This window comes from Ostrea edulis, chromosome 9, assembly GCF_947568905.1.
Source record: "Ostrea edulis chromosome 9, xbOstEdul1.1, whole genome shotgun sequence".
NCBI classification, from domain to species: Eukaryota; Metazoa; Mollusca; class Bivalvia; order Ostreida; family Ostreidae; genus Ostrea; species Ostrea edulis.
The window spans coordinates 920,155-992,243 of record NC_079172.1 but is presented as its reverse complement, the minus strand read 5'-3'; the positions used below and the strand labels follow the sequence as shown (position 1 = coordinate 992,243).

The following is a 72,089-nucleotide window of genomic DNA, read 5'->3' as shown; positions in this document are numbered from 1 at the left end:
AATTTATTTAAATTTTGTGTTTCAATGTTTCCATATTACAAGAACCAATCAACCAGAAAACACAGATCTGATGTAAATGCGAAGACTAAAGACATATCGTACCCCCACCTGGATTTTCAATGCGTGATACAAATACCTTTAAAAGAAGACAAAGACTCGCATGCAGCGATTTAATCTTTAAAGCTAAACGTTCATACTACAAGAACATGTTTGTCTAACAATGTCTGAAGCTAATTATTTCAATAACAATAATGCATTATATCAATATCACTCGTTTAGAAAAAACGAGATGGTATTGTTTATGTTCAAAACTGCCATGAACTTTAACAGACAATTTGTATCGAGTGATCTTTAAAATATTTGCGTCAATGTTTTGTTCTGGTTGGTTGTAAAAAATTCTTAACATGGAAGTTTAAATTATGAGAATTTGTATGATGCAAAGAAAACCCACGAATGCGAAAAATCTAATTTCCTTTAATGGGTAGTTTTTATCTCCACCCTAAATGCAACATACGATATGATCATCAGCTAAGAGTTCGTTTGATCGACAGCAGACCTATAAATAATGTCCAACGTCAGGTTTATCGCCCTGCCCCTAATAAGTCTGGCCCAGCGGGTGTTTAATGTCGTGAATTGTTCAAATTTACCCCGAAGGGAATGTATTAGTTATTCAGCAATGTATCTTATATCGAGCATTTTATCAATCACATCGTATTGAGGTTGGATGTGTTCATCTACTGTAATTCGTCTTCTTTCGACTCTATTCGCTCGAGTCTCCTTTCAGTTTAAGACACCCCCCTCCCTCGCTAATATCAACGCTTGGGTCCCCTGTGATGAGAGTTTATGAAAGTGGTATACTTTTACACATTTTGATGATCTGAAAACCTGTGTCCCCCGTCATACAGCACTGCTCGTCCGAGCAAGTACAACAGAGTTGTCTCCCGTTCTCCTCACAACTCTAACACAGAGCAAACACTAGTTTACCGTTTCTGTGGTAACACAGGGAGTTGCGGTTCCTGGGGGGGTATTTGACCTTAGGTATTCCAAAGTATTCTCTAATGCTATTGCAATTTCGAGTTATGACTTGTGGGTGTTTAGCAGATATATTTACGATATTTATAGAAGGAAAGTTAGAAAGAACACATATCTAAATATTGTGATTCCCCGCTATATTGCCCCCTGTTATAATGTCACGCCCGCATATCGCCAAAAAAGTCCAAAGTCCCGTTTTCCTTGCTATGTAAAACCCCGTTATAACGCCATCCCCCGCATACCGCCATCCGCCAACCTATTTACAGGTACGATTTGGTCAATTACCGTTATAATATCACCCCCGCTAATTATCGCCAATTAACGGCAGGAAAGTTTCAGTGAGCAGACTTAACCAATTATCCGCCGTTAATCCTCCAGGTATCAAAGTTTGGAGCAGATAATAAGTTACGTAAACGATAATCATATGCATCTGAGTTCAAATATGCAGTAATTTTTTTTTAAATCTGAGAATGGCGGACACACCGAAATCTAATAGCACATTGATGTAGGAGATAAAATTTGTTTAATTTCTTATGACAGCTGTACACACACACACCCTCCCCCGATATAATGCCACCCCCGTTATAATGCCAACATTGCCGAGGTAAAAATGCTGACGTTATAACGGGGGATCACTGTAATAGATTCCCACACTTTCTTCAATGTTGCGGCATTCGTGCCCCCCTAAAATGGCGTCTCCGTGATCAAGTTGGTTTTGGACGTCTAATAAGGCAACCTCGCCGTTTTCGCGCAGCAACTGTTCAAATTCATGTTCCCATATTGTGAGGAGCGTTACCCCAAGATTTTTTTTTTTTTTTTAATGTGAAGGCAAATAATTCATCTAAGGACTGGTTTGTGTCGTGGACTGTGATGCGGAGTTTATCAGACTGAGAGTAACACGTGGGACATCCGTACAACAGGCAGTGTTTGTTTCTCTTCAAATTTTTCCGTCTAATTTGTATTTTGAATCGGGAAAGTTGTTGTTTTCTCTCAAGTAAAGCATGTTTTATATAATTCGGAAGTACCTTATTTCCCTTTTTTTGTGTTTTTCCATTACTCACTCTAACCGTGTAATAAATATCTTGCTGAATTGATGTCAATGATATTCAGCAGACAGGACCTGTGCTATTGCATTAATTAATCTCTATGATATCCGGTAGACATGACCTGTGATATCAGATTAATTGATTTCTATGATATCCGGTAGACATGACCTGTGATATCAGATTAATTGATTTCTATGATATTCGGTAGACAGGACAAGTGATATCGGATTAATTGATATCTATAATATCCGGTAGACATGACCTGTGATATCAGATTAATTGATTTCCATGATATCCGGCAGACAGGACCAGTGATATCGGATTAATTGATTTCTATGATATCCGGTAGACATGACCTGTGATATCGGATTAATTGAACTCTATGATATCCGGCAGACAGGATCTGTGTTATCGGACTACCTTTGTATTGATCTGTATGATATCCGGCAGACAGGATGTATGCTATCGGATTATCTTTGTATTCTTCCTTCTCATCTTACTATGTACCCATCTCTTCCCGGGGATGTTCAATTAGATCACTTCATGAGTCTTCATCCTGAAGCCTAGCTACCATCAGCAGGTTCGTGGTTATGTGTGTGGGATACGTGATGATTGAACTCGGAACATTGATAGAGTTCCGAATTAAAACACAATATCACAAATTTCACAATTTATTATAATCCAAACGTTATATGAAAGGTGGAGATAACGAACAGTGATCAATGTCATAACTCTTATAAGCAATACAAAATAAATAGTTGGGCAAACACGGATCCTGTATAAATATCCCATGTGCATACCAAAAAATAAAATCTTAATTTTTAGAACTATTCTTGGAAACTCACACATCATTCAACTTTGACAGATCCGTTGACTTGCACTTTAAATTAAGCAATAAAATAAGCTAAACAAAATTGGAAAATGAGGAGAAAACTCTATGGCATTAATTTACAATGGGAAAATGAGTGAGAGATAAGCATAACCAAATTAAAGAAACGCAATTCCAAGATCTGACCATAAATTTCATACCTGGTGGAGACCAACTTCCTCTGCCACCGCGAAACAGGAAAGAGGTGTTAAAGCTGAAAATTGCTATCGTGTGTGTAAAGGCTTTCACAAGAAAGGTCAAACTAAAATACTTAGATTTTAACTATAGATTTTAAAATATACACACCAAGTGTGAAAGGAAAAATCAGAAGCGTAAAATAAATATCTTTAGAAACCCTACATTTACATCAACAGAATTGAAATTTCAGCAGCTTCAGTGTCACCAATACGTACCGAGGTAAAGCGTTCTGTGTTGTAGCAGAGAACGCTGTTCATTTTAATGTCATATTTGAAAAAAAAACTGTTCTCATAAATTCCGAGTGCTTAACAAAGGAGCAATAACTACTTATTTCTACGTCATTGTTTGTTTAATTTCAACTCGTCATCGTGAAAGGCGGTTGTCGGTAGCACGCATTTTCAAACAAAAAATACAAGGAAATATCGTGTAATAAAACAAACCATGGATTTGCAATTTGAACATTGAGCAAGCATCTCACTACTTGTGCTCTGTCCTGTTTTTCTATTGTTGTTACAGTGTTTCTAAGTTATTTGCTATCTTCTAGTTTCTGTTGGCGTCACGTAAGATTAATTCAGATTGGTAAGAAGTTCTTGCTTTATTAGATGAACATATATAAGGAAAAAAACCCACATTTTAATGATATGTGTTTTATCGAGGAATGCCTCTATTGCTCAATCACGTGAAAGGTGAAGATAACGACCAGTGATCAATCTCACATCTTCTATAAGTAATGCAGAATAGAGTTTGGCAAACACGGATCCTTGGATGTGCCAGAGGTGGATACCAGGTGCCTAGGATGAGTAAGCATCCCCTGTCGACCGCTCACACCCGCCGAGAGCCCTATATCTTGATCAAGCAAACGGAACTATCCGTAGCCTCGCCGCAACAAACCTAGTGTAGTAGGGCCCCTACTTGGCAGTCTGCACTATAAATCTACACCATCGTCGTTATCTGAAGTCAAAATCAGTGTGCTAAGAACGGCCTAACAATCCGTGTGAAACACATCACACAGCATTTGACACAATGATAGTTTGTATTGACAAACTAGATCGTTATAGCAACCATAACATTTGCGAAATGCTGACTTTAGACCTTCATTGTGATAAGTCACATGATACCCTTTGGGCAAGTTTTTGATTTTGCACTTAATGACCCGGACAACCCTCGGGCTGAGCTCTACTCGTCGAGACCCTCATTTTGATATGCTATACGATATCTTTCGGACAACTGTTTTATTTTTATTTTTGCAGTTAAAAACCCCGGATTACGAGGCCGAAATGTAAACTGTAAATGATAATAATAAAATACATCACAAAATGTTTCTATGTTTTCTTTAATGCTTGGGAGTTGAGTTGATATAGTATTATATATGTACACTGTAAACGTTCACTGAACGGAAAAATAAAACCATATATAAGAGAAATTCTAAACATTCATGCAATATCTGTAATAGTGTGAAATTTTACATGTTTTAATACTTTATTTCAGGGATTTCATTTATTGAAAATAAATTGCTTTAATTCAATTTCTTTACAGCGTTTTGAAATTTGATACGAGAATACAGTTTTATCTAATTGAAATCATTATTATAAGTACGACTTGTGTTTGTCTTGTTATTTCATTACTTATTAAATTTTACTGCTTACCATGCAGAACAGGTTTTTCTTTAGGATAATTGTTACTATTTATAGATCACTCTAGTCTGGTCACAATGGCGATGAAGCAGTATACACATATCAACTACTACAAGATTGGGAGAAGGGGAACTTGAAAATAAATGTTTTAAAAGAATAAAGTTGCTTAAAACTGTATGTTTTGCTCTTAAATTTACTAAGACATGATAACTTCTGTGATCCTGACTCCAATCTTACCCTGTTTTCTGTGTTGGGTATTGATTTACCAATTACTGAATTTTGGTATCGTGGGAGTTTGACCATTGATGTTTATAAAATGCTATAACTTTTTAACCACTCAAGCTATCTTGATGATTTTTGCACTGATGAACTGCATTTAAAAAGACCTTTCTAATGATACCAAACATGTAGATATTTGCTTCATATAAAAAATATACCTGTTTTCATTAGTTGTGTACATCCTTAAACACTAAATCCCATTTAAAATATATTCTTTGCCCCTTGACCCCACCACTGTTTGACTGTTTCATGTGTACTATTTCATTGGCTGGTCTTCTCAACCCAAATCGTCTCGTGGGGATCCGTGTTAGAATATGTCCCGAGTAACCCTTGCTTGTCGTAAGAACGACTAAATGGGGCAGTCCTTCGGATGAGGCCACAAAAACCGAGATCCCGTGACACAGCAGGTGTGGCACGATAAAGATCCCTCCCTGCTCAATGGCCATAAGCACCGAGCATAGGACCAAATGTTGCAGCCCTTCACCGGCAGTGATGACGTCTCCATATGAGTGAAAGATTCTTGAGAGAGACGTTAGACGTTAAACAATAATCAATGAATCAATCAATCTAAAATCAGACTGTTCGTTCTAAATAACGTTAAAATGTAGACAATACATACGTGAGTGTAATTACAGGTGTCGGTTCTACTCGTGCCAGACAGGGGCTTCTGAAGGTTTGACTCCAAAACTGACCACGTTATCAATTCTGTTTATCAATTAAAACAGCAAAAATAGTAATGTCAAGTAGGGATGTCAACGAATATTCGTCGTTAAAATGAAAATAATAGAAAGACAACTCAGGCGAATTGAAGTGGAGAGTTTTGATTCAGAATTATCTCTCTTTAGTTGTGATCCTTAGATCCGCTCGCATATTCGTATAAATGACAACGCCATGGTGGGTTCCCGACAAGGAGTGCAGCTTAACGATTCTTGAATATCGCCTAAATATCACATTATCCGTTCCCTGGTTTACTCAAAGATAGCGAAAAGTTTTAATAGGACGCAGTTTTCAGAACATTTCTCTGTAATGTGTCAAAAATGCAACATGATCACATTGATGTTTGAATTTAATATTAACATATTGTATTGATTCTCTAAATATTCAAAAGGCGGGAAAGTGAAAACAAATGCATGAAAACAAAAACTGAAATTACATCTAAGCAAACGATGAAAAAAATAATGTCATTTTCCTTGTACGTAGTAGCATACTTCACTTCATTATAATTGATTAGATTGATTAATTCACTAAATTACCTCGATGGAAATACAAACACCCCAACTCAATTTTAAGTAAGGAAATATCGATTTAAGAAACTTTCTTTATAATAAGTACACGGAAGAGTCTCCATAGTATATGTCATGATACTTTGTACTACAACTGGAGATACAAAACTTACTGATAGTATATTTCATGATACTACAACTGGGGATACAAAAATTACTGATAGTATATTTCATGATACTTTGTACTACAACTGGGGATACAAAACTTACTGATAGTATATTTCATGATACTTTGTAATACAACTGGAGATACAAAACTTACTGATAGTATATTTCATGATACTTTGTTCTACAACTGGGAATACAAAACCTACTGATAGTATATTTCGGGTTACAGGGGTGGGCGGGTACGGTGGATGAATCTCTGATATAGGCATGTGTCAAGTTTTGTAAAAACAATCCTGATAGATGTTTATGAAATTTGTAATCCGAGGCATTGAGAAAACCCGAGGATCATGAAATTTACAATTTTGGTAGAGGCCTTCCTGCTCTGCATCATTATGCATTTAATTTTTCTTAAACATGTGCAGTTCTGGAGAAGATTTTTGAAAATTGGTTAATTTTGAGCAGTTTTTGCCCATCCCTAAGGCCCCGGGTGTAGGAATCCTGAAATTTACAATTTACGTCCCCCCTTGCTCCAAAGATGCATCATACCAAAGGATGAAGTGAAATGGTTTTATGAAATGGCCCTCAATATATCTATCAAAATTTTTTTTTTCTTTTATGTTAAAACTTAGAGGATTCAACTAATCTCATTGACTTTTGCATTTTCATGATTTAAACGTTACACGGCGCATAAATTCGCCATAAGTTCAAGCTTGGGGTTGCCTCATTAGCTGAAATTCCCATAGGAATTTGCCACCGCCCATACTTTTACAGATCTCGAAATATATGGACGATATTAGGTACAGTTAAATCTTGTAATACGACGTATGGCGATAAACGTAGCCCATTTTGCCGATACTTAAAACAAAAATAGCAACATTTTCACTAGAAGCCTCAATCTGTTTGAAGTCGATGACCTACCCGGAGTAGCTCGCTCTATACAAAACACGATACACGTGATTCGGCTGTATTGTCCGCTGTTTTAGGAACAAAGACACGCCTTCAACGTCATGTACTTTACACAGAGTGTATTCGATACATACGGTATACATGTATATGTAATCTATTAACTAAAGTTGATAAATTGTATTAGGTTATATACACGTGTAGATATCGTTATCAGAAATAAGTTGACGTTTCTGAATCTAATTTTCTAAACAAATAATTAAATACATTCTTTGTTTACATTAGAATGCACTAGTATGATTTTACTTTCTTTATTAACATTTTACACATTACAGGTAAATATTTTGTTTATTATTCTACCTGAAATATAATTAACCGAAACATAAAGACTTACGCGTGTCCTACATATACATGTACTTTCACAGCCCGCGCTTTTTAAATATGAAAATAGATAATCAAGTTATATTCATAAATAATGATACAAGCCCAGATATTTATGATATACTACAGTATTTTCCTTCAAGGCTAATTCGATCAAGAGCCTGAGAAATTGAGAGGAGGTGTTTTTATTTATCTATTTTTTTTTTTATTCTTTATTTTTTGTGAGCACTTGTGACTTATATTTAATACATCACAATATAGCTGAGGTTTGAACGAAACGTAAGTTGACGGTTAACAGTTCTAATGTAATATCCGTATTTAGTTGAAAATAACGATTTGAATGACAATAAGATCTGTACTGATTTCTGATTTCATTTTTTTTTTATCGGCGATATGTATGACCGAATGTGCTTCTGATAACGTGTTTAAGTACATGTCTCAGCAGTATCATCACCACGAATAAATAGCATGCATTAACATTAGGGCTGGGACGATTCAGGGTTAGCTCGATTCGGTTCGGTTTCGATTCAGAACAGCACGGTTCGGTTATTTTCGATTCGGTTCATGTTAGATCCAATTTATCTAATGACACCACAAAAATTAACAATTTTAATGAGTAGCATATTTGATTTGATTTAATTCAAGTTATATAACTATATGTTGTCATTTGTAAACATCATATCTATTCATAATGGCATTTTATAACTTTGATAGAAAAAAGAAAACACTGACAGTCTATCAAAATTTGTTATATTAATGTGCTGCATAAGTTTTGGATTATTAAACAAATCTATAGTGAATCTAAAATGTATATGATATTGTTTTCATTGATATGCAAAAATTCAACAATTCTATCAATTGAGAGTCTTTGAAAATCTCTCCTTTATTGATTTACTTCTCTCATGTTAACTGTCAAATCTGTGTCATTACTTACGATGTTGATTTCACTCCACCACTGACAGAAATGCTATATGTCATGTAAAGATAAACTGCAATGATCTTACGGACCATATTCTGTTGGTATCTGAGTGGTGAAAATGCTAACTCTTAACACAGTAGTGATTTAAATCTCCGTTGCATAAAAAACCACATGTTTTCAACATCACTCGGACGCCATATTTGTTGTTTTGGTGTAAGTAAAATCCGAACCGAATCGAAATCCGGAATTTGTAATCGGTGCATCGAATCGAATGGTATGAATCGCGGTGCACCGAAATTTTCGGTGCACCGCACAGCCCTAATTAACATACCGATCACACATGCAGCATACAATAGCATGCATTAACATACCGATCACACATGTAGCATACAATAGCATGCATTAACATACCGATCACACATGCAGCATACAATAGCATGCATTAACATACCGATCACACATGCAGCATACAATAGCATGCATTAACATACCGATCACACATGCAGCATACAATAGCATGCATTAACATACCGATCACACATGCAGCATACAATAGCATGCATTAACATACCGATCACACATGCAGCATACAATAGCATGCATTAACATACCGATCACACATGGAGCATACAATAGCATGCATTAACATACCGATCACACATGCAGCATACAATAGCATGCATTAACATACCGATCACACATGCAGCATACAATAGCATGCATTAACATACCGATCACACATGCAGCATACAATAGCATGCATTAACATACCGATCACACATGCAGCATACATGTATTCAGTTAAATGTATGTATAGCTTCCACTTAAAAAAAATTAGGATTCTAAAACAATTAAATCCATGTACATGTAATGTCACATGAGTTGTAAACGGGGAAAGCACGAGAGCTAGTGAATGTTGTCCTTGTGTTAAGACACGCCCACTTTGTTTATCATTATTCATGAAGGATTACTATGACGAAAACTGTTATAGGGTTTAAAAATCAATTGATATTTCGATATTCCTCGTGACAAAAAGCAAAGGGAACTATCAAAACTATTTACAAATCATCGTCTGTGGTCAAAGAGACTAATGGGCCACATCGTTCACCCGAGTCACCTTGGCCATAGCTAAAGATTTTCCATATATATTTGCATGTAAAACTTTTGTCCCTATTGTGGCCCCAACCTACCCCGGAGACCATGCTTTATACAAACTTGAACCTGCACTATATAAGGAAGTTTTCATGCAATTGTAAACGTCTTTTGCTCGATGGTTCTTTAGAAGAAGATTTTAAAATATTTTCTCTATACATTAGTATGTAATATTTTGACCCCTTATTATGGCCCCATCCTACCCCTGGGGGCCACGATTTGAACAAACTTCAATCTGCACTATGTCAGGAAGCTTTCATGTAGATGTAAACTTTACTGGTCCAGTGATTCTTCAGAAGAAGATTTTTAATTATTGTCCCTATACAAACCCTGTATATTTGGATGTAAAACTTTAATTCCCTATTGTGGCTTCATCCTACTCTCCGGGGCCATGATTTTAATACCCTTGAATCTGCATTATGTTAGGAAGCTTTCATGTAAATCTCGGCTCTTCTGGCCCAGTGATTCTTGAGAAGAAGATTTATAAATTTTCTCTATTTATTCCCATGTTTGGTTCCCTATTGTTGTCCCATCCTACCCCTGGGGGTCATGATTTGAAAAAAACTAGAATCTGCAAAAAGGTCAAACTTTCAAATATAATTCAACAATAGTATTGATATCATTGTCAAATCAGGTAGCAAGAGACCAATGGGCCACATCGCTCAGCGGAGTCCCATTGGCCCATATTTAAGGACTCTCTCTCTCTCTCTATTTGCTTGTAAAACTTTAATCTCTATTGTGGCAATAACCCAATCCCGGGGACCATGAATTTTCTTGCAAACTTGAATCTGCATTATGTCAGGAAGCATTCTTGTAAATGTAAAATTTACTGGCCCAGTGATTCTTCAGAAGATTTTTTAATGATTTTCCTTATATACTAGAATGCAAAACTTTGATTCCCAATTGTGGTTCCATCCTACCCCCGGGGGCCATGATTTTAACAAACTTGAATCTGCACTATGTCAGGAAGCTTTCATGTAAATTTGTACTTTTCGGTTCTGGAGAATATTTGTTGAAATTTGTAAGATTTTGTTAGCTTCTGGCCCGTTCCTAAAGCCAAAGAGGTACAGGAGGCCTGGAATATACAATTTATGTCCCCCATGTTCCAAAGATGATTCATATCAAATTCGAAAAGGATTAGAATGTTGCTTATTAGGAAGTACTTCCTGCTCTTTCTAAAAATATCCATTTAGTTTCAATTTCGTATCAATAACACTAAAGAAAATTTAGTATCAACTGGAATGAGGAACAACACACCAGGTAAATTTAAGGAGGAATAACACACAGAGAAATTTAAGGAGGAATAACACACAGAGAAATTTAAGGAGGAATAACTCACAGAGAAATTTAAGGAGGAATAACACACAGAGGAATTTAAGGGAGTATAACACGCCAGAGAAATTTAAGGAGGAATGACACACCAGAGAAGTTTAAGGAGGAATGACACACCAGAGAAGTTTAATGAGTAATGACACGCTAGAGAAATTTAAGGAGGAATAACACACCAGGGAAATTTAAGGAAGAATAACACACCAGAGAATATTAAGGAGGGAAAACACGCCAGAGAAATTTAAGGAGGAATAACACACAGAGAAGTTTAAGGAGGAATAACACACCAGAGAAATTTAAGGAGGAATAACACACAAAGAAGTTTAAGGACGAATAACACACAGAGAAATTTAAGGATGAATAACAGACAAGATACATTTAAGAATGAATAACACACAGAGAAGTTTAAGGAGGAATCACACACCAGAAAAATTTAAGGAGGAATAACACATCAGAGAAATTTAAGGAGGAATAACACACCAGAGAAATTTAAGGAGGAATAACACACAGAGAAGTTTAAGGAGGAATTTAACGAGGAATAACACACCAGAGAAATTTAAGGAGGAATAACACACAGGGAAATTTAAGGAGGAATAACACACCAGAGAAGTTTAAGGATGAATAACACAGCGAGAAGTTTAAGGAGAAATAACACACTAGAGATCTTTAAGGGGGAATAACACACCAGAGAAATTTAAGGAGGAATAACACACAGAGAAATTTAAGGAGGAATAACACACAGAGAAATTTAAGGAGGAATAACACACCAGAGAAGTTTAAGGAGGGATAACACACCAGAGGAATTTAAGGAGGAACAACACGCTATGACAATTCTATATGGATGAAAAGTTAAATATATATACAGCTGAAAACTTTCAGATTTACTTTATTTAGTCAAAAAATGCAATTTTAACAGAATGTAAACTGTAGAAAATTAAAACCCTGCTAGGAAACACATAAGCAGTTAACCCGTTAACCGATGAAGCTAGCCAGCTAGGCAATCGAGTTTAAAAGGAATATGCAAGTTTTGCTGGTAAAAGTTTAACGTGTAGCGGTCACCCTGCCAAGTTCTGATCTTGCTCGACATTGCTTAACTGAGATATTCTATCACATCACTAGAAAATTCATTAGCGAGGCAGTATAAGTTTCCTCTACATCTATCTGTCCGTTACACAAGTAGATGTATTCATATTTCCATTCATGTTTTAAAGGAAATCAGCCATTATGTCGATGTTGTAGACCTCCTTAAACACTAAATTCCATTCAAAATACACTCTTTGCCCCTTGACCCCACCACTGGTGAACTATTTCATGTGTGTTACGTCCTAAATCGTCGCCGACGACGATTTGGGAATAACCTCCCACCCCAAATTGTCATCCCCCTTTCTGTAACCACATGTATTTGAAAACATCATTTACATACAAACTGGCCTTGTTTGTTCACTCCTCTCCTCCTCTCTCTTCGTCTTTTGTGGTCAGCTATAACCGCAAAAGCTTCTCTAGACCTAATATGCAAGACAGTCTAATTTTCTATCGACTTTTTCTTGTTCTGTTGTATAGATATTTTTTAAAAAACATTTATTATGATCACAGTATTTATCATTGTTGTTTTGGTTGGTAGTGGTGTAGTTAATATTGAAAGTTATATTTGTTGTTGGTGGGGACGGTGCCATTGTTGTCTATATGATTTTTTTTGTCCAGTCCTAGAGAGAGAGAGAGAGAGAGAGAGAGAGAGAGAGAGAGAGAGAGAGAGATCTGTCCAGCAATAAATCATTTTGCCTTTTGTTGTAGGGTTTTTCTGCTGATCACGGGGTTGTTAGGTCTTGTGCACCGCAGATTTGTTAGTGACATCAGATTGTATTCATGAGATTACGCCTATTAGCTCTCTTTCCAAACTTCTCATTTTGGGGGAGGCATGTCAGAGGGTCACTTGTAATCTACATACAAAATTTTACATACACCAGAGATATGAGTGAGGTCAGACAGACAAACAGACCAAGCGAAACTTATGTACCCCCCCCCCTCCCCCCATATAAGAGAGAGTACAATGAGATAACTTCTGTTTAACGTCAATAGAATATTGGCGACCGACGAATTAGGACATCCGAAAATCGTCGCTCCAAATGATAATGCAATATTGTCCCAAATCGTCGGTGAAATGTCATCCCAAATCGTCGACGGCGACGATTTGGGATGGGGCGACTATTTAGGGTGTAACACATGTGTACTATTTAATTGGCTGATTTTCTCAATCCGAAATCAGACTGTTCGTCCTAATTAAATCACGTTAAAATGTAGACAATACATACATGGGTGTAATTACAGGTGTCGGTTCTACTCGTGTCAGGCGGGGGCTTCTGAAGGCTTGACTCCATAACTGACCATTTTATCAATTCTGTTTATCAATTAAAACACCAGAAATAGTCATGTCAAGTAGGAGTGTCAACGAATATTAGTCCGTTAAAATGAAAATAAAAGAAAGACAACTCTGGCAAAATGAATTGGAAAGTTTTGATTAAGAGTTATCTCCCTTTAGTTATGACCCTTAGATATTAGTGATTGGTCCGCTCGCGTACTTTTATACACATTGAAACGCCATGGTGGGGGCCCGGAGGTTCCCAAAAGAAATGCAGAGACGTCGCGCACGGTACTGGTGTTACTTCCATACATGCATTAGAAAATGCTTCCGCTGTGTTTACACAGATGTATATTTTGTGGATTATTAAAGTCTTATACATCAATGGCAAGGAAAATATATAAATAATGATAATAGCTTATATAAAATATAATTTACAAGCATTTCATTAGCAATAACGGAGTTATATACACGCAGATGTCGTCATTTTTCGATGTCCCGCGTTACATGAAATACGCATACGCTTTATCCACAGATTAATAAAATGATTGATTTTGTCCCAAATAAAGTAAAAATTGGTGTATGATTGTGACGTTTATCGAGAAATCAAGCGGTAAAGTCGACGTCGCGTTTTTACGATATGACGGCATGATTTTCTGCAACGTTGTTTTTTCAATCACATGTTAGGCGCTTCCTTGAGAAATCATGGAACTGTCAGTACGCACTTTAAAACACACAAGTTTCATTTATCTGTTATATATACAATTATTATATATTATATCGGTTTAAGTGTTTAGTATTGATGTTAATTAGTGCTATGTATTAATGGATTTTCGTCGAAAATAAAAAATATATTTACAGGTATTTCCCTTTCTTCGGGAAATACAGGTAAAATGAAAGTCTATAGAAATGAAAATATTTCACCTGACATCCTGAATTTATGTGTGACATATACCAAACAGTCATATTTTTAAACAGACATATTTTCAAAGTAACGTTTATCTGGGTTTACGCCCCCCCCCCCCCCCCTCCCATTTTTAAAGTAACGTTTATCTGGGTTTACGCCCCCCCCCCCCCCCCCCCCCCCCCCCCCCCCCCCCCCCCCCTATTTGAAATATTAGATCGATACAATATGAATTGCATGTATATAAAACAGCCGTCCGATTGTTGTGCTTCCTGTTGGTTTACTTTCTGCGGTGTTTACAAGTTTTACAATATGTACTATTCCTTGATTGTGAACGTACATATGTATCTTACAATGCTGTAAATATGTACAAAATAGCATCGAATCCTAAAAATAGCCGATAAAGTTTACCATTGCGTAGCTATACAGCGATACGTTTAGTAATAATTATGTCGCTCACCTTTTGTTCGCACGTAAAAAAAAATTTAACAATTGTATTTTGGCAACACTAACCTGAAATTATAAAATGTTTTGCAAATACTAATTTATTTCCGAAATTAGAAAAAATCAACTTGTAGATTCTGCGTTCTGACCTGTAGCTTTACTCTTTTACACACACACATCTCTCGAGAAAAAAAATGCTTGACAAATAATTGAAAATATTTCTAAAAACCCGATGATCAATCAAATTATTGTATTTCACTTATGACGGTTAATAAAATATTTTGTAAAATTTTTAGGATCTAGACAATATCAACAATGAATATTTTCCCATGAAAAATCTTACTAATCAGAACGCAGGTGCGTGTTCTATTAACGAAAACAGTGATGACGGTGAATCAGACGATATGTCAACCGATTTAGAGGCCCGGGTACACATGTTTGGGGAAGGGATTGCCAACTTACCCCATGATCCTTGTACAGAAGATGTGAAATAACGATCTTGAATTGAAAAGGGATGCGAGTGTGCGAAAAACTGTATTTCTACATTTAGTTTTTCAGACATCAGAGAACACGCTATTTCCTTAACTGAGATGACGAAAAATGAAAGACTTTCATATTATGGCGAAGTTTATAAAGATAAAATCTAAATGTAGACAGTCAAAAGATGGAGATTCAATTAGAAAACCTCTTCGATACATTAAGTTTGTCGACAAACTTTTTTGATAACACACAGCATTGGCGAGTTTGCATTGAAATCTCTGATACATCATCTGATCACAAATGGGTTGGTTTCAAGAACTCATGGAAATAAACATAGGCGACCTAAGAATGCATACGGTTTTGATGTTTTGAGGGATGTTCCTCAGTTCATATCTAGTTATGCCGAAGAGCATGGTCTGCTTCAGCCGGCAGCAGTCAACAGGAATATCGGTGTACACATAATTGTACCATGCAGTGAAAGCAAACAGTCCCTGTACAGAATATACGAAGATGTTTGTATCGATAATGACAAGACAGCAGTAGAGCTACCGACGCTCAAAGGCATCTGGCAGATTTGCTGTCCAAATATAAAATTCATGTCACCCAAGACTGAAGTATGTCCTATCTGTGAACAACACAAAGATCACATTCAATCGGCCATGACAAAAAAAAACGACAAGTTAGCTGCTCTGGACAAATATAATCTAATTAAAATCAGATCCTAGGATACGCTCACAATCGCTTACACAGTGTATATGGCGCGGATCTAAGAAGTCTGATTTTAATTAGATTGGGTCAAATATAGTGCACATTTGAATGAAGTGAAAGTAGAACGACAGGTACCTTACAATAAATAAAATTCACAAACCACTAAAGTGTGAAAAAATATCTTATAAAATGTATTAAAATACTGTATTACAGCAAGTGTGTTTAAAATCCGTTGTTGTAAATACTGGGATATTTACCGATAATAAGAACTGCATGAGCAACCAGTCCTGGTACAACTAGCTTCGCCGATGTCAACAGAGCTTAACCATGTCCATTTATATACCTTTGATTACTCGCATGCTGTATACATGAAAGGTGAAGATCTATACGGAACAGTGATCAATCTCATAACTCCTATAAGCAATACAAAATAGATAGTTTGGCAAACACGGACCCCTGTACCGCATCATGTTTGTCAAGTTGGACCTCTCTACTTTGCTACACCTAGAAAGATTTAGTTGTTTGGAGTTGCTATAGAACGTAGCTTCTTGATTATTTCTGTGTACTTCCGTTTCTAAATTTAGACAATTTAATATTTTCTGGCGAACAAATAGTATTTAGTAATAGGTTTTGTAAATCACGTAGGTCAACTTCCTAGTAGATGAGGATTCGACACCGGGAAAAACGGAACACACGCCAAGGTCGCTATTAGCGTAATTTCTATGCTTCATTTTTGTTTTGAGAATTTTGGACTCGGTGAAAAAGAATGCCACTTACACTGTGATAACGCTTCAAGTTAAAATCCAAATTAAATAATTAAAGATAGTAATGAAGAAATAAGAACGATTGTGTAGTTGCACATGTAGTATGGGTCTTTCAATTTTTAAAGAAGCATTTTCATTTTACTTTGAATGAGAAAACAAATATAAATTCATGTTGACGTACTTACTTTGTAGAACGCTGAGTGACAAACACCCCCAAATGCATTTGCACATGCAAGTCCCATACCATGGCAAAAGCTTAGTGGACGTCGGGTCAGTTATTTTTCGGGGGCCCATATTGGGTCTGAATTTCGGCCCTTTCCCCTCCTAAAAATTGTCAATTTCCCCCCAGTTTAGCTTGCATTTTCCCCAATAATGAAATTATGAAAGGAAAATGTATTTGAAAAAAATAAACGTTCGATGTGAATTATATACATAAGACTTACATGTAACAAAGTGTTATGGGAATGATGATTTGGATAGAATAGTTGAAATTTTTTAGAAGGTTAAAGAAAATTAGATGTGTAAAATAAAGATAATATAATGTTTGATATGATTTTAAAACTTATTTACGATAAAATTGATTTTTCCCAGTTCGACTAATATGTCAACTATTTTCCCCAATTTGAAAGCCACAGGACCCATGTAAAAATGTAGAAAAATCACTGCGGGTTTGTTTACTTAAAAAATTATACAGAAGGTCAGAGGTTGAATCTTGAATCAGTTAGCATCTGTAGTCAGAAAAAGCGGGACATCTATTAACGAAGTGGTTGTATTCGGTGGTGCTGATGGAGAATGGCTGGACTGGAAAACATTCACATCCAATTATTTCATTCCCTTAAATAGCGTATTCTACCTGGCTTATCTGCTTGGAAAACAAAGTGTCTGAATTTTCTAATACCCTTGAAGTTTAAAAGAACGTTGGGTGTTTTTTTTTTTTTCACATAAGAAACGGATTGTAACAAGTCTGATTTATTATGTTACCACATATCGATTTTTTCGGCTGTTAAATGTAACACCAATCCTGAAAGGGGATACATTGTAGTTGGGTGATATGTGTGGATGTTGGGGGGGGGGGGGGGGGGGGGTGCGGCGACTACGGTATAATTCGCTGACTTGCCATCTCAACAAAAAAATTCAAACCTTAATCATTTTCAAACAAGGTACTGGTACATGTATATATAATTTCCTCTCTGAATTAAACTCTTATCAATGATTTACATTTCTCCTATATATTGTGCACATTCTTCTACCGGTATTGCTGTAGCTAAAGAAGTACCAGACTCACCCGGAACAGAACTAAAACTGCTGAAAGCAGGCGTGGATACAGATGCCATCCTTCCTCCAAGCCATTCCGGCAGCTGGTTTAGCCAGAGAGAGAATGCAATACTTGTTTAAATTTATTAGACCTATTGTCAGGGCCCCGTATAAGGACGTAGTCGCCCCCTCTCCCGAAAAAGACTATAAAAACTAGCCTATTTTGAATCTGTCATAATCTAAATAATTGTTTGAATGTTGATAAATGTATACCTATATATCAGATGATAAAAAGAAATTCAGACTCATGTATTTTGATTACGTTTGAAATAGTAACAAAACGTAACAAAATACAACGTAAATTTCCAAAAATCATGACGTCAAACGACTCGATGCAAGTTTTTACCAAGTTTGATTGGGATTTTAAGGTAATTATCATTGGGCTGTAACGTAATGTTACATATCAACAGAAAGAGGAGAAATTTTTCTATCTAAAACATTTAAAAGGTGAAAAAGTGATATTTTTCACTTGTAGCGCAATGACGCGACATCAATGTACACAACCTACGTCTAGCTAAACGTAAAATGTTGCTATCATTTTTTTTAAATGATCTAAATTAAGATGATTTTTAAAAACAGTATACAAGGTATTTAAGCTATAGCATGTGTATCTCATAGATATGTTTTACTCTGGTACATGTACTTTAATTGGCTTTATCAAATGACAATTATACAGACAACATTTTGTTGCATGTACTACTGTATGTATGCATATAAAAATTCAGCATTGAACAGATACACTTACGGTGTGTAAAACGTTGCAATATTATACAAATCTTGATTTATATACGAAACTCTTTAATCATATTCGATAATCTTATTATTCATATGAGAAAATTTTAATTATATTCGATAATCTTAATATTTATATGCGAAAATTTTGATTTATATTCGATAATATTGTTATTTATTTACATTTGGTAACCTTGTTATTTATATTCGATATATAAATCTCGATTTATATTCCATAATATTTGATTCGTATTTGATAATGTTGATGTACACATGCTAGATGTACGCATGGATTTAGTCATATTGATTGTAGGTGAAATGCATAATTTTAAAAATTGATAAAAGAATTGGCTTCATTGACCATGACCTGACCTCGGATGTCTTAAATTTAACTAGTTCTAATTGTAACGGGGACCGTTACAGATGTTCCCCAAACCTCCCCCAATTAAAAAGCGATGTCCTTGTGAATCTATAGGAAAAAATCATTTTATTTTAGCCTTTAATTACATGTAGTACGTTCAATATGGTCATTTCAGTACCAAGAAATGAAAGAAAGCGTTGCACGTGCATACACGCGCACGCGTGTATGATTCCGAATTTTTGTTGATGTCGTTCAACAGGCATTTGTATCATATACCCACAGTATGAATTTCATAACGTTTCCACCAAATATAAGGAAGTTATAGCGATTTTAAAATCGTCCAATCAGAAATCAGCACACGTGCATGCACGTGCTGAGCAGTAATTCTAACCACAGCAATTTGTAAGGAGTACCAAGATACATCTAAACCCCTAATATGAATAGAATTTGATGAAAAACAAAAACGTTATCGTCCTTTAAAAATTGAACATTTAAAAAACGTTGCACGCGCATGCGCGTGTAGATTGGCATTTTTTGTTACACCAACATATAGATACACATATTGTCTACATATGCTGTGAATATCATCTCATTCGCTTCATAAATAAGATAGTTACAAACGTTTTAGCATTATCCAATCAAAATGAAGCGCACGTGCATGCGCGTGGAAATTGGTAATTTTGACCATGCAAATCAGTTAAGGGTCTCAATATCTACCTATGATATGAATTTCAAGCCATTTCAATGAACAACAAAAAAGTTAGACTCATTCCAAAGTTAGCGTACAAATTTTGTAATGCGCGTGCACGCGCATGCGTGCGCGTGCTGGCAAAATAACTATTATTTTTCATATGTACAAATGATATACTATCATCCTATTTAGGTTTTATATCGCTTCCTTCAATATTCTGATTTTCCATTTTTTGTACCAAAATTGCAATGCACGTGCGCGCGCGTGCATGCACGTGCAAACAAAATGACTATCACTATGCACATCTACAAACGCTATACTATCATCCTGGAAAGTTTCATATGGATCCCTTTTGTAGTTTCTGAGAACACTACCGGACAAAAAAGTACCGGAGAAAAAGAATAATGATAATAATAATAACTAGACACGATCTCGTTGCGAGCAACGAGTGGGTCTTCCGTCCGATTTGTTGATGCACTCGGAGTTAAAGAAAAAAAAAAGACAAATGAGTCCCAATTTAGTTTCCGACTTTAAGACACTTTAGATATAATCAATTTTTCATATCATAAGCTTCTGAAGCAAAGTTGCGGTGAAATTCGTTTGAAATTCGACTCTCCAGGCGAGCCATAAGGCCCTCGGGCCTATTTCTTGATGTCATTTGTTAGCCCTCTATAGACTCAACAACTTTAGTTCTATATGTCTTTACAAAATATTTACCTGTAAAAAGTTATTGAGATCGACCGATATGGACAAAAAATCGACTCTACAGGCGAGCCATTAGGACCATAGGCCTATTTCTTGATATCAATCGATAGATCTCGATAAACTGAACAACTTTTGTTCAATATGTCCTTACAAAATATTTACCAGTTACAAGTTTTTGAAATCGACTGATATCGACAAAAATCGACTCTACAGGCGAGCCATGAGGCCCACAGACCCATTTTTTGATATTGATCGATAGGTTATGACACATTGAACAACTTTTGTTCAATAATGCTTTTCAAAAAATATGTCGTTTTAAAGATATGAGGCGTCAAATATTTACGATTTTGGCCCTTAAAATCTCTAATGACGTAACATATGACCTACTTTTTGATTTGATAAGATCAAGCTCGTTGAGATGAACATTTCCGTTTCTACAACTTATTATAAAATATTAATAGTTTCTGAGATATTCTCAAAAACATTTGGACCCTTCTGAACCCCTAATTTAAAGGGCCAGCCCGTTTTGCTTGATATCGTAAGAAAGGCCTTGTCATTTTAAACATTTTTTGCTCAACAAGTATTTAGAAATTCTTTACCGTTCTCGAGTTATCTCTACAAGAAATATTTAGGGGCCAAACTGTAGCTCCCTAACGGGGCCACATAGGGAAAAAACGAAATGTACATATTGTTTAGATTATCATTCTGAACAACTTTTGTTCAATAATGCTTTTCAAAATATTTGTCGTTTTCAAGATATGAGGCGTCAATTATTTATGATTTTGGCCCTTAAAATCCCTTATTACGTAACATATGACCTACTTTTTGATTTGATAAGAACAAGCTCGTTTAGATGAACATTTCCGCTTCAATGACTTATTACAAAATATTAATAGTTTCTGAGATATTCTCATAAACCTTTGGACCCTTCTGGGCCCCGAATTTAAAGGGTCAGCCCCTTTTGCTTGATATCGTAAGAAAGGTCATGACATTTCAAACATTTTTTGTTCAACAAGTATTTAGAAATTCTTTACCGTTCTCGAGTTATTTCTAGAAGTAATTTTTAGGGGCCAAACTGTAGCTCCCTAACGGGGCCACATAGGGTAAAAACGAAATATGCATATTGTTCAGATCATCATTCTGAACAACTTTTGTTCTTTATTGCTTTTCAAAATATTTGTCGTTTTCGAGATACAAGGGGTAAAAAATTTATGGTTTTGGCCCTTAAAATCCCTTATTACGTAACATATGACCTAAATTTTTATACGAATAGATTTGGATAGTTGAGAGGAACATTTTTTGTTCTTTGACTTATACCAAAATATTAACGATTTTTGAGATATTTGATCTAGAATTTGAGCCCTTCTAGATCCCTAATTGAAGGGGCTAGCCCCTAAATCTTGATATTTTCGAAAAGATCTTGTAAATGTGCACAACTTTTGTTCTACATGTCTTAACAAAATATTTGCAAAAAAAAAAGATATTCGAGATGAAAGGTCGAAAATCGCCGAAATCGGCGAAAAATTTTGGCATCCATATTTTCAGGTCCAGGCGAGCGTTTAGGCAAATCGCCTCCGGTAAAATCGAATCCCCCACAAATCTTCTAAAATGTTTACTCTATCTTGTGTAGAAATTTCAAGACTCTAGCTTCAAAACTAACGGAGGAGATGTGTGGACAACAAGGCCCTTCAAAAAGTCACTAAAAGAGAGATAACTCCTGACCGGAAGTGACGTCAAGCACGAAATTTTGCAAGCAAAGTCTCGTCACGAAAAGACATCTTTCCTGAAAATTTCCTGAAAATCGTTTGAGAAATGGCTGAGAAAAACGCGTGTACTACCAAGGAAAATAATAATAATAATAATAATAATAAAAATAATAATAATAATGAAGAAGAAGAAGAACGCGAACAATAATAGTAAGGTCTTCCGCAGGAGACGGAAGACCTTAATAATAATAACTAGTTCTAATTGTAACGGGGACCGTTACATATGTTCCCCAAACCTCCCCCAATTAAAAAGTGATGTCCTTGTGAATCTATAGGAAAAAATCATTTTATTTTAGCCTTTAATTACGTGTAGAACGTTTAATATGGTCATTTCAGTACCAAGAAATGAAAGAAAGCGTTGCACGTGCATACACGCGCACGCGTGTATGATTCCGAATTTCTGTTGATGTCTTTCAACAGGTATTTGTATCATATACCCACAGTATGAATTTCATAACGTTTCCACCAAATATAAGGAAGTTATAGCGATTTTAAAATCGTCCAATCAGAATTCAGCACACGTGCATGCACGTGCTGAGCAGTAATTCTAACCCCAGCAATTTGTAAGGAGTACCAAGACACATCTAAATCCCTCATATCAATAGAATTTGATGAAAAACAAAAACGTTATCGTCCTTTAAAAATCGAACATTTGAAAAACGTCGCACGCGCATGCGCGTGTGTGTTGGCATTTTTTGTTACACCAATATATAGATACACATATTGTCTACGTATGCTGTGAATATCAACTCATTCGCTTCATAAATAAGATAGTTACAAACGTTTTAGTACTATCCAATCAAAATGAAGCGCACGTGCATGCGCGTGCAAATTGGTAATTTTGACCATGCAAATCAGTTAAGGGTCTCAATATCTACCTATGATATGAATATCAAGCCATTTCAATGAACAACAAAAAAGTTAGACTGATTCCAAAGTTAGTGTACAAATTTTGTAATGCATGTGCACGCGCATGTGTGCGCGTGCAGACAAAATTACTATCATTTTTCATATCTACAAATGATATACTACCATTCTATTTAGGTTTCATATCGATCCCCTTAGCATTCCGATTTTCCAATTTTTGTACCAAAATTGCAATGCACGTGCGCGCGCGTGCATGCAAGTGCAGACAAAATGACTATCACCATGCACATCTACAAACGCTATACTATCATCCTGGAAAGTTTCATATGGATCCCTTTTGTAGTTTCTGAGAACACTACCGGACAAAAAAGTACCGGAGAAAAAGAATAATAATGATAACTAGATGTGATCTCGTTGCGAGCAACGAGTGGGTCTTCCGTCCAATTTTAGATGCGATGAGACAAGAATTTCACTGAGATTTTCGTTCATAAATAATGATACAAATATATTATCTAGACGTACAATTTAGTTTCGGTAGTGTTTTACAAATATTGATCATTTAAGTGTTATAAATTAAAGACTCTCGGCCACTAATTAAAGGGGTCAGCCTTTTTTCGAGAAAGAAGTTAATAATATTATTTACTGCGATACAAATTCGACTGATCAGGCGAGTCATGTCGCCCAGAGGCCTAAATTTGTTATCATTCTAGATATATCTCGCAAACCTGAACAAATTTTGTTCTACATGTCCTAAGGAAATTTTCTTGAGAAAAAGTTATTTATTGCGACATTTATCATACTGTTAAGGCGAGTCATAAGGCCCGTGGGCTTTTTTCTTGATATCGTTTGTAAGATCTTGCAAAACTGAACAACATTTGTTCTACATGTCTTATCAAAAGATTCTCGAGAAAAAAGTTAATAATTGTGACACTAATCAAACTGTTCAGGCGAGCCATGAGGCCCGTTCGCCTTTTTCATGATGTTGTTCGAAAGATCTTGCAAAACTGAACAACTTTTGTTCTAGATGTCTTATTAAAAGTTTCTTGACAAAAATGTTATAGATTGCAACAATAACCCAACTGTTCAGGTGAGCCATGAGATCCGCAGGCCTATTTCTTAACATCGTTAGTTAACGCTTGAGAAACTGAACAACTTTTGTTCTACATGTCTTATCAAAAGTTTCTCGACAAAAAAGTTATTGATTGTGAAACTAATCAAACTCTCCAGGCGAGCCATGAAGCCCGTTCACCTTTTTCATGATGTTGTTTGAAAAATCTTGCAAAACTGAACAACTTTTGTTCTAGATGTCTTATTAAAAGTTTCTTGACAAAAATGTTATAGACTGCAACAATAACCCAACTGTTCAGGTGAGCCATGAGATCCGCAGGCCTATTTCTTAACATCGTTAGTTAACGCTTGAGAAACTGAACAACTTTTGTTCTACATGTCTTATCAAAAGTTTCTCGACAAAAAAGTTATTGATTGTGAAACTAATCAAACTCTCCAGGCGAGCCATGAAGCCCGTTCACCTTTTTCATGATGTTGTTTGAAAAATCTTGCAAAACTGAACAACTTTTGTTCTAGATGTCTTATTAAAAGTTTCTTGACAAAAATGTTATAGACTGCAACAATAACCCAACTGATCAGGTGAGCCGTGAGACCCGTGGGCCTATTTCTTAAGATCGTTAGTTAACCTTGCGAAACTGAACAACTTTTGTTCTACATGTCTTGTCAAAAGTTTCTCGAGAAAAAAGTTATTAATGTTATTAATTGTGATACAAATTCGACTGTTCAGGCGAGCCATGACGCCCGGAGGCCTATTTTTTGATATCCTAAAATAGGTCTTGCAAAACTGAACAACTTTTATTCTACATGTCTTATCAAAAGTTTCGTGAGAAAAAAGTTAATCATTGTAACAGAAATTCAATGGTTCAGGCGAACCATGAGGCCCATGGGCCCATTTTATGATATGACACGAAAGATCTCAATAAACTGTACAACTTTTGTTATATATGTCTAAACATAATATTTACGAGTAAAAAGTTCTGATTTAAAACGTGGAAAAAAATTGGGCACTTTTCTAAACTTCATTTTCGACCCCTACCGAGCTTCCATACTAGGCACTTCCGGAAATTTTTAAAACCCAGGTGCACAACTACAACATGTCGTCTAACATCACTGAAAATTTCAGCACTCTAGCTTTTATCGTTTTTGAGTTTTTGTCTGGACAAAATGGCCATCTGAAAATCGATAAAAGGGGGATAACTTCCAACCGGAAGTGATTTTGCAAAAATTGAAATGGCGGTACAAACTTCAAATGACAACGCATCAATCCTGAAAATTTGAAGCAAATCGATTCAGCCATCTCCGAGAAATCTTCTGCACAAAAATCGGTAAGGAGAAAAAAAAAAGAATAATAACTAGATGCGATCTCGTTGCGAGCAACGAGTGGGTCTTCCGTTCAATTTTAGATGTGATGAGATAAGAATTTGACTGAGATTTTTGTTCATAAATAATGATACAAATATATTGTCTAAACGTACAATTTAGCTTCAGTAATGTTTTACAAATATTAATCATTTAAGTGTTACAAATTAAAGACTCTCTGCCCCTCTCGGCCACTAATTGAAGAGGTCAGCTTTTTTTCGAGAAAAAAGTTAATAATGTTATTTACTGCGATACAAATTCGACTGATAAGGCGAGTCATGTCGCCCGGAGGCCTATTTTTTTAATATATCATTCTAGATATATCTCGCATAACTGAACAAATTTTGCTCTACATGTCCTATCAAAATTTTCTTGAGAAAAAAGTTATTGATTGCGACAGTTATCAGATTGTTAAGGCGAGTCATAATGCCGGTGGGCCTTTTTCTTGATGTCTCATTTAAAGTTTCTTGACTAAAATGTTATAGATTGCAACAATAACCCAACTGTTCAGGTGAGCCATGAGACCCGCAGGCCTATTTCTTAACATCGTTAGTTAACACTTGCGAAACTGAACAACTTTTGTTCTACATGTCTTGTCAAAAGTTTGTCGACAAAAAAGTTATTAATGTTATTAATTGTAATACAAATTCCACTGTTCAGGCGAGCCATGACGCACGGAGGCCTTTTTTTTATATCATTAGATAGAACTTGCAAAACTGAACAACTTTTATTCTACATGTTTTATCAAAGTTTCGTGAGAAAAAAGTTAATCATTGTAACAGAAATTCAATTGTTCAGGCGAGCCATAAGGCCCATTGGCCCATTTCTGGATACGGCACGAAAGACCTCAATAAACTGTACAACTTTTGTTATATATCTCTAAACAAAATATTTACGAGTATAAAGTTATGCGACATTTATCAGACTGTTAAGGCGAGTCATAAGGCCCGTGGGCCTTTTTCTTGATATCGTTTGAAAGATCTTGCAAAACTGAACAACTTTTGTTCCACATGTCTTATCAAAAGATTCTCGAGAAAAAAGTTAGTAATTGTGACACTAACTAACTGTTCAGGCGAGCCATGAGGCCCGTTCGCCTTTTTCATGATGTTGTTCGAAAGATCTTGCAAAACTGAACAACTTTTGTTCTAGATGTCTTATTAAAAGTTTTTTGACAAAAATGTTATAGATTGCAACAATAACCCAACTGTTCAGGTGAGCCATGAGACCCGCAGGCCTATTTCTTAACATCGTTAGTTAACGCTTGCGAAACTGAACAACTTTTGTTCTACATGTCTTATCAAAAGTTTCTCGAGAAAAAAGTCATTGATTGTGACACTAATCAAACTCTTCAGGCGAGCCATGAGGCCCGTTGGCCTTTTTCATAATGTTGTTCGAAAGATCTTGCAAATCTGAACAACTTTTGTTCTAGATGTCTTATTAAAAGTTTCTTGACAAAAATGTTATAGATTGCAACAATAACCCAACTGTTCAGGTGAGCCATGAGACCCGCAGTCCTATTTCTTAACATCGTTAGTTAACGCTTGCGAAACTGAACAACTTTTGTTCTACATGTCTTGTCAAAAGTTTCTCGAGGAAAAAGTTATTAATGTTATTAATTGTGATACAAATTCGACTGTTCAGGCAAGCCATGACGCCCGGAGGCCTATTTTTAGATACCATTAGATAGAACTTGCAAAACTGAACAACTTTTATTCTACATGTCTTATCAAAAGTTTCGTGAGAAAAAAGTTAATCATTGTAACAGAAATTCAATTGTTCAGGCGAGCCATGAGGCCCATGGGCCCATTTCTTGATATGGCACGAAAGACCTCAATAAACTGTACAACTTTTGTTATATATGTCTAAACAAAATATTTACCAGTAAAAAGTTATGATTCAAAACGTGGAAAAAAATTGGACACTTTTTAAAACTCCATTTTCGACCCCTACCGAGCTTCCATACTAGGCCCTTCCGGAAATTTTTAAAACGCAGGTGCACAACTACAACATGTCGTCTAACATCACTGAAAATTTCAGCACTCTAGCTTTTATCGTTTTTGAGTTTTTGTCTGTACAAAATGGTCATCTGAAAATCGATAAAAGGGGGATAACTTCCAACCGGAAGTGATTTTTCGAAAATTGAAACGGCGGTACAAACTTCATATGGCAACACATCAATCTTGAAAATTTGAAGCAAATCGATTCAGCCATCTCCGAGAAATCTTCTGCACAAAAATCGGTAAGGAGAAAAAAAAAGAATAATAATAATAACTAGAAACTCATTACTAGTAATGAGTAGGTCTTCCGTTAGACCACTTCCGGTAAAGAGGTTTCTGTTCCTACGAAAACCATTTAAATATATCAGAAAATAAGCCTTAACAATGAATGAGAAATGTATTATCGAACATTTTACTCATTTTTCGTAACTTCCGGTGATGACCGGAAGTACTTTTATTATGCGTTTTCCCATAAATGATAGCGACTCTTTACTGTCTATATTCCCTGAAAATTTCAGGTCTCTATCTCAAAGAGTTCTCAACAAAAAGAAGTAGACTAAAGAAAGAAAAAGTAGTAGGTTACTACCTACCGGAAGTCAATTTTGAAAAACAAAATTATCAAAACTTTAGAAGTTGATACTTTTATTATGACATGTGAAAATCATATGAAAGACTTCAAATATAAGCGAGATTTATGGGGACAAAGAGATAAAAAGTAAAAAGGTATTTTATCAAGAAACCGGAAGTAGTTGTTTTGACTACCAACGGAGTCAATATTCTTTTGACACTTTCAAAGAGACTTAATAAACTAGTATAGGTTTCAATTTAAAAGAAAAAATTTGAAATTTGCGATTCTTTCAATCACTTCCGGTGACGACAGGAAGTGACGGTCGACATGTTCAACCCTCTACTGCACGACTGCAAACGGAGATTTATAATTTCTGAATAATTGATGAAGGTATATTTTACCTTTTCCAAGAAAATTGCTGGACAAAATTCCTTTTGAGAAACAGAAAATCGGCCATATTTTCCGACCGGAAGTGAATTTTGTAAAAAGAAAAATAGTTATAGCAAGGTCCTTTCATAAGACATTATTCCTGAAAATTTCAAGAAAATCCATCCACCATCTCTCAGAAATCACTGGAAGAAATCGGATAATCGACATTTTTCAAATACTTCCGGTATAGACCGGAAGTGACGGACAAAAAAATTGAATGTATGTGTACAATGGACTAATGTTAGTTGATCAACTCTACAAGTTTCAAACGTGTATCTATATTCATTATTGAGAAACTGAAAAAACAAGGTATGAATATGTCCACCCCATATCTCACGAGCGGAAGTGAATTTTACAAAAATATTTAAACTTACTCTACACATTTATAGTGTCTATAACATATGTAAAATTCAAATCATTAACTTGTTTTATGACCGAGATTTATGGCACTGAAAAATGAGAGAATGAACAGGCTTTCTTTGATATAACCGGAAGTTGAAGATTCAACTTCCGGTGGGGTCAATAGTTTTTGAGAATTAGAACGAGACCTAATAAACCGATATAGGTTTCATTTTCAAAGAAAAAAGTTTTAAATTTATGATTTATTAATCACTTCCGGTGACGACCGGAAGTGACGGCCGACATTCTTAACCCCCTACTACACGCCTACAAAGTGAGATCTATTAAATTTGAAAATTTGGTGACTCTATCTTTTACCGTTTCTGAGAAAAACTCTTGACAACGAAAACAGCTCATAAGCAGTATTTGCCGACCGGAAGTAAATTTTACAAAAATATTTGACGTTACTCTAGACATTTATAGTGACTATAATATATGTAAAACTCAACTCATTAACTAGTTTCATGACCGAGATTAATGGCACTAAAAAAAAATGAATGAATAGTCTTTCGTTGATATAACCGGAAGTTGGAGATTCAACTTCCGGTGGGGTCAACATTTTTTGAGATTTAGAACGAGATATAGTAAACCAAAGTAGGTTTCAATTTAAAAGAAAAAAGTTTGAAATTAATGATTTATTTAATCACTTCCGGTGACGACCGGAAGTGACGGCGAATAAAAATATTACGTGCATGCACCATAGAGAATATAGATCTATCATCCCTGAAAGTTTCATTCGATTATCTTTCGTGGTTTTCAAGTTTACCCCCGGACAAAGTTTCTTTCAAAAACCGGAAAATCGGACGTATCTGACGAACGGAAGTGAATATTGAAAAAATGAAAAAAATGCCTCGAGGTACCATCGTTCCCTATAACTTGTGAAAGTTTCAGGAAAATCCATCCAACGTTCTCGGAGACGAAAGGGAAAATAATAATAATAATAATAAATAATAACTAGACACGATCTCGTTGCGAGCAACGAGGTCTTCCGTCCGATTTGTTGATGCACTCGGAGTTAAAAAAAAAAAAAAAGAAGACAAATGAGTCCCAATTTAGTTTCCGACTTTAAGACACTTTAGATATAATCAATTTTTCATATCATAAGCTTCTGAAGCAAAGTTGCGGTGAAATTCGTTTGAAATTCGACTCTCCAGGCGAGCCATAAGGCCCGCGGGCCTATTTCTTGATGTCATTTGTTAGCCCTCTATAGACTCAACAACTTTAGTTCTATATGTCTTTACAAAATATTTACCTGTAAAAAGTTATTGAGATCGACCGATATGGACAAAAAATCGACTCTACAGGCGAGCCATTAGGACCATAGGCCTATTTCTTGATATCAATCGATAGATCTCGATAAAGTGAACAACTTTTGTTCAATATGTCCTTACAAAATATTTACCAGTTACAAGTTTTTGAAATCGACTGATATCGACAAAAATCGACTCTACAGGCGAGCCATGAGGCCCACAGACCCATTTTTGGATATTGATCGATAGGTTATGACACATTGAACAACTTTTGTTCAATAATGCTTTTCAAAAAATATGTCGTTTTAAAGATATGAGGCGTCAAATATTTACGATTTTGGCCCTTAAAATCTCTAATTACGTAACATATGACCTACTTTTTGATTTGATAAGATCAAGCTCGTTGAGATGAACATTTCCGCTTCTACAACTTATTATAAAATATTAATAGTTTCTGAGATATTCTCAAAAACATTTGGACCCATCTGAACCCCTAATTTAAAGGGCCAGCCCGTTTTGCTTGATATCGTAAGAAAGGCCTTGTCATTTTAAACATTTTTTGCTCAACAAGTATTTAGAAATTCTTTACCGTTCTCGAGTTATCTCTACAAGAAATATTTAGGGGCCAAACTGTAGCTCCCTAACGGGGCCACATAGGGAAAAAACGAAATGTACATATTGTTTAGATTATCATTCTGAACAACTTTTGTTCAATAATGCTTTTCAAAATATTTGTCGTTTTCAAGATATGAGGCGTCAATTATTTATGATTTTGGCCCTTAAAATCCCTTATTACGTAACATATGACCTACTTTTTGATTTGATAAGAACAAGCTCGTTTAGATGAACATTTCCGCTTCAATGACTTATTACAAAATATTAATAGTTTCTGAGATATTCTCATAAACCTTTGGACCCTTCTGGGCCCCGAATTTAAAGGGTCAGCCCCTTTTGCTTGATATCGTAAGAAAGGTCATGACATTTCAAACATTTTTTGTTCAACAAGTATTTAGAAATTCTTTACCGTTCTCGAGTTATTTCTAGAAGTAATTTTTAGGGGCCAAACTGTAGCTCCCTAACGGGGCCACATAGGGTAAAAACGAAATATGCATATTGTTCAGATCATCATTCTGAACAACTTTTGTTCTTTATTGCTTTTCAAAATATTTGTCGTTTTCGAGATACAAGGGGTAAAAAATTTATGGTTTTGGCCCTTAAAATCCCTTATTACGTAACATATGACCTAAATTTTTATACGAATAGATTTGGATAGTTGAGATGAACATTTTTTGTTCTTAGACTTATACCAAAATATTAACGATTTTTGAGATATTTGATCTAGAATTTGAGCCCTTCTAGATCCCTAATTTAAGGGGCTATCCCCTAAATCTTGATATTTTCGAAAAGATCTTGTAAATGTGCACAACTTTTGTTCTACATGTCTTAACAAAATATTTGCAGGAAAAAAGATATTGGAGATGAAAGGTCAAAAATCGCCGAAATCGGCGAAAAATTTTGGCATCCATTTTTTCAGGTCCAGGCGAGCGTTTAGGCAAATCACCTCCGGTAAAATCGAATCCCCCACAAATCTTCTAAAATGTTTACTCTATCTTGTGTAGAAATTTCAAGACTCTAGCTTCAAAACTAACGGAGGAGATGTGTGGACAACAAGGCCCTTCAAAAAGTCACTAAAAGAGAGATAACTCCTGACCGGAAGTGACGTCAAGCACGAAATTTTGCAAGCAAAGTCTCGTCACCAAAAGACATCTTTCCTGAAAATTTCGTGAAAATCGATGGAGAAATGGCTGAGAAAAACGCGTGTACTACCAAGGAAAATAATAATAATAATAATAATAATAATAATAATAAAAATAATAATAATAATGAAGAAGAAGAACGCGAACAATAATAGTAAGGTCTTCCACAGGAGACGGAAGACCTTAATAACTAGACACTCATTCCTAGTAATGAGTAGGTCTTCCGTTTGTTCACTTCCGGTAAAGAGTTTTCTGATCCTACAAAAACCATTCCAATATATCAGAGAATGTACTTTAACAATAAATGAGAAGTGTATTATCGAATTTTTTACTCATTTCTTGTAACTTCCGGTGACGACCGGAAGTACTATTCAGATGTGTTTTCCTATGAATGACAGTGACTCTTTACTGTCTATATTCCCTGAAAATTTCACGTCTCTATCTGAAAGAGTTCTCAACAAAAAGAAGTAGACTAAAGAAAGAAAAAGTAGTAGGTTACTACCGACCGGAAGTCAATTTTGAAAAACAAAATTATCAAAACTTTAGAAGTTGATACTTTTTATTAAGACATGTGAAAATTATATGAAAGACTTCAAATATAAGCGAGATTTATGGGGACAAAGAGACGAAAAGTGAAAAGGTATTTTATCAAGAAACCGGAAGTAGTCGTTTTGACTACCGACAGAGTCAATATTCTTTTGACACTTTGAAAGAGACTTAATAAACTAGTATAGGTTTCAATTTAAAAGAAAAAGTTTGAAATTTGCGATTCTTTCCATACTTCCGGTGACGACAGGAAGTGACGGTCGACATGTTCAACCCCCTACTGCACGCTTACAAACGTAGATTGATCATCCCTGAATATTTGATGAACCTATATTTTACCTTTTACAAGAAAAATGCTGGACAAAATTCCTTTTGAGAAACAGAAAATCGGCCATATTTTCCGACCGGAAGTGAATTTTGGAAAAACAAAAATAATTATAGCAAGGTCATTTCATAAGACATTATTCCTGAAAATTTCAAGAAAATATATCTAGCTATCTCTGAGAAATCACTCGAAGAAATCGGAAAATCGACATCTTTTTAAATACTTCCGGTATAGACCGGAAGTGACGGACGAAAAAATTGAATGTATGTGTACAGTGGACTAATGCTAGTTGATCAACTCTACAAGTTTCAAGCGTCTATCTATATTCATTATTGAGAAACTGAAAAAACAAGGTTTGAATATGTCCACCCCATATCCCACGACCGGAAGTGAATTTTACAAAAATATTTAAACTTACTCTAGACATTTATAGTGTCTATAACATATGTACAATTCAAATCATTAACTTGTTTTATGACCGAGATTTATGGCACTGAAAAATGAAAGAATGAATAGTCTTTCTTTGATATAACCGGAAGTTGGAGATTCAACTTCCGGTGGGGTCAACATTTTTTTGAGAATTAGAACGAGACCTAATAAACCGATATAGGTTTCAATTTGAAAGAAAAAGTTTGAAATTTATGATTCATTATTCACTTCCGGTGACGACCGGAAGTGACGGCCGACATTCTTAACCCCCTACTGCACGCCTACGAAGTGAGATCTATTAAATCTGAAAATTTGATGACTCTATCTTTTACCGTTTCTGAAAAAAACGTTGAACAACGAAAACAGCTAATAAGCCGTATTTGCCGACCGGAAGTGATTTTTACAAAAATATTTGACGTTACTCTAGACATCTATAGTGACTATAATATATGTAAAACTCAACTCCATAACTAATTTCATGACCGAGATTTATGGCACTGAAAAATGAGAGAATGATTGGTCTTTCTTTGATATAACCGGAAGTTGGAGGTTCAACTTCCGGTGGGGTCAACATTTTTTGAGAATCAGAACGAGGCCTAGTAAACCGATATAGGTTTCAATTTGAAACCAAAAAGTTTGAAATTGATGATTCATTTAATCACTTCCGGTGACGACCGGAAGTGACGACGACAAGAAATATTACGTGCGTGCACCATAGAGGAAATAGATCTATCATCCCTGAAAGTTTCATTCGATTATCTTTAGTGGTTTTCAAGTTTACCCCCGGACAAAGTTTCTTTCAAAAACCGGAAAATCGGACGTATCAGACGAACGGAAGTGAATTTTGAAAAAATGAAAACAATGCCTCGAGGTACCATCGTTGTCTATAACCTGTGAAAGTTTCAGGAAAATCCATCCAACGGTCTCGGAGACGAAAGGGAAAAAATAATAATAATAATAATAATAAACAGTAGAATCACTAGAAGGTCTTCCGTTGGAAACGGAAGACCTTAACCAACGGAAGACCTTAATAATAAGAAACAGAGTAAAACCAATATGTTCCCAAACTTCGTTTGGGGAACATAATAAGAAACAGAGTAAAACCAATATGTTCCCAAACTTCGTTTGGGGAACATAATAACTAGTACTTATTGTAACGGGGACCGTTACAGATGTTCCCCAAACATTCCCCCATTTAGCAAGTGGTGTCATTTATTTCAGTACAAGTGGTTTTGACCATTGCAAACTGTGAAACATGTGAATATATAACTATTTTATAACGTTCAGTCCATTTCATGCTAATACAAATCAGTTATAAAGATCTGAGAGTTTTGTGCACGTGCACGTACGTGCATGCACGTGCATATACATAATTCGACCATCTCGATACATTAGAAGTTTTACTATATGAGTACAAGAGAAGTTTCACAACTGTTCAATGAAAAACGAGAAATTAACGGCAACTCAAAACTACAAAGACCCAAATCAATGCACGTGCATACACGTGCGCGTGAGTACCACACAACAATTTTGTTGATGCTAATCAATAGACATTTGAACAATATACTTACCATATGAATTTGGTATCGATCGCTTCACTCTTAAGAAAGTTATTGGCATTTCAAAATCGTCCAATCAGAATTAAGCGCACGTGCATGCGCATGCAGGGAAGTGATTTTGAGACTATTAATAAATTGACAGGCCCAAAACATACCTGCAACCTAATTTTCAAACCTATTCATTGCAATCTGAAAATGTTATAGACCATTACTCAAATTTAGACGTCAAAAATTACAATGTACGCGCATTCACGCGCACGCGATTTTGATAATGGAAAATTTGTTGACAGCATTTCACAGACATTCATATCATAGATCCTCAGGGTAAATTTGAATTCATTTCAGTTTTTAATTCAATAGTTATGACCATTTTAGTACCCGAAAAATGAAAGAAAAGCTATGCACGTGCATACACGGGCACGTGAGTATGACTCAACATCAATGTTGATGTCATTCAATAGACATTTGATAGATATACTTACAGTATAAATTTCATATTGTTTCCATCATTTATAAGAAAGTTATGGCGATTTGAAAATCGTCCAATCAGAATTTAGCACACGTGCATGCACGTGCCGAATGGTAATTATGACTATACACTTTTGTTAAGAATATCAAGATACATATACAAGACATGTTTGAAAAGATTTTGACAAAAAACAAAAAAGTTATGGTCATTGAAAGAATTGAACGTTCAAATGTCAATGCGAGTGCGTGCGCATGCGCGTTCTCAATTTTTTTAACATAGATTTGTAGATATTTATAATCTTTACCTATCCTGTAAATATCATCAAATTGTCTTAATTTACATGAAAGTTATAAATGGTTTTGTATTCTCCAATCAAATTGAAGCACACGTACATGCGCGTGCAGAATTGAAATTTTGACGATGTGAAACGGTTAAAGGTCTCAAGTTATAGCTACAATATAAATATCAAACGATTTCATTGAAAAATAAAAAAGTTAGACGCATTCCAAAGTTTGTAAACAAAAAATCCAATGCACGTGCATGCACATGCATGCATTTTCAGACAAAATGACGTTCGTTCCGCACATCTACAAAGAGTATTCTATCATCCTAAAAAGGTTTCGTCTTGATCCCTTCAGTAGTTTCTGAGAACACTCGTGGACAAAAAAGGGTGACAAGAATAAAGAAAGAATAATAATAATAATAACTAGTACTGATTGTAACGGGGACCGTTACAGATGTTCCCCAAACATTCCCCCATTTAGTAAGTGGTGACATTTATTTCAGTACAAGTTGTTTTGACTATTGCAAACTGTGTAGCATGTGAATATATAACTATCTTATAACGTTCAGTCCATTTCATACTAGTTCAAATCAGTTATAAAGATCTGAGAGTTTTGTGCACGTGCATGTACGTGCATGCACGTGTATATAAATAATTCGACCATCTCGTAACATTACAAGTCTTACTATATGAGTACAAGAGAAGTTTCACAACTGTTCAATGAAAAACGAGAAATTAACGGCAACTCAAAACTACAAAGACCCAAATCAATGCACGTGCATACACGTGCGCGTGAGTACCACACAACAATTTTGTTGATGCTATTCAATAGACATTTGAACAATATACTTACCATATGAATTTGGTATCGATCGCTTCACTCATAAGAAAGTTATTGGGATTTCAAAATCGTCCAATCAGAATTAAGCGCACATGCATGCACGTGCAGGGAAGTGATTTCGAGACTATTAATAAATTGAGAGGCCCAAAACATACCTGCAACCTAATTTTCAAACCTATTCATTTCAATCTCAAAATGTTATAGACCAATACTTAAATTTAGACGTCAAAAATTACATTGCACGCACATTCACGCGCACGCGATTTTGATAATGGAAAATTTGTTGACACCATTTCACAGACATTCATATCATAGATCCTCAGGGTAAATTTGAATTCATTTCAGTTTTTAATTCAATAGTTATGACCATTTTAGTACCCGGAAAATGAAAGAAAAGCTATGCACGTGCATACACGGGCACGTGAGTATGACTGAGCATCAATGTTGATGTCATTCAATAGACATTTGATAGATATACTTACAGTATAAATTTCATATTGTTTCCATCATTTATAAGAGAGTTATGGCGATTTGAAAATCGTCCAATCACAATTTAGCACACGTGCATGCACGTGCCGAATGGTAATTATGACTATACACTTTTGTTAAGAATATCAAGATACATATACTATACAAGTTTGAAAAGATTTTGACAAAAAACAAAAAAGTTATGGTCATTGAAAGAATTGAAACTTCAAAAGACAATGCACGTGCGTGCGCATGCGCGTTTGCAATTTTTATTACATTGATCTGTAGATATTTGACATGTCTACCTATCCTGTAAATATCATTAAATTTCCTTGATTGGCATGAATGTTATAAACGGTTTTGTATTATCCAATCAAATTGAAGCACACGTGCATGCGCATGCAGAATTGAAATTTTGACGATGCCAAACAGTTAAGGGTCCCATGTTATACCTACCATATAAATAGGAAACGATTTCATCGAAAAATAAAAAAGTTAGACTCATTCCAAAGTTTGTAAACAAAAAATCCAATGCACGTGCATGCACATGCATGCATTTTCAGACAAAATGACATTCGTTCCGCACATCTACATATGCTATACTATCATCCTAAAAAGGTTTCAGATTGATCCCTTGAGTAGTTTCTGAGAACACTCGTGGACAAAAAAGTCCCAAGAAGAAAGAAAGAATAATAATAATAATAATAACTAGTACTTATTGTAACGGGGACCGTTACACATGTTCCCCAAACATTCCCCCATTTAGCAAGCGGTGTCATTTATTTCAGTAGAAGTGGTTTTGACCATATCAAACTGTCTAGCATGTGAATATATAACTATTTCATAACGTACAGTCCATTTCATGCTAGTACATATCAGTTATAAAGATCTGAGAATTTTGTGTACGTGCACGTACGTGCATGCACGTGCTGAGAAGTAATTTGACCATCTCGATACATTAGAAATCTTACCATATGAGTACAAGAGAAGTTTCACAACAGTTCAATGAAAATCGAGAAATTAACAACAACTCAAAACTACAAAGACCGAGATCAATGCACGTGCATACACGTGCGCGTGAGTACCACACAACAATTTTGTTGATGTTATTCAATAGACATTTGAACAATATACTTACTATATGAATTTGGTATCGATCGCTTCACTCTTAAGAAAGTTATTGGCATTTTCAAAATCGTCCAATCAGAATTAAGCGCACGTGCATGCACGTGCAGGGAAGTGATTTTGAGACTATTAATAAATTGACAGGCCCAAAACATACCTGCAACCTAATTTTCAAACCTATTCATTGCAATCTCAAAATGTTATAGACCATTACTCAAATTTAGACGTCAAAAATTACAATGCACGCGCATTCACGCGCACGCGATTTTGATAATGGAAAATTTGTTGACACCATTTCACAGACATTCATATCATAGATCCTCAGGGTAAATTTGAATTCATTTCAGTTTTTAATTCAATAGTTATGACCATTTTAGTACCCGAAAAATGAAAGAAAAGCTATGCACGTGCATACACGCGCACGTGAGTATGACTCAACATCAATGTTGATGTCATTCAATAGACATTTGATAGATATACTTACAGTATAAATTTCATATTGTTTCCATCATTTATAAGAAAGTTATGGCGATTTGAAAATCGTCCAATCAGAATTTAGCACACGTGCATGCACGTGCCGGATGGTAATTATGACTATATACTTTTGTTAAGAATATCAAGATACATATACTATACAAGTTTGAAAAGATTTTGACAACAAACAAAAAAGTTAGGGTCATTGAAAGAATTGAACCTTCAAACGACAATGCACGTGCGTGCGCATGCGCGTTTGCAATTTTTACTACATCGATCTGTAGATATTTGACATGTCTACCTATCCTGTAAATATCATTAAATTTCCTTGATTGGCATGAATGATATAAACGGTTTTGTATTATCCAATCAAATTGAAGCACACGTGCATGCGCGTGCAGAATTGAAATTTTGACGATACCAAACAGTTAAGGGTCCATTGTTATACCTACGATATAAATATCAAACGATTTCATTGAAAAATAAAAAAGTTAGACTCATTCCAAAGTTGGTAAACAAAAAATCCAATGCACGTGCATGCACATGCATGCATTTTCAGACAAAATGACATTCGTTCCGCACATCTACATATGCTATACTATCATCCTAAAAAGGTTTCAGATTGATCCCTTGAGTAGTTTCTGAGAACACTCGTGGACAAAAAAGTCCCAAGAAGAAAGAAAGAATAATAATAATAATAATAAGAAACAGAGTAAAACCAATATGTTCCCAAACTTCGTTTGGGGAACATAATAAGAAACAGAGTAAAACCAATATGTTCCCAAACTTCGTTTGGGGAACATAATAATAAGAAACAGAGTAAAACCAATATGTTCCCAAACTTTGTTTGGGGAACATAATAATAATAAGAAGAAGAAACAGAGTAAAACCAATATGTTCCCAAACTTCGTTTGGGGAACATAATAAGAAACAGAGTAAAACCAATATGTTCCCAAACTTCGTTTGGGGAACATAATAATAAGAAACAGAGTAAAACCAATATGTTCCCAAACTTTGTTTGGGGAACATAATAATAATAAGAAACAGAGTAAAACCAATATGTTCCCAAACTTCGTTTGGGGAACATAATAATAAGAAACAGAGTAAAACCAATATGTTCCCAAACTTCGTTTGGGGAACATAATAATAAGAAACAGAGTAAAACCAATATGTTCCCAAACTTCGGTTGGGGAACATAATAAGAAACCGAGTAAAACCAATATGTTCCCAAACTTTGTTTGGGGAACATAATAAACAGTAGAATCACTAGAAGGTCTTCCGTTGGAACATAATTGGGGAACATAATTAGAGGAGCTACTCTGCTAAAATTAAACTTTAATAAATATACAGCACTACCAGCCGTGAGACATTTGGCCTGAATTGAATAGTTGACCTTGCCCTAATATGCTGAATAAACCCAGTAGCTATGTCGAAGCTTGGGTGGCTGCCCTGTAATCCCTCATAGGCTGTTTAGCTAGCTGGATTAACAAGAGTGATACACATTTGAATATTTATTAATCGTAATCAGAAACAGGGTGCAAATTTACATATATGGCGGAAAAGGTCGCATGAAAATTTTTGATGGGAACTGGGGAGGCGGCCAATTTGACTACCAACGTATGGGCAACACAGGGGGCCCTATGTGGACATAGGTGCCTGGACCTGAACGGGTGGTCACGTTCTAAGGGGGAAGAGATCTCTGCGCATCTCAGCTGTCTCCTGCGTACTACCTGGTTTAAAGAGCAAGTACAGAGCAAACTGTGGACCCTCCTACAGTTTCCAACATGCACTAGCCTGTAGCATCTCCTAGGAGGTGGATGTGAGCACAGGCACCAGACCGGTGGATATATATAGCATGTTAGATCTTATGTTACCCCCCCCCCCCCATTCCAGTGAAAGAAATATATATACATATATATGTCACAAATTAAATGAATTGAATATCAAAATCTTGTTAGAGTATCAATGACGTGTTGAACAACCTCACTGTTATATTTAGGACCCAGGTGATCGCTGGCGGTTGTGAGCGATTGCCCCTGGAATGTTTCGCCCACATGGGTTGGTACTCCAGAAGAGTAGAGGAAGCCTCTCTTTCTCTATATAGTAGAGTAAAATACAAATTTTTGCATATGAATATCACGATTTCTCGCATATAAATCAAAATTTTTGCATATATATATATCAAGATTATCGAATACAAATCAAGATTTCCGCATATGATTAACAAGATTATTAAATCAAAAGTTCAACGTCTGACAAAAAAAAAATCTAAATTCACATAGTTTTCACGAGACCACCCCCCTCAAAACTAAATATGATATATATTGAAGCTAATCGATTCACAAGTAAAACATATGAGTATAAATAACACTCTGTATACCTTTTCTACTGTTTATTCACAAATGAAAGTGAACATTAAAACGTTAAAATGTAATATTATTTAGAGGTTTTTAACTCTCACTTCAACTCACCGTGGTTATTTTTATCATCATTTTATTCATTTATAAAGCGCAAACTTACATATATATACTTTCTATGCGCTGGTTGGTTTTTTCCCCACTAGAGCGTGATCGATGTCGGATGACAGAAACGTACGGGAGTTTTTAAACACCCCCCCCCCTTCCACATAACTATTTGAATTTAGAATTTTATCTCGTAGCTTTTTTTCCAAAATAATGGAAATGTTTGAATTTATGATTAAATCATTTTCACTTGCATGACACCCCCCCCCCTAACAAAAAATCGATTGTAAAAGCTTAAATTTATAATAGTTTTAAAAAAAACTTTTGTTATTTCATGGATTTCAGAAAGTGGATGAGAAAAAGAAAATGCCGAAAACTAAGGCTAGCATTGTAGAATAAAACCAAAACTATCAATCAGACTGAATATAAACAAATATCAGAGGTGGTGAGAAAGTACAGAGCGAAACGGGCTATAAATGTGAGAGAAAGAAACACAAAGAAAATATAGAAATTCATTAAAACGTACAACTAGCCATGCGGTATATATCCTAGAAAGAAAAAAAAACTGATTTTTTTTTACTGTGTTCAAATTTCTCAGAGGTCATTCATAAGAATTGCAAGCCTTGTTTCATGGGATGGTTACCTTTAAAAGGCGAAACGAAATCGAAATGAAACGAAATCTACCGAAACGAAACGGCACCTACCGAAACGGGTACCCTTAATTATTTCATACGAGATGCCTGCTGTTGTAGGCACGGTGAAATAAATACAGTACGTATACTTTGGAGTATTTCTAAGAATTCATAATTTTTATGAATGTACACTATACACGTACAAAGATTTATTTTGAATTTTTAAACATTAAATCATGCGTGTGCTTTAGTTATGATATTACAGCTTGGAGATAATGAATTTGATTAAAATATGACGTTGCTTTCGTGATTCTTTTGCCACAATTTATGACGTTATAAGCGTAACGTAAAGTGACACCAGTACCGTGCGCTTAGTGGCATTTATCTTTTAATATCGCATTATATCCATTTCCTGGTTTACTCAAAAATAGCGAAAAGTTTTAATAAAATGCAGTTCTCGGTATTGTGTAAAAATGCAACATGATAAAATTGATGTTTGAAATTAATATTAACATATTGTATTGATTTTCTATAAGCATTCAAACTTAGGAAGACGGGAAAGTGAAAACAAATGCATGAAAAGAAGAATGAATTACATCTAAGCAAATTATGAAAAAAAAATCTCATTTCCCTTGTAGTAGCATACTTCATTTTATAATTATTGATTAGATTGATTATTTCATTGAATTACCTCGATACAAATACAAAACTCTGACTCACTTTAAAGGTCAAGTACGATGATTTTCCTAAAACTTGAGTTTTATACAGAAAAATGTCTGTCGTACACTTATGGATTAATTTCCATGGCAATTTTGATAAAAATCACTTGGCGTGAATTACACGGCGCTATCAAACTTTTACCTGTGCGATCGATAAATGTGTTGTGACGTGAGTTATCGCTCGTAGCTTATGACGTCATCTGAGACAACTTTCGATTGCATTGATAGGCTTTTATAGCCCTAGTGTTTACATAGAAAAGTCCTGCATTTAAGGTACAGTGCGCTGCTTTGAACTGCAATGTGAAATCGGGACAGGGATTAAGTATGTTTCTTTCCCCAAAAGACCCTAAATTTCGTAGAATTTGGACACTGAAACTGAAAAGAGGCACTGAGATCTGTGACAAGCCACGATGATCAGTGAGCGACACTTTGATATTAACGAGGATTAAGTTTCCATCAACCCTGTTGCAACGTGATAAACTGGGCATTCTACAAAACAAGTGGGGGATGTATTTTAATTATAAAAAGTTCAACCCCAAAAGGGGGGGGGGTGCAATCCACCCCTCTCTACATCCACCACTGAATGCTTTAATGCGACATTGTATGCATTGGGTTTGCGATTGCACATAAAAGTTAATGTCACCCATTACCTAGTTCAAATTGATTTTATTAAATGAAATATCTTTCGAATCATACTGTATTTATAACGGACTCATCACTTCATTTCTTCACTATAATATTTTGAAAAAATAAAATATAGTAAAACTGGAAATGAATTCAATTTCAAAAACCCATTTTGATAAAACCTTATTTATTGCGAGGTCAGTCCAATTTCCAAAGCTTTTTTTCCAAGATCATTATGCAAACAAGTACAAGTTTTTCCTTTTCCTAATTGCTTTTAAGTGCTATATTAATTAATATATCATGGATAATTAAGGCAAAATTTCACAACTTTGTGCCGTAATATTTCAATTTCGCATTTGACGTGTGTTGTGAAGAAATTACACACACTAATAGGCCTAATTTACATTTTATGATATTGTATCTACATGTAGATGTTTTAACAAGGGGGGGGGGGGGGGGGGGGGGCTTACAAATAACATTGTGCACAAGTTTTTTTTGTTTTTGTTTTTTTTCTTCAAAAAGGCATTTTTCAATTAAATATATATCTAGCTAAACACATTTGAATCTGAATCTGATCAATCTCATACTAGTAAATCCCATAAAAAATACAAACGTGAGAGTCAATCTAGTTAAAATCAGATCCTAAAATACGCTCACAATCGCTACAATAGAGTATACGGCGAGTATCTATGAAGTCTGATTTTGATTAGCCTAGATTGTGTAAAATACAAAGGTTATCTTTTGATAAAACATTTTTTCCAATATCATTCCCAATTTTCTATGGACTGTCCCGGTAAATAATTTTAACTGAGATTCCGATGAGATATTTGTCGAACATAGACATATTAATTACTATCTGATGGTTTCGAAACGGGTGCAGGTACAAACATAAAAGGTTGAATCCCTAAACTCAAGTGTATCTACGGTATTTCACCGTCATTATCCACGGTGTTGCTAAAACTGGCAATTTCTCACAGAAATTAAAACAATGATATACAAGCGAAAACAGGCCCGTACCCAGACTTTTTCAATGGGGGGTGCATAAATTTACGGCGAGCGGTTTGAGGGCCGCTTAAGGCCCCCAAGCGGGTCCAGGGCGAAGCCCAGTGGGGGGTCCTGGGGGTCGAAGCCCCCCGGAAGCAGAAGCGAAATAGAGAAAAATATGGGTAAAAATGCTCTATCATGGATGCAATTTTTGCTTTTTATTTACTTATTTGATACTCATAAATATGAAAGGGGAAACATACTAAAATTGGTCATCGCATAGGCAATATGTATTGAATTTATTTCGTGATATTTCTTACTGTGAAAGTAAAAGCTAGGGATTTTAGAAAATATTTGACTTTAATAGTGCTTGATGATTTACACAGTCGACTTTAATAGTGCTTAATGGTTTTCACAGGGAGGGGGGGGGGGGTGCGTTTGCACCCCCCGCACCCCCCACCCCCCTCGGTACGGGCCTGGTAAACAACTACAATTGTCTCAAATGACGTAATAAGAAAGGGCGACAATTCCTTCATTCGTTTCTTTAAACAACGATTTTTGAATAGGTATTTTGCTCATTTACCTGGATAAAAAAAAAAAAAAAAATAAGCACATCAATAAACTTTTCAAAACGGGTTTTAATGAATTATAAACTTTATTTTCAAATCTATTTTTATTACACTTGACCTTTAAAGTAAGGAAATTCCGATTTAAACAAGAAAGAAAAAAAAAAGAATTTTCTCCGTTTGTGTTGTTGCGTAAAGGTCATTATGTCACTTACAAAACCTGAATAGATCACTCTCTTGATCGCGTATTGCTGCTCATCAGTCGCGGATCTAGAGGGGCGGGAAATAACGGACCAGGGGTTTAACCCCTCTCCTTTTGGTTGGTTTTAAAAAGCAGATATTGTTTTTAAAAGGAAACTTCATTGGCGGAAAAAGTGCAATATAGTGTCGCGTCCCTCCCTTGGTAAATGTTTCGGATCCGCCCCTGTATAGGAGGGAGGGGGGGGGGGGTAATCCTTTAACTGAAAATATTCTGATACACATTTCGGGGTTTTCTATTTTCTCTCACTTTGTTTGGTACAAAAAGTTCTTTTAAAATCTGTATCTTATATCTTGAAAGCAATAACAACTTCTCGGGTCTTTCCGGAAAAGGCCGGGAACATGAATTTTCGGTCGAGAATTCTTCACTCCTTTTGAGATGTCACCAGCTGTACGTGAAGTACCACAAATTTAGACCTATACTTAGCGCTCAGGGTCGTAACAGTGAGGGTTCGTTAGCGTGCCAATGCCTGCCGCGACGTGGGACCTCCGTTTTTAAGGTCATATCCAAAAGAAAGTAAATATGAATAAAAAAAAAAAAAATGAATAATATCGAGGCAATTAGAAAATAAAAATCTCATTCTACTTTTAGCAACATAATTTAGATAATTATTGATCAAATTACCTTGAACGAAAAGCAAACAGTCCGTCTCAATTTTCTGTATGAAATCTTTCTTTTTTTTCCCCACAAATTGAATTATACTGACCTCAGAAACTTTCTTGAGTTTTGGTTTAACTTTTTTAAAATGATTTGATATTGCTTTGAATTGATAGTATGAAGTTTGACATTAAAATTATAAAAAACAAAAGGGATCTATAAAAGATGAAGAATAATAATTCTGTGTATTCATTTGGGCTGTTGTGTAAAGGTCGCTACGCCACTTGATTATATTTCTATACAAAAAAAGTGAATGAATTACTCTCTTGATCGCATATTGTTGTACAGCAGTGGCGGATCTAGCGGGACGGGGTGGATGGGGAGGGGAGGGGGGGGGGGGTAGCGGGTCTTGATTTAAAAAAAACATATCAATTTTGTTTATAGGCATGCGCCTATGTTTGTTTTTTAAACAGTCCATTTTTGCCATTTTGGGATCTCCACGTTTACATGGGGAAGGGGGGGGGGGGGGGGGGGGTAGGAGAAAAAGGTACACACTTGGGTTGCATCTCTCTCATTTAAAAAAAAGGTCCAGATCCGCTATTGTAGAAATTTTGAAAATATATTGAAGATTACACATATATAGGAGCAAACCTGAAATCATGTTGCACAATGGAGTCACGCCATGGGTGAGTAAAAATGGGGGAGGGGTGTCAAGAATGAAAATGTACGCTGACATTTTTTTTCAATTTATATTTAGATGTTATAGCCAAAGTTTAATTTAGATTTTTTAGAATTTACGTTTGCAGATCTAAAAGATACGGGAGTACGTGTACCCCAACCCCCCTTTGGTTATGGTAGTTGGGGGGGGGGGGGGGGGACATATAAAAAGATCTCCCCTTCCTTCTCTTTGGTTGCAAAATTTTCTTGATCCGCCACCAAAAAAAAAAAAAAAAAAAAAAAAAAAAATCTTGAAAGGAACTTCTCGGGTCATTCCGTAAGCTCGGGAATATGAATGTGTTGTATTTCACTTGCCGGAAAGACTCGAGAATGTACGATTGCTAAAACAAGAGTTGTCTTTCTTGATGAAGCAGAAGACACTTGCGGCGAAAACGAAGATGGATGCCGAATCAGCGTGATCAGACAGAAAGCTTATATTTGCGGATACTTAGCGAAAATGACTGTCGGGTACAGTACTATGACACGTAGGTACCATTTATTTAGATTCCTCTGGTTATTTGGTTTAGCCTGAGTTCCATGAAAGAAATATTCAGGACAGACGGGTTTTTCAAATTTCATGGGTGTTGCTAAAACGCGGAACAGAAAATGGAACGGAAAATATTGTATGCAGTGATGTTATGGGGGGTCACCTGTGAATAGATGAAATTGACTGTTTTGAAGAAATATTTACCGGTCAGCGTTTTTGTTACTTAAATAGAAAAAAGAAAACTTCAAAACAAATTAATCATTAAAGCCTAAATATTCACAGCCTTATGTGAGAGTAAAGTAAGAGTAAATTCGGACGGTTGAATGCCATCCATGTCAATCGGAACTCCTCGAATTGCATCCATGTCAGACCATCCGGTGTCAGGTTTATCCGTCCTACAGTTGATTCGTCCCTAGATGATCCGTCCTCTGGTAAACTGTATGTTTGTAGAATTGTATCAGGGGCAGTCGAGCAATGCATCTGTTGTTTCAAGTGCGATAATCAATAATATGTTGACGGTGCTACCGTTTGAACGAGCGCAGCTACGTAGGTATGTACATATTTTGTAATGTTCATGCTTTGGTCAGGTTTAATTTAAACAATATATATTTGCCAAATACTCAGTATATGACTAAAATTAGGCAGCAGAAACAGCCCATTCTAGTTTTCTCCCATGGTTTTATATCAAGTCATTAAAACATAAAACGTATGTATACATGAATGGGATTGAAATATTTTTTATACCTATACATTTTATTTCTGCCGCCTTCACGGTGACTTACTTAACCTTTGACCCGCGACTTGTTCTGAACTGTATGCCCTCAAAAATAGAGGCTACTTTCCTTATTTCTACTTTCTATCTTTCCAAGTCACTAATACACACCTATTTGATTTTTAAAAATGAAATTCATATAAAAATCTCCTTGTAGCAATGGCATGCTTTAGAAGAAAAAATTTTAACAAAATTTATAATATTGTACATAATCCTAGTTGTAACACAATGATGAAATATTTCAGCACTCTCAAATAATATTGAATAAATTGCAACATATTTGAGACCCTCTCCACTGTTTTTGTAAGGATACATTGAAATTTATTCACAAAACTAGAATTATAATTAATGATTTTTCAGTCATGAAGTGACATGGCTGGTTATCAGTTGGGGGGGGGGGGGGGGGGGGGGGGGTCATCATGGTTTGCATTACCGGACGAGCCAAGGGAATAGATTTATAAGTAGTTCTAATTTTTAGACGTGAAAAAAAAAAAGATTTAAGAAATAATGTTTTTGATCCAGCCGAATTCCATCAATTTTTTTGCGTTTTTATTATTTTTCTTAATCACTCTGTGTCTAAAGAAAAATGCAAAAGTAAAGGAAGAACCTCAGTCTTGATAAGGCATTTTCATGGTTCATATAGAGATTGCAAAATGTTTTTCAGAATTTGTGAGGCCAATCAGCCAGCAACGTCCACCATTTCTGGACACCCATTGTCCGATTTCACCACGACCTGGTGTACATCTTTTAAATGTGGAACTGTGACTATTCACGGTAACAGTAAGATACACGTCTTGTCCGTGACTGCATTATTAGCAGTAAGTCGAGCGAGGCAACTGTTGCAGCTAATTTTCACAGACAATTACAAACTCGGGATGTAGTGTTCTTATTGATGCTGGTACTGATTGTTCAGTAAAATATCCAACAAAAGTAGAAGCTCTTATTTGCATAAGCAGTGAAGGCCCACTTATTAGGGCCCCGCATGAAATGCGGGAAGCCCTATAGTAATCACATTGTTCGTCCGTTTGACCGTCCGTCCGTCTGTCTGTCCGTCAACACTTTCTTTGTGACACGATAACTCAAACAGTTTTTATCGTACAGTTTTCAAATTTTGTGTATGTGTATATATTTGGTTTTTTTTAATGTAATATAAAAAATGCTTGATGTTACATGTATACTGAATTAAAACACGTCATTCCCAGTCAACAACTTTCGATCGGGATCGGAATACGAAATAAAATTTCTTATATCCGGTTGCATAGAGGACATAGAGAACTGTTCCTTTTGATAAAGAAAGTCACAAAATAGATACAAAATGAGTGTACCTTATTCATTACTGTTACCGAGCTTTCGTCGGTGAAAATCTCGAAATGGCGTGTTTCGCTGCGCTTCGTCCACATTTTCTATGTGAGTATTTTGATATTTGCTTATGCATTTTTTGCGCATACATGGTATGTCTCGGCTAGGAATAATGGAAACTTTCTCACCTATGTATGTAAAGACATATTAATCTCTGTTTTTAAAAATGTAGAACACTTTTATCAAATGACAATGTGTTTGAAAACGCTTAGAGCCCCGATGTCAGAATTTCCTTTTCCAAGACATCAATATGTCAAATTCATAATCCTTTTCGAATAGTATGTAACATATTTTGTACCAGTTATCCATTTTGTGTCCCCTATTACAATGGGATTTTGTTGCACTCTGTTGTGTTTGAGTGGATGTCATGAGTGTGTCAAACAGAAGTAATTTAAATTGCATAAGTCTCTCAAAAATATGCTTCATGATTCCTTTTTCACAAATTGGCATTCCAATGTATCTTTATATATTATTAATTCTAACATATATACCAGCCCCAAACATTGCTATATCAAATACAGATGTCACTTTCCTCTAATAACCCTCGGCGGGGCCCTTGCTGACCGTGTCAGTTTTCTAGTTGAGGACTTTAAAGTAAATCCTTGTTTGGAACGCTAGGTTTTCTTCCCCAGAAGCGTACTGTAAAATATACAGGATGGCCCAATGCAATACAACTTTTGCCAGAGTAAATACTTGACTTGTTAGCATCCAGCATGTTTCACAGCACATTTCTATTCAGTTTAAAAATAAAACAAACAAATCGCATACATGGGTGTTGATTTTTTTCTTGAAAGATATTCAAATTAAAAAAAAAAACTTGTAGACCTTATTTACAAAATCTTTTACCATGTCGAGTAGAAATTTTGAACATGGCGACTAGAAATATGAAAATGGCGACCAGAAATTTTTCTAGGTGGCCATTTTGCGACCTGATAGTAGATGTGACTTGGAGCACTGTTTTGAATATGAATTCTTTATCATGTTTATGGCAAAACCTTGTTATACTTTGGTGTTGACCCTGAACAACAGCAGAGCCAATGTGGCTCAGGTGAGCGATGTGGCCACTGGGCCTCTTGTTTATATTGTTATGTTTTTACATTCATCGGGATCTTGTTCCATGGTAGGGCATATGCATATCTAGAGGTAGTAGATGAAACGCAGTTCATTATTCTAATATTTCAAGCTCTTTAATCGCAATAGGAACATACTATTGAAAATATATATCAAATATGTTCATTAATCATGTGAGTTTTTTTTCCCCTATAGGTGGTGACTGAAGTCTGGTCAGTCGGCAGGCAGCAGTACTCAATTTACCGCATTCCTACAATCCAACTGAAATTACGGGTATTCAGAATCGGCCTTTAAACAGTTGATGGTAAGTAGAATTACAAACAGGATTCAGAAGTCTGACTCTTTATAAGTAATTAAAATACAGATATTATTGTTATACATGTATATACAGGTTTTGTTTTATGTTGCATGTATTTTTTGGCAAAAATGGGGACCTAGACTTGATGCTTTTCAGCTCACCTGAGCCAAAGGCTCAAGTAAGCTTTTCTGATCAAATTTTGTTCGTTGTCTGTCGTCGTCGTAAACTTTTCACATTTTCGACTTCTTCTCAAGAACCGCTAGGCCAATTTCAACCAAACTTGCCACAAAGGCATCCTTAGGTGAAGGGCTTTCAAGTTTGTTCAAATGAAGGGCCATGTCCCTTTCCAAGGGAAGACAATCACAAAAATGCAAAAATAGGGTGGGGTCATTTAAAAATTTTCTTCTCAAGAACCACTGGTCCAGAAAAGCTGAGATTGACATGAAAGCTTCCTGACATAATGCAGATTCAAGTTTGTTCAAAGCATGGCCCCCCGGTGGTTGGATGGGGCCACAATAGGGGGTCAAAGTTTTACATACAAATATATAGGATAAATCTTTCAAAATCTTCCTCTCAAGAACCACTGAGCCAGAAAAGCTGAGATGTACTTCAAAGCTTCCTGATATACATGTAATACAGATTCAAGTTAGTTAAAATCAAGGCCCCCGGGGGTTGGATGGGGCTACAATAGGGGATCAAATTTTTAAATGCCAATATATAGAAAAATCTTTAAAAATCTTCTCAAGGACCACTGAGCCAAAAAAGCTGATATTTACCTGAAAACTTTCTGATATATATTTCAGATTTCAGTTTGATCAAATCATAGCCGCAGGGGTAGGATGGGGTCACAAGGGGGATCAAAGTTTTGCATACAAATATATAGGGAAAATCTTTAAATGTGAGCCAAGGTGACTCAGGTGAGCGATGTGGCCCTTGGGCCTCTTGTTGAACTCATTTTTATGCTCTTGGACTAGTGACAGGTGTCAATGGTTGTTTTTTTTTTCAGAAGCCCGCCCTGGTAGATGGAATCTGCCGCTTGACCAGCAGCACTGTCCAGGTCAGTGGTTACCTATTGCTCTAAACAAGGGTGGTACGTGGAGACTCATTTTTCCTGATGGTCTTGACGTTCACTAGCTGGCAATATTTGTGACTCATATCAGCCTCATTTACATTCTGAAGTTTTAATTCATAATATATTGCTGGATATTTGTAGAGACAGTGGTTGATGCTGGATATATGACTTTTCCTCAGCCCATCATTACCTGCTGGAGTGCTGGTAGAGGCTGAACGCTTTAATAAATATAACTGTGATCTTGCTGAGATGTAGTAATCCATGGGAATTTTCCAAAGAAGATTCAAGAGAAGTATTCAATTATATAAGTTCAGACTGTAGAGAGCATGAAAGCAGATATTACAGTTATCTCCCTTAGACTAGATGAATTACAATACAGAACTTTCAAATCATCTAAGTTTAGAGTTATAATGCTATTTGAATTCTTTGAATTTGGCTACGGTTACTAGTTAGAGACATAACCACATGTATTGCCTCAGTTTACTTACAATTATAATATATACCTATAAGTATAAATTGTCCTTCTCTTAATTTTGTATACTCTGTGGAATTTATAAAAATTGCATGATCACTGTTCGTTATCTTCTCTTTATATTACCAGTATATTCTATGTACCTGACTCACCAGGAATGCATTGTTAGGTCACCTTAGTCACTCAGGTGATCGTTTGCTATTGATCTGCCCGTTCGTTATCGCCGTCTGTCAATTGTATATCGATTCGTTAAACACCCCTCTCAACAAAATTTCACTCATGGAGACATCATCAGTTCCGGCGAAGGGCTGCAAAATTTAGGTCTATGCTCGGCGCTTATGGCCTTTGAGCAGGGAAGGATTTTTATCTTGCCACAAAACATTCTTGGGAAAAGGGGATTCATGTTTGTTCAAATGAAGCAGCGTGTCAACTTGAAAGGGGAAATTATACAGTGAAACTTCTCCAAATCGGCCCCTCAGAAAACCACTCCTCTCTGAATATCGCCCAATTCTTAAAGTCTCTGTAGGAATCTTAACATATCCTTTCAAAGAAATTCATATAGTCCAAAGTGTGACTTTTCGAGATCTCCGCCATTTTTGACAAGGGACTTCTGGGATGATCCTCAGTTATAGGTTCAGATTTAGCTCGGATTATTCTGTGCTCTTTAGTCATTGGAGCTTGCAGCATGAGCCAGAGCACTGCACTCACTATTAATATGCAAGTAGCTGCATTTAATTCAAATTGAAGTTGAACACAAGGACCCCAGGGGTAGGGTGGGGGCACAATATGAAATCGGAGTTTTATATGGTAATATGCAGAAAATTTATTAAAACAAAGACTTTTCAAGAGGAGCAGGGCCACACTAAATCATATCCAAATGCAAATGTCCCCAAGTTGTGTGAAAACAAGGTTTTTTTATGACCCTGACTAAGGATGGGGTGGAATTGTTTTTGTCCTGTCTGTCTGAAATTTTAACCTTCCTCATAACTTTTGAATAATGAGCAGTGGGGCTCTCATATTTGCATTCTTTTTTATGGCCATAAAGTTTTTCACCTTGTGACCTTGACATTAGAGTTTGATCTACTGACCGGTTTAGGTAGAACTTTCATATTTTGTATACATACATGTATAATGACCTGAATGTTTTACAGAATAGTCATATGGTATTGAGGCATTCCTGTGTTGTGTGAATTTAAGTTTGCTTTATGTCGTGAACTTCGGGGCTAGGTGGGGCAACAAAATAGAGTCAACATATTTCATAGGAATAATGATTTAAAATACAAAAAAATTTGAAAATCAAAACAGCTGACCAAGAGCAAGGTAACTCGGGTGAGTGATGTGGCCTAAGGGCCTCTTTGGGATTAAACTCTAAGGTTATAAAGTATGTTTTTAACAATTTATCTGAAATTATTTGTATGCGTTGATTTTGGGGTCCTGAAGGTCAAGGTCACTACTGGACTTCATAGAAAAGCTAGTATAAATTCATTAAGGAAGCATATGCCCTGCGTTGCAGAGTTCTTAGGCCACTGATAAAATGTGTTGTGTTTCCGCTAACCCGACTGACCCTAAATTATAGCCCCGACCCTAGATTTTTTTTTTGATATTTAAAACAAAAATCGTCATTTTCCCGGAAAAAATGTATTCCCGGTTCTTGGTTTTCGGTTTAGTTAGACATTGAGATGAAGTCATTCAAACGCTTTAATGATATACAAAATTGCATGGTTTTGTGTCAAGCGTTTAAACAACATTGATAATGTTTCTAACTAACAGCATGGATGATGGTTGACCCAGTGGCTAGTACCTCTATGCGTGCTCACGCAACGATGATTTAACAATTGAAGTTAACAGACGGTCGAGAGACTCTGCCAAGTGTCATGTTTTCATAGAAGACTTTCTTTTGTTAAAATTGCCAACTCCTATGTTGTTTTTAGACGGTGGCTATTTATAGCCATGCACTGTCTTATGCTATCATTTCAATGGGCATTAGACGGGGACCCTAGTTTTATATGGAGGTCATGATGCAGAGTGACAGACATGAATGTCCAGTCTGTCAAATTTGTATGCACATCCTTGGTTTCTGCTGCAGTTCTAACTGAAAACACTATGAAAACGGTCGCAAATAACGCAGTGAGCGCATCCGAGTTGTTGATGGCTGGTGAGAGCCGAGAGGAAAAAAAGATGTGCAGATTGTTTTTAAAATAAAAATTTATGTCCGGTAAAAAGTTTTAGCTGGAAGAGAGTTGGATCCCATTAGGATAAGTGGGATCTGCCCAGACTGTCTTCCTACCCTTGTTCCATTTAGATTGTGAAAATACATTCAGAAATGTATTAATAAACTTAAAATATGTTAATGATGTTGATATTTTGGTGATGATTTAATATATTTTTTCAAAACCATCACATTATTTTCCTGTCAAACATATCCAATAGAAGTATTCCTATGACAACCAATCTAAATGTAGAAACAATATATCTGGTACTTGTAGAGCATAGTGGCATAGAGGAGTTAACTTTTGTTGTTTTATGCTAGATATGTTTCATTGAAAAATATAGTTTCTTATAAAACATCTGGAAATAATCCTCAGCCAATAACAGGTGAAATGTTATGATTGAAAGGATATGGGGCTCACAGCGGGTGTGACCGGTCAACAGGGGATGCTTACTCCTCCTAGGCACCTGATCCCACCTCTGGTGTGTCCAGGGGTCCGTGTTTGCCCAACTATCTATTTTGTATTGCTTATAGGAGTTATGAGATTGATCACTGTTCGTTATCTTCACCTTGCAATGCAATTTAAGCAAAATTTTATTTTGAAAGTATAAAATTCAATAGAACATTTAACTTGTGCAGTAATTAGGGCTATACGGACCGTGGATATCGGCCTGGATAGCTCAGTGGTTAGAGCACCTGACTAGAAATGCAGGGGTCCAGCCAAAGATTTTCTCCTTCCCATACTACATTTGGTACCGTTGACCACCCCTAATGGTGCAGGTTGGCCTGTCAGGGGCAAAAAGAACCTGGGTTGATATTGAAAGACAATTATAAAATTATAATTGATCTTAAGGAGGGAGGAATGTAGTAATTAGGGCTCTACGGACTGGATATTGGCCTGGATAGCTCAATGGTTAGAGCACCTGCCTAGTAATGCAGGGGTCCCAGGTTCGATCCCCGGTCCAGCCAAAGATTTTCTCCTCCTTCCTATACTACACTTGTTAGAGTTTACAATGTTTTTGCATACTTTGAAAAAATAAAATTTAAAAAAAAATAAATAATTTATTTCCTACCTTCCTACCCTATTTTTTTCTGGAACATTAGCGGAAACTCAACAATTTTTATCGTTGGCCTTATTCATATTCTATCATGAAACGGAGAACAAAGTCGCTTGACAAAATTCTCTTCAAAAAATTTACTGAGCATTTTCAACCTGCAGACAATTTTACTTGCCTGTCTGATTTCTGGTGATTCCAGCACTCAATGCTACTTTGGTTTTTCAGCTTTCTGGACCTTAAGATGTTGACACCCTGCTGATGGAGCAGAAGCAGAAAGCAGTTCTCTTACCATCAGATCTGATCCATTTTTGGAGATAGCCTTTTGTATGGAGCTGGTAATTTTGTTTTCCTTTTTAGTTCACTTGAAATCTAAGCTCATGTGAGCTTTTTTTATCTCCCCTTATCTGTAGTCCATCCGTCCTTTCTTATGTAAACTTTTATGATCCCAAAAAAAATTGAGGAGCATTAATATATTCTCTGTCATGTCTGTTCCACCTCATATCTCCTAAACTTTTGATCAGAAATTGATCACAAATGCTCAGGTAAGGACTTGTGGACCAAAGTCTCTCAAGGTCATTGTGGAAAGGCCAAGGTCACTCAGAAAATAAAAGTTCCTTATTTCAACAGTTTTTGATTCCTGTCTCCTAAACCATTCATCAGAAATTGTTCAGCAATAGTTCTTGGGACGGGACGTTTGGTTCAAGGTCATTTTTGAAAAGTCAAGGACACTCAGAACATGTACTTTACAGAAGGAAAAATTGCTTATTTCAACTGCTTTAGCTCACCTGATTCTGATCGCCTGTTGTCTGTCATCTGTCTATCCGTCGGTAAACTTTTTACATTTTTGACTTCCTCTCCAGAACCACTGGCCAATTTCAAACGAAACTCGGGGAAAAAGCATCCTTGGGTGAAGATCATTTAAGTTTGTTCAAATGAAGGGTCATGCCCCCTTCAAAGGAAATGATCACTAAAATGCTAAAATAGGGTGGGGTTGTTTAAAAAGTTCTTCTCAAGAATCACTGGGCTAGAAGAGTTGAAATTTACATCAAAGCTTTCTAACAGTGCAAATTTCATTTTGTTCAAACCAAAACCCACAGGAGTAGGGTAGGGCCACAATAGGGGATCAAAGTTTTACATGCGAATATATAGGTACAGTTTTTGAAAATCTTCTTCTCATGAACCCCTGTGCCAGGAAAGTACAAATTTACATGAAAGTTTCCTGACATAATGCAGATTAAAGTTTGTAAAAATCATGGGCCAAGGTGACTCGGATGAGCGATGAGGCCCATGAGCCTCTTGTTGAATAGCCTTTGATCACATATCACGCAAGTAAGGGGCGAGATCAAATGTTCAATGTTTCACAAAAAACTAAATTCAAATAGTTTTCACTAAGACCCCCCCCCCCCTCCCCTTAGAATGTTGGAAACTAATTGATTAACAAGTATAAACATACAATTATAAATAACACTGTAATTTTCTACTGTTTATTCATAATCATGGACCCCGGAGATTGAATGGGGCCTCAAGGGGGGCATAAAAGTTTTACATACAAATTTATAGGAAAAATCTTTTAAAATCAACTTCTCAAGAACCACTGAGCCAGAAAAGCTGAGATTTATATGAAAGCTTCCTGATATAGTGCAGATTATAAATTGCTAAGATCATGGCCCCCCGGGGGTCGGATGGGGCCACAATAGGGGGTCAAAGTTTTACATACAAATATATAGGAACAATCTTTAAAAATCTTCTTCTCAAGAACCACTGAACCAGAAAAGCTGAGATTTATATGAAAGCTTTCTGATATAGTGCAGATTCTAAATTGTTAAAATCATGGCCCCCAGGGGTTTGATGGGGCTACGAGGGGGGATCAAAGTTTTATATACAAATTTATCGGAAAAACAATATATAGGGACAATCTTTAAAAATCTTCTCAAGAACCACTGAGCCAGAAAAGCTGATATTTACATGAAATCTTCCTGATATAGTGCAGATTCAAGTTTGTTAAAATCATTGCCCTTGGGGGTTGGATGTTGCCACAATAGGGAATCAAAGTTTTACATACAAATATATAGGGACAATCTTTAAAAATCGTCTGCCCAAGAACCACTGAGCTAGAAAAGCTGATATTTACATGAAAGCTTCTTAACATAGTGTAGAGTTAAGTTTGTTCAAATCATGGCCCCCTGGGGTAGGATGGGGCCACAATAGGGGATCAAAGTTTTACATACAAATATATACGGAAAATCTTTAAAAATCTTCTTCTCAAGAACCACTGAGCCAGAAAAGCTGATATTTACATGAAAGATTTCTGACATAGTGCAGATTGAAGTTTGTTCAAATCATGGCCCATGGGGGTAGGATGGGGCCACAAGGGGGGGATCAAATTTTTACATACAAATATATAGGAAAAATCTTTAAAAATCTTCTTCTCAAGAACTAGTGGGCCAAAGAAGTTCAAATTTACATGACATATTGTAGATTCAAGTTTGCAAAAACCATGGCCTCCAGGGGTAGGTTGGCGCCATAATAGGGACTACGGGTTTACATGCAAATATATGGAAAGTCTTCTGATGTGAACCAACGTGACTCAGGTGAGCGATGTGGCCCAAGGGCCTCTTGTTTGTATATAGATTCTTTATGGAAAGACCTTATTTTGTGAAGTTTGACCTTGACCTGGGAGTTTGATCATTCTGACCTATTCAATATCTCCTCAACATATTTTGTATTTAAATTTTTATGACAAAACCTATTTTTTCATACTATAACCTTTGACTTTGTGACCTTGAAATTTGACCTTATTTCAAGAAAATGTAACCTACCAAATATTTTCAATAGTATTCAAGGTAGGGCTTTCATATTTTGTTTATAGGTTTTCTTGTTGACAAGATGACCTTGTGGTACAATCACATTTGATCTTTTGACCTCCACCTACTTTCCCCAAAAAATGGCCTAGTTAATATCTTCTAAACTATTTAAGGAAAAAGCTTTTATATTTTGTGTATAGATTTTTATGGCAAGACTTTGCTTTAGTGTTTGAACTTATGACCTAAATCTACTTTTAATAAGAATCTGACCTCTTCATTATACCCCCCGCAACAAGTTGTGGGGGGGGGGGGGGGGGGGGTATACTGGAATCGGGTTGTCCGTCTGTCTGTCTGTCCGTCTGTAGACGCAATGGTTTCTGGGCTCTAAAGCATTATCCTTTCCACCGACCGTCACCATATATATATGGACTACCCATGGGATGAAGATGTTCCCTATCGATTTTGGGGTCAAAAGGTCACAGGTCAAGCGCACTGGACATCGAAGTAGCAATATGGTTTCCGGGCTTAAAAGCGTTATCCTTTCCACCTACAGTCACCATGTCATACATATGGACTACCCATGGGATGAAGATGTTCCCTATGGATTTTGGGGTCAAAAGGTCAAGCGCACTGGACATCGAAGTAGCAATATGGTTTCCGGGCTTAAAAGCGTTATCCTTTCCACCTACAGTCACCATGTCATACATATGGACTACCCATGGGATGAAGATGTTCCCTATCGATTTTGGGGTCAAAAGGTCACAGGTCAAGCGCATTGGACATTGAAGTAGCAATATGGTTTCTGGGCTCTAAAGTGTTATCCTTTCCACCTACAGTCACCATATCATACATATGGACTACCCATGGAATGAAGATGTTCCCTATCGATTTTGGGGTCAAAAGGTCAAAGGTCACGCGCACTGGACATTGAAGTAGCAATATGGTTTCCGGGCTCTAAAGCGTTATCCATTCCATCTACAGTCACCATATCATACATATGGACTACCCATGGAATGAAGATGTTTCCTATCAATTTTGGGGTCAAAAGGTCAAAGGTCAAGTGCACTGGACATCGAAGTAGCAATATGGTTTCCATTTAAATTCTTTAACGGCTTTTTTCATCGCATGGAACACCCTTTTGGGAGATTGGGGTAAGCCGAGGATATTCTTAGTGAGCATTGATCACAGTACCTCTTGTTATCTCCTGAACTATTTAAGATAGAGCTTTCATAGAACTTGTAGGACTCGGTATTCACAGATGTGCACTGGTTTGGTCTCATTTTGATACATTCAGTATCATTGTATCGATCTTTTGAGTATAAATTTGTGATCTAAAAGCATGATATAATGGTGTAAAGGATCAGTTTGTGGTTAACCAATATTTAATGTGAGAATAAATATTGTAGGGTAGCGGTTACTGGAGACGTGCTGTTGATTGATGAGGATAATTTTCCCGAGACTCTGACATATATTGCAGGACCTGGATAGCTCTACTGGTGTTCAAAATGCCAGGTTTGTTAATGGAATTACATGTAAATGTTCCATGAAATGGCCAGGGCATATGTAATATAGCATTAATATTTTTGATGAAACTCAGATGACCTATTGCAATTGGTCTGCATCCGTTGTCATGTGTTGCCTGTCGTGTTAGGTGTGTTAACATCTTCAAGACAACGGGGAAATAAATTGTAAATTTCAGAATTCCTGGACTCCTGTGGCTTTAGGGGCGGGGCAAAAACTGCCCAAATTTGACCAATTTTCAATAAATCTTCTTTACGACTATGCATGTGTAAGAAAAACTAAATGCATAGGGATGTAGAGCAGGAAAGCCTCTATCAAAATTGTAAATTTCATGATCCCTGGGGTAGGGGTTCTGACCTCAGGGCGATGCCAAACATGTTATATAGTATTGGTGTGTAAAACACTTAAATGACATCTTCTTAAGTGCTATTGAACCTTTCTTGTCAGCGGAACTCCTCTGAGAACACTCAACATCATTTCGTGAATCTTTGTAGTTAATAGAAACATGCTGTGTAGATGTGCATATTCCCAGGAAATTCTGCACTGCATAAAATTTGGCGTTTACAGATATTATATTTCATAAATCGACATTAAACGTCATTAAATTTCGGCGTTTACGGAAAATTATACGCCACTGGAAACGCAAAGTAAATTTGACATTTAATTTTCTATTAAATGTGTATTTTACGTTTAAATTTGACATTTAATTTGGGTATAATTGGTGTTTAATTTTATATTAAACGCAACTTTTCGTGCAGTGTCTGATTGTCCCTTTTGAACTTAGAATTTTGAGTCCTTCTGTCCTGTTGTTGTCAGTACAATTCCTCAGAGATCGCTTAACAGAATTTGATGAAAATTTGTAGTTAATAAGGACACACTGTGTAGATGTGCATATTCCCAGAAAATTCTGATTCAATTATTTTTCTTGGAGTTATGCCCCTTTTGAATTTTGAGCCCGTCTGTGCTGTTCTTGCAGCAATGCATAGCATTACCATTCATTATGTGAGAGATTGTTAAGCAATGTTGGAGCGTGGGGTATGTGAACTTGATCACTTTTACTTTCTTTCATTAGTCAGGTGCTCTAACCATTGAACAACCATGACGGGTCTATCCAAAACCCCTGTATTACTAGTCACGTGCTCCAGTCATTGAGCTACCTTGACCGGTGTATTAGAGACCCCTGTATTACTAGTCAGTTGCTTTAACCATTGAGCTACCGTGACCGATCTTTCGGAGACCCTTGTATTACTAGTCAGGTGTTCTAACCATAAAGCTACCACATGACCGGTCTATCAGAGACCCCTGTTGTACTAGTCAGTTGCTTTAACCATTGAGCTACCGTGACCGATCTATCGGAGACCCTTGTATTACTAGTCAGGTGCTCTATCCATTGAGCTACCATGACCGGTCTATCAGGGACTCCTGTTGTACTAGTCAGGGGCTCTAACCATTGAGCTACCATGACCAGTGTATCAGAGACCCCTGCATTACTAGTCTGTTGCTTTAACCATTGAGCTACCATGACTGGTTTATCAGAAACCCCTGTATTACTAGTCACATGCTCCAGTCATTGAGCTACTGTGACCGGTTTATCCTAGACCCCTGTGTGAGTCAGGTGTTTTAACTATTGAGCTACCAAAAAAAAAGCTATTGAGCTACCATGACCGGTCTATCTGAGATCCCAGTATTACTAGTCAGGTGCTCTAACCATTGAGCTACCATGACTGGTCTATCAGAGACCCCTGTATTACTAGTCAGTTGCTTTCAGCATTGAGCTACCATTACCGGTCTATCGGAGACCCCTGTTGTACTAGTCAGGTGCTCTAATCATTGAGCTACCATGATTAGTCTATCGTACACCCTTGTATTACTATTAAGGTGCTCTAACCATTGAGCTACCATGACCGGTCTATCAGAGATCCCTGTACTACTAGTCAGGTGATATAACAATTGAGCTACCATGACCGGTCTATCAGAGACCCATGTTGTACAAGTCAGGTGATCTAACCATTGAGCTACCATGACCGGTCTATCAGAGACCCCTGTTGTACTAGTCAGGTGCTCTAACAATTGAGCTACCATGACTGGTCTATCAGAGACCCCTGTATTACTAGTCAGTTGCTTTAACCATTGAGCTACCGTGACCGGTCTATGGGAGACCCTTGTATTACTAGTCAGGTGCTCTAAACATTGAGCTACCGTGTCCGGTCTATCAGAGACCCCTGTATTTCTAGTCAGGGGCTCTAACCACTGAGCTACCGAGACCGGTCTATTAGAGACCGTTGTATTACTAGTCAGGTGCTCTAACCATTGAGCTACCATGACCGGTCTATCAGAGATCCCTGTACTACTAGTCAGGGGCTCTAACCACTGAGCTACCGAGACCGGTCTATTAGAGACCGTTGTATTACTAGTCAGGTGCTCTAACCATTGAGCTACCATGACCGGTCTATCAGAGACCCCTCTATTACTAGTCAAGTGATCTAACAATTGAACTACCGTGAGCGGTCTATCAGAGACCCCTGTTGTACTAGTCAGGTGCTCTTACCATTGATCTACCATGGCCAGTCTATCCAAGACCCCTATATTACTAGTCAGTTGCTTTAACCATTGAGCTACCATGACCGTCTATCTGAGACCCCTGTATTACTAGTCAGGTGTTCTAACCATTGAGCTACCGTGACCGGTCTATCTGAGACCCCTGTATTACTAGTTAGGTGCCCAGTTTTTCAGAGACCCCTGTATTACTAGTTAGGTGACCAGTTTTTCAGAGACCCCTGTATTACAAATCATGTGCTCTAACTATTGACCTATCCATAAGCTGATGTTAAGATGAACCATGGATATCGATCTGGATAGCTCCGTGGTTAGAAAATCTGACTAGTAATACACGGGTCTCTGATAGACCGGTCACTGTAGCTCAATAGTTAGAACACCTGACTAGTAATACAGGCGTCTCGGACAGACCGGTCACTGTAGCTCAATAGTTAGAGCACCATACTAGTAATACATGAATCTCAGGTAGACCGGACACGGTAGCTCAATAGTTAAAGCACCTGATTAGTAATACAGGGGTCTCTGATACACCGGTCACTGTAGCTCAATAGTTAGAGCACCTGATTAGTAATACAGGGGTCTCTGATACACCGGTCACTGTAGCTCAATAGTTAGAACACCTGATTAGTAATACAGGGGTCTCTGTTAGACCGGTCACTGTAGCTCAATAGTTAGAGCACCTGATTAGTAATACAGGGGTCTCTGTTAGACCGGTCACTGTAGCTCAATAGTTAGAACACCTGATTAGTAATACAGGGGTCTCTGTTAGACCGGTCACTGTAGCTCAAAAGTTAGAACACCTGATTAGTAATACACGGGTCTCTGATAGACCGGTCACTGTAGCTCAATAGTTAGAGCACCTGATTAGTAATACACGGGTCTCTGATAGACCGGTCACTGTAGCTCAATAGTTAGAACACCTGATTAGTAATACAGGGGTCTCTGATAGACCGGTCACTGTACCTCAATAGTTAGAACACCTGATTAGTAATACACAGGTCTCTGATAGACCGGTCACTGTAGCTCAATAGTTAGAACACCTGACTAGTAATACAGGGGTCTCTGATAGACCGGTCACTGTAGATCAATAGTTAGAACACCTCATTAGTAATACAGGGGTCTCGGATTTGATTTCCAGTTGAACCACGAGTTTTTCCTTCCTGTTACATTTACATATATATAAACATGTAAATATACCACACTGTAATAGACTGGACATTTTGTAAGATAATTAAGTTCTGAGATACAGACAATTGTTGACAATACAGTTAGATATAATTACACTTTGTGTTTTGTAGGACTGTGGAGTGTTGTGATGTTATTGATGGTCAACAGAAGACTGTGACCTTGAATCTGAAGATCTGTGATGAAGACTGGACGTTTGGGGTCACTCTCTGTTACAGTACTACAAATCTAAGTAAGTACTCAGTAATAATGTAAGACTGAACTCTGTATCATGTTTATCTAATATATACATTGTAAAATCAAACACATATTGAAATACATAATTAACAAACAGAATAATTAGTAGTTTATCACACACAAACAAGTATATGTGTACATGTATAGATGTACTATAATTCAAGGCTACACACAAAATACTGACAAAGTGACTTAATACATCACAAGAACTGATTGACCTTTATTTACATTTCATGATTAACATGTGTCTAATTGTATATAGATAATTAACTAGTAACACAATCTAATTATTAATTAGTATACTAAGATTAGATATAATAATACAGATATTGTAAGATATAATTACTAAACAGCAGTGAGAGACTAATGTTCTATCAGTTAAACTCACAAACACAAGTACATGCTAATTACACATCACAGACACAGGGCTGTAATTAACTCTGGGCTGTAATTAACATGGGGCTGTAATTAACACAGGGCTGTAATCAACAAGCAGCTGTAATCAACACAAAGATGCAATTAACACTGTGTTTAGATGTGTAATGAACAGGGTTTTTAGATGTGTAATTAACACTGTAGAGCTGTGTAATTAACACTGTGTTTATAGATATTGGATTTTCTTCACTTTAGCAGTGTAACACTCAACCACAAAGAGGTTGTCTCTGATGTCCACACATAAACCTGATGGAGACTCTAAATGACAGTGAATGTAACGGAGGAACTGTCCGTCCTGATCTAGGATGTGGATACGGTTATTGTTAAAGTCTGCTGTCAGGATGTGACTCTGGCTGTCTGTAGTGATGCCGTGTGGATAAAATGATTGCTTGGTATTAGAGGGATGACCAGTGTATCTAAATCGGAGTTTTCCTGACTGATTGACCACCACTACTGCACTATAGTCAGCCACACAGATATCCAGGTTCTTGTTCTCACTGAGGTATTTAGTGTAATCACCAGATGTGTAGAGAGGACGACCCTGATCATCAAACTGAATGCTTTGTTTCTCTGTGGAGCCGGAGTAACGCACGACTTTGGATTGTTTTCTATCTTCACTGTGCATGATAACCAGGAGATCGTTAGCCGCGGTACAGCAGACAGAGAGAGGTCTCCACCCCTGTAGTGTGATCACGGTCTGTATCTGTTTATTCTTTATTAAGTTTATAGTGTTATCATTATAGTCAGTATAAACAAGATCTCCGTCCCGTGTCACTGCTATGTCTGTTGGTACGTTCCCCGACTTGGTTTGTATTGATGTCAGTAGTTCACTCTGGAGGTTGAACAGATTCATGGTTTCGTTATCCCCGCGTGTCCAGACTTGATCTTCACTCAGACAGCTAACACTGTGTAGATAGTTATACCCAGTGTCTATGGTGGCGGTGACGCGCGGCTCATCAAGCAGTGGTTTGACTGGAGGAGACGATACAGCTTCTGCTGACTTGATTGTGTCGCCATGTTCTGTGTTAATGGATAATGGCGACAGAGAACCAAACATTTCATTGAGCTGATCTTTGTTTATTTTCTGAGCAGACAAACTGGGTACTGTAACTCGGACTTTAGGCGGTAATGTTCTAAATTCGGAAGTCCTAGATTTGTAAGTAGAGGTTAAGGAGACGTCATTTGATTTTAGGATTGATTTCAAGTCGGACATGATCTGTTTGAGTTCAGTAATTTTTTGTGTGATTTCTTCTGTATTTTTATTCAGGGTAGATAGGTGTTTGTTTTTCATCTCCTGAATGTCGGATTTCCGCTGGTTGACAATGGCGGTGATCTCCCGGTGTAAGGCTTCTCCTTGTTGATCGGCAATTGTTGTTAGTTCTCCGTAATTTGTTTCTAACTCGATTTTCTCAGTGTGGACATCGGCGGCCATTTCTTCATATCGCGGGTAAATTCTGGTCTCGAGTTCGTCCAGATCTTTCTGTAAACTTTCTGTTTTAGCGCAGAGTTTTTCCAGAATATCTGATATATCGTGACCTTCATGTTTACTTGAGGAGACGCAGGTAGAACAGACAGGAAGGTCACATTTCTCACAGTAATGTTTACAGAGTTCGTCGGCGTGGTCTGGACATGTTGAGTAGTTAAGAGATTTTCTGTATTTATAGGGCACGACTTTGTGTCTTATAGACGAATCCGAGAGGTGCTTCCCAACACAGGTCTGGCATAGATTTATATCACAACGTTCACAGTGACTCTGTAGGTGGGCAGTTTTACAGAGGTCACACAATAGGATAATCTGGGCTCTGCGGAACGGGTCCATTTCTGATGTCCGGGGTCACATGAGGAGTTCACTGTTAATTAAAATAGGGAATCTTAATTAAAGAGTTTGACATATTGAAACACTTGACCAGCTAGAATTACAGTATGTTGTATAAACTGCCATCATTTATATCAGAGACGTCTATGCATTTTGAATAAGCCTCCCCACCCCCACCCTCTTCAGAGTTATGTGAAATTATTTTAAAAATGAGCAGATCTATCTTATTGATCACACAAATATAAATATTAAGTTTGTCTCACCTGAAAATCCAACATGGCCTCCCTGTTATATCGACCTTCCGTCTAGTCCTGTGATTAAATATTTGTGCGGTGCGTCAGCCTGTATACACTATCTATTTAAATAGAGTTTTAAAGTTTGTTTTGACCTAGATCATACTGGGTAGCGATGTCAACATTGACGTCAGAAGATAGAATTGTTTCAATGTATGTATAAATACCTTCATTATAGTCCGTGTACAAAAATACTTCGCAATATCAATATCTCTGTGGGGGGGGGGGGGGGGGGGGGGGGTCATATAGTAATCACTACTACTGTCTCAGTTTGGACAGCGTTCTATATAGAGACAACTCCTGATTTAGGTGAAGTACTTACGGACGTAACATTGAGGGGGTTTTTGGTGCCAAAGAGTAGTTTGCATTGAGGGTTGTTTATTGTGCCAAAGAGTAGTTTACATTGAGGGTTGTTTATCGTGCCAAAGACTAGTTTACATTGAGGGTTGTTTATCGTGCCAAAGACTAGTTTGCATTGAGGGTTGTTTATCGTGCCAAAGACTAGTTTGCATTGAGGGTTGTTTACCGTGCCAAAGACTAGTTTACATTGAGGGCTGTTTATCGTGCCAAAGATTAGTTTACATTGAGGGTTGTTTATCGTGCCAAAGACTAGTTTACATTGAGGGTTGTTTATCGTGCCAAAGACTATACTGGCGCGACGTTGTAAATTTCTTCTCGTTATTATCTCGTGTAAAATTCCAAACAAACTTACATGTATGTGAGAGACGTGTGACTTTCACAGAAATAAACAAAGTCCCATTGAGCGCTTAGTTAAGAAACAATCACTACCTATATATTAAGCAGACTTTTCTGTATACTAACAATGAATTTAACACGGCAAGAAGAAGTTTACAAACTTTTGTGTATACTGACAATAAACTGAACACGCTAATCAGAATTTTACAGACTTTAGGAGATTCTCGCATGTGTAGAGCTATAATACATTGGGTTTAAATGCTGTCTGACTTGTTTTATACCGATTGTTAGGCCGTTCTTGGCACACTAATTTTGACTACGGATAACTCGGGATATGAGGCTGACGGCGGATGTGACCGGTCAACAGGGGATGCTTACTCCTCCTAGGTACCCGATTCCATCTCTGGTATATCCAGGGATCCGTGTTTGCACATCTCTCTATTTTCAATTTTGTATTGCTTGTATAGTAGTTATGAGATTGATCACTGTTCGTTGTCTTCACCTTTCACCTAGTGTTGGTTGTGGGGGTGGGGGGTGGGGGAGGGGGGGTATTGTGTAGGCGTCCCTCTCGAGAAATTTTCAGGCGTATAGTATAGAAATATTACCATTGCCGACAAAGGGCTGCGGAATTTGGGCCTATGCTCGGAGCTTTGGCCTTTGAAAAGGGAGGGATCTTTGCTGTGATACGGGGCCTCAGTTTTTCCGGTCATATCCGAATGACCGCTTCATTTAATCACCTCTTACGACAAGCAAGGGGTACTAGGGATATATTCTATCTAGGATCCTCACGGACTGGGGGGTGGGGGTGAAATGATATGCGACTTTGATTTCGGAAATGTAAACATAAAGTTCATAAAAAATGATCTGAAACCATATATCCGGGATTGAAGTGTTCCTGTCGTTTTAATGGCACACAAAGTTTGCTTTAAAATTCAACAATTTGAATCCACACGCCAGCTATTTTTCTTATCAGTGAATCAGATTACATTGCTTAATGAAATAATTGTCTTACATGTACCAGAGGGCTCGTCACTCAAGCTTTCACTTAATATCATCTATTCCCTGTAAATAGAAAACTTACCTGTGTACAGATAAACAATAGGTAAATTACCTGTGTATGTGTGAAGTGTGAGTGAAGCTTGCATCACGCGTCCTCTAGTGAGGATATGACATGAAATACGTTACATGTTTTTGTATCAGGCGCCCTCTAGTGAGGAAATGACATGAAATACGTTACATGTTTTTGTATTATTACTCTTTTTTCTGTTGTAGATTGAGTTGAGTGGAACAATGAACCTCCGGATATCTATGTACATTTACACGTGTAGGATTAAACTGCTGTTGTACTCGCGCATGCGAGCTTATCCTATATTGCGTGTTTGCGTTTTATTTCATAAATAGTTTAGGAATATACTGTCCGCTCAATATCTTGAGAACCCTTTGCTTGACAGACATTAAACCTGGTACATCTTGAGGAGAAGACGACCCTATTTGATTTTGAAGCCATGCGGTCAAAGGTTAAGGGTCAAACTGGACATAGGAATATACTGTCAGCTCAATTTCTTGAGAATCCTTTGATTGACAGACATCAGATTTAGTACACTGGTGTATCTTCAGGAGAAGATTACCCCTATTGATTTTGAGGTCACAAGGTCAAAGGCCAGGGATTGAACTGGACATTGTAATATATTATATCCTATATTTTAAGAATGATTTGCTTGATTGACACCAAACTTGGTACAGCGGTACAACATAAGGAGCAGATGACCCTTATTAAGTTTTAGGTCACATGGTCAATCCACTCTTGACATACATCTAGGAAGATATTGTCTACTCAGTATTTTGAATTTAAGATACTATCAATTGAGAATATGCATGTATCACCCTTTTCAATTTTGCACCATGGAGGACAGATGTGTTTTACAAACATCTCGTTGTTTAGAATTTTCTTTTCAAGTGTATACGAAAACCATGATTAATCCTTGGGTAGTGCAGATTTGTTTCTCCAGATTGCCCCCCCCCCCCCTCCTACTCCATGAAATAGGCTGGGCCAACATAGCGAATAAATCTTTTACGTGAGAATTATAAAGATGCACCGTTAAAACAACAGAAAGGCTATGGTTAATCAAAGTGTTGTGTAAGTATCTATAGGTAGTTAAAAGTCAGGATCCGCGGTACTTAAAAGTCAGGACCCGGGGTAGTTAAAAATCAGGACGGGGTAGTTAAAAGTCAGGACCCAGGGTAGTTACAAGTCAGGATCCGGGGTAGTTAAAAGTCAGGACCCGGGGTAGTTAAAAATCAGGACGGGGTAGTTAAAAGTCAGGACCCGGGGTAGTTAAAAGTCAGGACGGGGTTGTTAAAAGTCAGGACCCGGGGTAGTTAAAAGTCAGGATCCGGGGTAGTTACAAGTCAGGACCCGGGGTAGTTACAAGTCAGGATCCGGGGTAGTTACAAGTCAGGACCCGGGGTAGATAAGAGTCAGGACCCGCGGTACTTAAAAGTCAGGATCCGCGTTAGTTAAAAGTCAGGACCCGGGGTAGATAAAAGTCAGGACCCGCGGTACTTAAAAGTCAGGACCCGCGGTACTTAAAAGTCAGGACCCGGGGTAGTTAAAAGTCAGGATCCGCAGTAGTTAAAAAATCAGGACCCGGGGTAGTTAAAAGTCAGGATCCGGGGTAGTTACAAGTCAGGACCCGGGGTAGTTAAAAGTCAGGATCCGGGGTAGATAAAAGTCAGGATCCGGGGTAGTTACAAGTCATTTTTATTTTAAATCTATATAGATTTTTTTTAAATTAAAATAAATGGTGGGATGTCCTTCAGAAATAGGAGAGGGGAGTTACCTAATGATATATCTTCATTCAAGAAAAAAAAACCAGGAAACGATCGTAGTCATAAATGTGTGGGATAACCCCGCCCCCTGATTCTATATGCCTGCTCCTAGGCAGATCTGTTTGATACGACACGATGTGTGACAATGAACGGCGACGCTATGTAACTCTATTTCCTTCTTATTTTTGTTGCATAGCGTCGCCATTTGTGCAGCACTTTGTAGTAAATTGTTACATATCGAGCGGGGATTGTACCTTTTTATGCATGTGTGTCTTTCTGTAAATTTATCAAACCCCGTTCTCTCTCTCTCTCTCTCTCTCTCTCTCTCTCTCTCTCTCTCTCATCGATAGACTCAACTAGCTACTTTAAATTAGTGCGTGCAGGCAGAACACTTTACTGGTACGCAGTACATCTGAGGGTGTATAAAAAGCGCATTAGGCTTCCTCGCATCAGAAAATGTAAATGGGAGAGAGACTGCTCTCATTGCAAACATGCTCTCCCATACACTCTCATGTTGTTGACCTACAAAACACGACACGAGTTTTATACTTCCCACAGTGGACAAACCACGGAGATTCTCCGTGCCCCAAGGTGTGTGTTATTTGCCTTTACACACAGCTTCTAGGAGCTTTGATCTCGTGGGGGTCCGAGTTTAGAATAGGTCTAGTACCCCCTTGCCTGTCGTAAGAGACGACGAAGTGGGACGATCCTTCGGATGAGACCGCAAAACCCAAGGTCCCGTGTCACACCAGATGTGGCACGATAAAGACCCCCCCCCCCCCTTCCTGCTCAAAGGCCATAAACGCCGAACATAGGCCTACATTTTGCAGCCCTTCACCTGCAGTGGTGACGTCTAAGTAAGTAAGTAATTTTTATTTAAAGTCGGAAAACAGGTAAACAATAAACATGAGCTAAGACTATATAGCATTAAAAAACCACAAAGCACTAATGATATATAATTGCATTCATAGACATAAAAACAGAAATTTGAAATAAAACAGGACGCATACATGTATACAGACATCACAAGTCATGCATATATATATATTTATATTGCAAATCGCATTTTCCTCTATGAACCAACCAATTTCAGCGCGCGACACAATCCGTTCAGATCGACTATGAACGGATTATGAACTATAGTCTAGTCAATCTAGCTCAAAAATGAGCAAAACCTCAAACTAATTGCAACAGAAATGAAATTTTGATTATTCATGCAAGAAAACACATACAAACAACATATTAAAAATCGGCTTTTGTATTTCCATGGGAAAATTGGAATTTTGGGGTAAAGGATGTGTTTTTTCATGAAAATCGCTAAAAACTGGAAATTGAAGAAAATGTCCATTTTATGTAACATACAGTAAAAATAAGTTTCATATCTCAAATTTCAACCTGGAAATGTTCGATTAATTTTTTTTTTACAGCAGAATATATTCTTTCCTTGACTGTAATTTTTGGGTAAAATCTTGCTTTTTTGAATATAATTGTTAAAGATTGAAATTTTAAGAAGAAAACCCACATTTTGTCATACGTTTGAGTCTACCAATAAAATATTGAAGTTAGGATTTATTTTAAAAACTGCTCAACAAGTAAGATATAAAGATTATTGGCAATATAAATGAAAAATGCCATTTTAGGTAGGAAAACCTACCTTTTTCTAAAACAAAAATAGTGAAAAACTGGAAATGATAGGAAATGACTGTTTTATAGAAGAGATGACATTGATCTTATAAATTTAAGAATAAAACGTCAAAATGCACAACTAAACTTTTCTGCACCAAAATTTATTTTCCCTTGCCGAATTTTGGGTTGAAATTTTCATTTCCCAACAAAAATCGTTAAAAACTGGATTTTGGAAGAAAATACCTTTTCCTGTCCATTAGACATATATGAGTTACCACATGAAGATTTATACATTAAAATAAACTGTTAACACAAAACAAGTGCCCCTTCAAAAATGGTCTGTTAAAGATGACCTACATTTTTGCAGTTACTCCCCTTACATCGGAAGTTGGAGGCGCGCTTACCATTCCGGTCCTATGTTTCACATAAATACATGTAGTATTTTAAAACAAACAGTGTATAGTAAAGCTTACGTTACCAAATTCTTTATTAAGCTGAGTTTTAACAGTTTGTACTACATCTATGACGAAACAAGGTTCAGTTTCTTCGATTTTATAAAGAAATCTTTAATACGTGCACCTCGTCAAGTTCTAGAGTTTGGGAACGAGAGGGGGGGGGGGGGTGTGTTATAGCCGTATTTGATGTTTAGTTCTATCCAAATTATTGTGCAATTAATACCGAGAATTTCGGGAGTAATCTGTTTTAAAAACAATGGACACATAGAATTAAAAGCAAAACGAATCAGGCACGCAGCATCGTAAAAAAAAAGGGGGGGGGGGGGTGAAGATAATTTCACAATATTGCCTGAAAATTGACAAGTAAATTTTAATCCAAAGTTATAAAAATCCTTGATGAGGTGGGGGGTGGGGGTGGGGGCTAAGGTTGTTCTCTCAGTTCAAGTTTACACTTCCACTGTGTACAGTTCACGACAATGCTATTTAAAAAAAACAAAAAAGAGGAGGGAGAGCAACCAATCTGTCTAAAAATCGACCTCTGTACGTAAAAAATTATCAACTTTGCATGTAATGATAAAAGGTGTAGAGCCATTATTGCTACGTGCCTGATAATTATATAAGTGATCATTTGAGTAATTGCAGTACAGTCCATGTTTTTACAAGTACAACGGCTAGTGTCACAATTTGCCTTGCATTCACAGCGAAAAA

At 36.7% G+C, this 72,089-nt stretch overlaps 1 long non-coding RNA gene and 1 pseudogene across 3 annotated transcripts; one reads left to right on the top strand and one right to left on the bottom strand.

Moving 5' to 3' along the window:
* The first annotated feature begins 46,284 nt into the window (after positions 1-46,284).
* Positions 46,285-63,263, top strand: LOC130049970 (uncharacterized). Of its 3 annotated transcripts, XR_008798312.1 has the most exons (8): positions 46,285-46,615; positions 48,054-48,163; positions 50,015-50,123; positions 51,124-51,174; positions 51,331-51,481; positions 55,154-55,263; positions 59,139-59,244; positions 63,108-63,263. It is a non-coding gene; the product is annotated as an uncharacterized LOC130049970 (long non-coding RNA). The 3 variants fall into 3 exon arrangements; XR_008798313.1 differs by lacking the exon at positions 48,054-48,163 and having other exon boundaries at positions 46,287-46,615; XR_008798314.1 differs by lacking the exons at positions 46,285-46,615; positions 48,054-48,163 and adding an exon at positions 48,689-48,796.
* On the bottom strand, positions 63,257-65,816 carry LOC130049968 (tripartite motif-containing protein 2-like; annotated as a pseudogene).
* Positions 65,817-72,089: the final 6,273 nt, after the last annotated feature.